This window comes from Camellia sinensis, chromosome 3 (genome assembly GCF_055761805.1).
Source record: "Camellia sinensis isolate YWXY chromosome 3, ASM5576180v1, whole genome shotgun sequence".
Classification (NCBI taxonomy): Eukaryota; Viridiplantae; Streptophyta; class Magnoliopsida; order Ericales; family Theaceae; genus Camellia; species Camellia sinensis.
Window position 1 is genome coordinate 110,450,269 of NC_138963.1, and position 72,089 is coordinate 110,522,357.

At 36.1% G+C, this 72,089-nt stretch overlaps 1 protein-coding gene across 5 annotated transcripts; it reads right to left on the reverse strand.

The window, feature by feature from the left end:
• Positions 1-19,405: 19,405 nt before the first annotated feature.
• On the reverse strand, positions 19,406-47,455 carry FANCM (DEAD/DEAH box RNA helicase family protein). Of its 5 annotated transcripts, none has more exons than XM_082920533.1 (23): positions 47,278-47,455; positions 46,855-47,191; positions 45,992-46,135; positions 43,013-43,095; positions 42,776-42,890; positions 41,679-41,770; positions 41,491-41,545; positions 41,293-41,414; positions 41,098-41,211; positions 32,565-32,758; positions 30,737-30,867; positions 30,268-30,328; positions 30,056-30,126; positions 26,660-26,709; positions 26,422-26,587; positions 26,120-26,247; positions 25,280-25,615; positions 25,135-25,201; positions 21,910-22,572; positions 21,310-21,786; positions 21,045-21,096; positions 20,696-20,845; positions 19,406-20,206 (listed from the first exon to the last, which is right to left on the reverse strand). In XM_082920533.1, exons 1-23 carry the CDS (start codon positions 47,317-47,319, stop codon positions 19,639-19,641), a joined length of 4,218 nt encoding a protein of 1,405 aa, XP_082776659.1. In that variant the 5' UTR covers positions 47,320-47,455; the 3' UTR covers positions 19,406-19,638. The 5 variants fall into 5 exon arrangements, with proteins under 5 accessions (XP_082776659.1, XP_028098198.2, XP_028098197.2 ...); XM_028242397.2 differs by having other exon boundaries at positions 21,304-21,786; XM_028242396.2 differs by having other exon boundaries at positions 43,013-43,155.
• Between the last annotated feature and the right edge of the window lie 24,634 nt (positions 47,456-72,089).

The following is a 72,089-nucleotide window of genomic DNA, read 5'->3' on the forward strand; positions in this document are numbered from 1 at the left end:
ATTTTAAATTGTGTGTTGTTTGAATTTTGAACATCACTCTAGTCTAACTATGATTTGGACCCTAGCCAATGGGGGTTATTTATTGGCACAGAAACTAGTTTCTTTTGGGGCTTTACCACCGGCCTATGTGTGGTTCTGGGCCTTGTCACAGACTAAGTGACCGTAGTCACCAAGACTTGGATTTTGTGAATCAAATCATTGAACCATCTGAGTATCGAACCATCGATTTGAACAAGGAATTTACTTTAAATTATCTTGTTGGCTTTTCAATTAAAATGTATTGTACATTGTTTATTTTTAGCCATGAAACCATCGTACAAATAATTGTTCATTTATTGAATTGTAGAAAAAATTATATTTATTGGTTATCGACTATTTTTTTTTTTTTTTTTTGTATACTTGATCCAGCTAGCAGTGATGGTTAGTTGTTTACTAGGCTGTCTAGCATACCCTTATTTTATTTTATTTTTTCAGATTCTAAGGAGTAGAGTTGAGCGGGGTTTTTATTTGTGGGAGTGGCGAGAGTAGGACTATGATTTTAAGTACTTGGATTATTATTTTGTTAGTGGATTATATTAGTGGACTTGGTCGACAATTTCATATGATAAGAATTATCTATTTTTATGGATTTTAGCATTATGATAAATAAGGATTTAATTTGAGTATTTTACAATGTTGGTTTTGTGTTGGACTCTTAGCCTTGCATGCTCACTTAAATGAGTGTGCGGCGTTGTCACGGAGCTTGGGGCGTGACAAAAATTTATTGATGTAAGGATCAAGTACAAGGTACAAAACATGATACACCAATAGAGAAAAGGGAAATGCAAGAGTTGGTGAGAAACCAACAAAAGAAAAACAAACAGACCAACAGAGCTGAGCAGACCAATCACTAGCAGACAACATCACAACAGCAGCAAGCATAACTTTTAACTGAGTGTATCATATTAGCAGACCAAAGCAGAACCAAAACCAGCAAAAGACTGAACCAAAACGCTGCATTGTTGGTCTGCAGACCAAACAAAGCAGACAGCTAGTATACTGCAGCTAGCATAAGACTCAAAAACCAGCTGGATGATCAAACTGTGCCTCCGATCTGTTTCCACTTAAAGACTAGATCATCCACTGTGTAGGGGAAATCCTTGACTGATGCTTTGAACCAAAGGGCAGTTCTAATTTTAATGAGTTCAAGCAAACCAAAAAAGTTGGGTTGAGCCTTGGAAAATACAGAGTCATTCCTATGCTTCCAAAGAGACCAAAGAACAACTAAGGGGATGGCTCTCCAAATTTATCTGTCATACTTCTGAAAATTCCCACCCATCCACCAATGAAGCAGACCAGCTACTGAATTTAGAATGCATCATTGAAACCCTCATTCTTGAATCACTGCAGACCAAATCAACCAAGAGAAAGGGCAATGAAGCAAGACATGAATAGCAGATTCAGATTCAGAATTACAGAATGGACAGAGAGTCAAAGTACTGCTATCAAGTATGCCAATCTTATGCAAGAATTCTGAAGATTTCACTCTGTTTTTCCAGGCCAGCTAGCAAAAGAAGGAGATTTTGAGGGGGCAATATAGTGCTCCAAACATGCTTGCAGATTCTTAGATTAGGGCCAAGAAGGGAGGTACTATGAGAATATAGACCAGACACAAAGAACTGAGTATGGCCTGCAGCATCATTAGACCATATCAGGCAGTCTACACTTTCATTACACAAAGGAGGAGCTGAGGATAAGACCGCAATCAGACTAGCTTCTTCAACCAATTCCCAACCATACAACTCTCTTCTATGAGGAAAGTTCCAAACACTTGAGCTGGTTTTCCTTGCAAAGAATTGGTGGAGAGAGCCTTCTTTATCAGTTGAGAGATTAAAAAGAATTATCTATTATTCACACAAGGCAATAAAATTGTTCATCTTTGCAGTGAAATTTTTAGACAAATATGATGTTCATCTTCTATTTCTATTTAATTTCATATATACATATATGTTATTGTGAGGGAAATTTGCACTAAGCAGGCATGCCGTGCTAAGTCATGACTTGAGATGTCGTTGGGTCGTGCAATCGGGCTGGTTCAATTAAGTGTGGTCTTACATGAGGTCCTGAATTGATTCAATTAAGCCGATCCAAGGTCTAGGAGTTGGACTGAGCTCTCTGTTGATCTCAGATATTGAACCAAGACATTTATGATCATGCCTTCAACCAAACTAAGTTGAGCTAGGTGAGGCGATGGTCCAAGGCCGAGCAAGGTTAGCGGGAACGAATGGAGTTGGGCGAACCGAGCTAGTTTTTGCGCTCAACCCTGATGGTCGGCCGAAATTGAAGCTGGAACTGACCGAGCTATGCCTAGCTCAGTGGAAATTGCCAGGTCCAATTGGAGTGCAAAAGGAGAAACCCGCCATTGGTGTGCGTCAATACCGTTTGGCAGTTTGGCCATTGTTGTTTGCCTATATTGACACGAACACGTGTAAGGAATAGAGAGGACAGTACAGCCACCTGTCTAGGGAAGGACAGCAGAGGTAGTGCACGCACAATCCCTGAGGCTGCATAGCCAGCCTAGAAAAACGAAGAAGGGGGGACGTTAGAGGTAAGCAACCTAAACAACTCTCTCTCTCTCTCTAAAGAGTGCTCTCTTCTTCTTCAAGTGGTCTAACTTGATCGTCGGAGGGACTATCCGGCAACACCCCGCCGGGCAGCTCACCGTCTTTCTGTTTTCAGGCCAGGCAACGTTACGTGGAGCTTGAGTTCAAGGAGTACGGAGAACGGAGGATTTTTCATCCCCGTACAATTGGTGCCGTCTGTGGGAATTCTTAACACACAAACCTTGCTCTTCAAGCTTCTTCGACCATTTCCATGGCCAACAACGACGAAACTCCACTGTCCGTCATCGATGGTGTCACAGCAGAGTCTTTCCAACGGAGAGAAGGCCCCCCGAATGTTCCAGCCATGGCGGGCCTAGAGACTTCTTCGCGAGGTGCACGAGACAAACGCGGGAGGAGTACTGATCACTCGAAGAGTCCAGAGGGCCGTCGGCGGTGGGGGGAGTCCCGTACGTAGCGCCTGGTGCATAAACTCAAAGACTAGGATGCCCTCATTCGCAAGATGGCGGCTGAGATGGAGATGCTGAAACGCCAGATTAAGGGGAAGGGTGTTGCTGGAGAGGGCAACCTCAGTGAGCGCACCCCATCTCCTCGTTCTGGCTGTCGCCGCCATGAACAAACGCATTCTCTTTCTATCACTAGGAACTATGGGGTTGGGGACTCCGACCCAAGGGAAGGCAGATCCCTCACTCGCGACAGCACTTACCGTCCCTCGCGCCCGTCGTCGACGTCGCGATACTCTTTTTCCACCCATTCCAGAGATCTGAGGGATGTGTTGGAAGAGAGAGCGCGTCATAGAGAGGCTTAGAGATTACCGGCGTTGCAGAGGTTGAGCACCCAAGTCCATTGTAGCGAGGAAGTGGCGATGCTAGCGCCCAGGTTGGTGGCCCCAGCGCTAGTGGACAAAGAGCTTGCAAGACTTACAGCCACGCCGCTGTCTCCAGAAATCGAGAGTACACCGCTCCCTGCCGGATTCCACCAGCCTAAGGTCACCTTGTACGACGGCAAGACGGATCCGTACATGCACGTGAGTGTAACAAGCCCGCGGGGGACCTCGCTACAGCTCGGACTCGACTTTTCGTAGTCACGGTTCTAAGTCTGAACCAAAGAGTCCAAATCCGGCAAATCGTTTTGAGAAACAGATTTTTGAAAAAGTAGTGCCAAACATGGACTGCTTTGCCAGATACAGAGTCGCCACCTAAATATTTTATTTTGGGAAATTTAGGAAACCCTGACTCGGTGCCAAAAGGCCACGTGTCCGTCATCACCAAAGTTGCCTCGGCTCGGGAACTTGGGTACAATTGGGGAAGGTCACTTCGTGAGCACCCCCGCTCGCCCGGTCGCAGACCGGCCTCTACTAACCATGATATCAATTTTTGAAGACATTGTGAGTTCTTATACCGGTTATTAGCCTAGGTTACTATGTGATGCGCACAGCATACAAGTATAGACCGGGTCGCCCGAATTGGAACAAAACATTTCATGCTTGTTTTTGAAAATGGTTTGCTACCCGCAGGTAGGCTTGAAACATTTGATGATTTATTCCAATTCAGATAACCCAACCTTCACCCACAGGCATTCAGGCAGTTATAACATATAAGCATATAGCCTCATGGTAAGCATGCTATTCATGGCAGCACTCACACGCATGCAAGGATGCTAAAGCATAAAGCTTACCGAGTACTCCAAGCCAAAATAGAAACTACATTAGAAATCATGCATGATCCTAAGTATACAGAAATGCCTAATGCAACACATGCAAAATGCAATTATAACAGGCTCGGCTATTCTAAGATGGTATATGAAATGCTACAGCTACCATGTATTCAACTTGGAATTGAAAGTACGATGCAGTTAGTATGGTGCGCCGAGCCCGGTGCATGCAATACAGATGAATGAATGCAAACATGCTGTCATACTGTATGCTAATTGAAATATGCCCTAATCTAACCATCAAAAGCGGATAAATAAAAGGGAGAAAGACGTGGGGTTGGAAGACATACAACACACACACGCACACTTATTACAGTTGTGCCCTCGCGTAGAGGGTCCGAATAAATATACAGTCCAAATATTACAATCCCGAATAAAAGAATATTACAGTCCAAAATATTACAAAATTCTAATTAATAAATTAACTACGAAAGCAAATAAAACTGGCGTGCAAGCCAGGGACCGCCTTGCTTCTGATGGATGATGCATGTCCGGATTGTCTTGCGCGGAAATCCACCGGAATGCCCCAATTAGCCTCTGTTTACACCTGTTCTTGAAATGCGTGCCAAGCCCCAAAAGGTTGTTGATTCTTCGTTTTGCTGCAACAGAGAGCAGGAAAGGGGCATAGCAATGTATTTGCACAGATATATGCATGTCTCGATCCTCGTGCCACCAATCACGCATACCGAGGCATGATGGCCGAGGAGTCGAAATGCACAACTCAATATGGGATGAATGCACATGAAATTACAGCTAAAACCTAACTCCATCATGGATAATCCGGAGTGTCGGTGACTGGGGGATTGAGACACATTCCGTCACTCAGAGTACGAAATATACCTCGCTTCCCGTGCCCGGGCTAACTCCTATTCCCGACACGATGCAATACGCATGATATGCATGAAATGCAACTAAGATATAATCCTAACATACACAGAATGCTATGAAAATGAGATGCCTCGAAATGCGTGCACACGGGCACGCAAACCGAGGCGATGATAAATGCAATGAAAATGAGACGCCTCGAAGTGCGTGCACACGGGCACGTAAACTGAGGCGATGATAAATGCAATGCGAATGAGACGCCTCGAAGTGCGTGCACACGGGCACGCAAACCGAGGCGATGATAAATGCAATGCGAATGAGACGCCTCGAAGTGCGTGTACACGGGCACGCAAACCGAGGCGATGATAAATGTAATGAAAATGAGACGTCTCGAAGTGCGTGCACACGGGCACGCAAACCGAGGCGATGATAAATGCAATGAAAATGAGACGCCTCGAAGTGCGTGCACACGGGTACGCAAACTGAGGCAATGATAAATGCAATGCGAATGCCAAGGAAACATGACATGGACTTATACTAACATAAGTGAGCCTCAGCCACACTCACATAGGATGCCGGCGGATAAAAATGGAGTGCCTCGAAATGCGTGCACACGGGCACGCAAACCGAGGCAATGATAAAATGTAATGAAATGACATGGAAATGACAAATGGGCTTATACCAACATGAGTGAGCCTCAGCCACACTCACATAGGATGCCGGCGGATAAAAATGGAGTGCCTCGAAATGCGTGCACACGGGCACGTAAACCGAGGCAATGATAAAATGTAATGAAATGACATGGAAATGACAAATGGGCTTATACCAACATGAGTGAGCCTCAGCCACACTCACATAGGATGCCGGCGGATAAAAATGGAGTGCCTCGAAATGCGTGCACACGGGCACGCAAACCGAGGCAATGATAAAATGTAATGAAATGACATGAAAATGACAAATGAACTTATACCAACATGAGTGAGCCTCAGCCACACTCACATAGGATGCCGGTGGATAAAAAAGGGTACCTCGAAATGCGTGCACACGGGCACGCAAACCGAGGCAATGATAAAATGTAATGAAATATGGCAAAATGATATGCAAGCATGCTAATGGAATTTCAGCAACAAAATATGGGGGAAAACAGTCCCGAAATGAAGCGAAATGACATGAAATGCAAGGAAATGTCCCGAAATGCAACATTAGGCACCCGAAATGGCCTATAGCCATGCCAAACATGCACAATTTGGACGTGCAATGCAAAGACAGAAGCTAGAAAGTCCCAAAAGATGCACTTTCACAGTTATAAACATGGCCAAACAGCAAGCATAGGTAGAGGAAAAATAGCATGCAAGAATAGGGGCCAAAAGAGGGGTAATGAAGCAAGTGGTATAAGCTAAACCCAAACTGAAAAATTTCCTTCTACAACACTGAAGATGGACCAAAAACATGAACATTTACAGTATATGGCAACCTCAAAATCAGTATACAAATATGCTAAAAAATGTGATGCAAGACAAGGCTCAAAAGGTGCTATAACATGAAGTATACAAAATAATCACCAAACAGAAAAAAAGTGTTAATGAAACATGAAGTATAGGCCAAAATAAGGCCACTTTCAGTTCGGACCAAAGTCCAAAAATAGAAGAAAAGGGGGCTGCCGATTTATGCAAAAATGGGGCCAAATAAGGGATATAACTACAAGTGACACATGGAGACACCAAACAATGTTGAGCCCTTCTCCAATATTGAAGAGGGGCTCAAAATAAGCCTAATATCAGTTTACAACATGCTCGAAAATAAATTGCTCATGGGTCAAAAATAGCATGCAAAACTATGACATACAAGAGGATCAATGAAGCAAGTGTGTTATGGAGGGCTCAAACAGGGTTGAGCCCTTAATGAAAAGTGAAGATGAGCTCAAAAGATGGCCCTTTTAAGTTAGGGCCGGAGCTTGAAACAAAAAGGAAGTGGGGCTTAGAAATAGATCAAGAAAAAGGGTCAAAAGGGTAAAAGTATTACTTACCCTTGAAGACTCAAACTTTTGTTGCTTCTTGGATGGATTTGCAGCTTCTTTGACCTTTGGAAAACCTTCCTTGTTGCTGGAAATGAGATGGTGGTGGTAGAGCTTGGTGGTGTAGAAGGAATGATGGTTAGGGACTTAGGGTTTTTTGAAGAATTGAGAGCTATGGAGATGGAGTTGAGTATGGATGCTTGAAGGAGAGTTTTTCTAACCCCAATTCACTACAAGACTTGCTTGCTATATAGGCCAAAGGAGGGGTGTAAAGGTGGGGGAAAAGGAGAGTAAAACTCCCCACAAAATATCCCCCGGATAAATATCTTGTCTGGGGGATATTGCCCCACAGCTGTAAAGTGCACAGTGCAAGGAAGCAGGCCGACCCATTACTTTTGTTGCAGGTGGCCGGCCGGCCACACCACCTAGCCGGCCGGCTAGGGGTCAAAAGGTTCAATGAGATTTTCTGGCCGGCCAGCTACTGGTGAGGTACCCCTATGTGTGTACAACACAACCATGTGGTTAAAATTCCAAGAAAGTGGGTCCAAGGGGTTCAACATTAGCCCGGAAAGAGGGGTTCAAAAGGGTCAATTTGAATTACTGGCCGGCCATGAACTTTTAGGGGCCTCTCAGGTGTGTACATCACAGATATGTGGTTCAAAGTTCGAGAAAAAAGGTCCAAGGGGTTCAACATTAGCCCGGAAGAAAGGGGTCAAAAGGGTCAGGTTACCTTAATGGCCGGCCACCAACTTTTAGGGGCCTCCCAGGTGTGTAGATCACAGATATATGGTTCAAAGTTGGCAACATTAGCTCCAAGGTATTCAACATTAGCCCGGAAGTTGGAAAAACGGGCGCCGGGAGGCTCCGGAGGAGAGATAATTGGTTGCTGCAACAATTACTAGCCTCCCACCCTTCAGTGACCTTCCTCGTGATAAAACAGAGGTACCTGCCAAAAATGAGCAAAAACCGATGCAAAACGAATGTTCGGGGGCCAAAACACGCAGTTCGGGGTCCCGAAAATGGGCTGTTAAGCACCGAAAGTGGCATTCGGCCACGAAGTGGGCTTCTCAGCCCCCAGTGTCCCTCAAAGGGGATGAAATAAGATGTATGCCAAAAATCAGAGCAATAGGAGGTGGTTAAGCGGTCCCGAACCGAGGCACACGGCCTGACGGTTCCGAAAACCGGGAACCGGACTCCGAAATGGGCAAAATGGCCTACGGCCACCGGATGTAGCCTACGGACATCGAGAGATGGTCTACGGGACCTCTCCCTTCCCTCAGGAAAAGAAACAAAGAAAACCGAGTCTGGTTCGCAAACCGAGGCAAGGTACAAAAGAGGGTTCGGAAGTCCGGAGGCAGGGCTCACGGCCGCGACTCTGAAACTTCTGAACAAGCACAACATGCAATATCACCGAGTGCTCAACTGGTGATGTCTGAGTCTTAAGGTCGGTCAAAAATGGGGTGTCTACAGTGAGTCATTGCCGGTAAGCAATGGCTGGACACCGGCGCACTGACGCCTTGATGTGCCTCATATTCCCAGCAAGCTTAGGAGAACTGGGCCTAAAATGGTTCAAAAGGCTTCCGGAGGGGAGCATCGAGGGATGGCAGCAACTAACGGAGGCCTTCGTCGCTAGATTCAAAACCAACACTCGAACACCAAAGGAGGTCAACCATCTCCTGGGCATCAAGATGGAGTCTGGAGGTTCTTTGAAGGCATACAATGCGAAGTACTGGGAAACCTACAATGAGATCCTCGACTGCCCCACAAATATTGCGATTACCCAATACAAGCGTGGTCTCCTAGTCGGACATCGACTGAGAGACTCGCTCACAATGAATCAGCCGTCGACCATGGACTTGCTCATGCAACGCATTAATGAGCACATCCGAGTTGAAGACAATGCGGCCGCAGCTACCGTGACGGCAAGTCCGGTAGTAGAGAACAAGAGAGTAGTGCGAAAGGTTCACGCAGTCGGACAAGATGATGGCCATACAAACCTCCATGGAAGAGGTATAGGGAGTTCGGTTTTCGGAAGACGTCTGTAAGAAGACCGAGGAAAAAGGGCATAAAACTCGCAGTTTGTAAATGGCCGACCCATTTCTAGAACATCAAGCTCTGCCAATCTGAAGTTTTGTTCTTAGTTTTTTTTTTTTTTTTTTTTTTTTTTTTTTTGCAACCCTTTTTGCCATTGGCGCAATGAAACAAGTAAACCATTTTATCGAGAATTGTTGTATTTTTGCCTCGCCAAGCGGATTTAGTGCGGTCCTAGGGGCAACTAATGATCATTTTAACGGAAAGATCAAAATTCCTTGCAGGGCGGATTTTGCTCGGTAAGAGGTTTGTTAATGGTTTTGATCAACTTTGGAATTCTTTGCCGGACAGATTTTGCTCGGCAAGAGGTTTGTTGATGATTTTATCAACTTTGGAATTCCTTGTCGGATGGATTTTACTCGGCAAGAGGTTTGTTGATGGTTTTAATCAACTTTAGAATTCCTTGCCGAAGCTGATCTTGCTCGCCAAGAAGAAAGTCGCCGAGCTGACTTTGCTCGCAACTTTAGAATTTCTTGTCGAAGCTGATCTTGCTCGCCAAGAAGAAAGTCGCCGAGCTGACTTTGCTCGCAACCTTGGAGTTCCTTGCCGAGCGATTTTTGCTCACCAAGAAGCAAGTTGCCTAGCTGACTTTGCTCGCAACCTTGGAGTTCCTTGCCGAGTTGATTTTGCTCGCCAAGATGCAAGGTGCCGAGCTCACCTTTCTCGCCGACCTCGAAGTTCCTTGCCGAGTGAATTTTGCTCGCCAAGAAACAAGTTGCAGAGCTGACTTTGCTCGCAACCTTGGAGTTCCTTGCCGAGTTGATTTTGCTCGCCAAGATGCAAGGTGCCCAGCTCACCTTTCTCACCGACCTCGAAGTTCCTTGCCGAGTGAATTTTGCTCTCCAAGAAGCAAGTTGCAGAGCTGGCCTTGCTTGTCAACCTTGGAGTTCTTTGCCGAGCGAATTTTGCTCGCCAAGATGCAAGTTGCCGAGCTGACCTTGCTTGCCAACTTTGGAATTCTTTGCCGAGCTAATTTTGCTCACCAAGAAGCCTTGCCGAGCTGATTTTGCTTGCCAAGATGTAAGTTGCCGAACTGACTTTGCTTGCCAACGTTGAAATTCCACGCCAAGCTAAGCTGATTTTGCTTGCCAAGAAGTTGCCAAACCGATTTTGCTCGCCAACTTTTGATGAAAAACTGATGATTTGTTCAGTCGAAGAGAATTCCAACGGATGAGTGAACACGGTCTAGGGGCATCCCATCTAGTCTGGGTCGCTGCTTTGCTTGTGTAAGTTTAAAGCAGGAGCCCAGACTGGGGGGAAAGCAGTAAGGTTGATCTCAATGACTTAATCTTGCCAAAAAGATCTTTGTTCAACAAGAGGATAGCTGATAGATTTTATCAACTTTGGAATTATCCACAGAGCGGATGTTGCTCGACCAAATGAGTTGATGACTTGCTCAGCTCGAAGAGTTGGTGAGCGGATGTTGCTTGGCCAAATGAGTTGATGAATTGTTCAACTTCAACTTTCCTGGCCGAGGTGACCTTACTCGGCAAGCCGAAATGATGATTTGTTTAACTCGGAGCTCCGCTGCGCAGGATGTCGCTCGACTGAACGAGTTGATGAATTGTTCGATTCCAACTTTGTTGGCCAAGGTGACCTTACTCGGCAGGCCGAATTGATGATTTGTTCAAACCGGAGCTCCGCTAAGAGGATGTTGCCCGACCAAACGAGTTGATGTTGTGTTCAACTTTGAAAGCTCTTGGCCGAGATGATTTAGCTCGGCCATTGAAGTTGATGTTTTGTTCAACTCCAAGATTTTTGACTGAGATGATTTATCTCGGTCAAAAAAGTTGATGTTGTGTTCAACTTTGAAAGCTCTTGGCCGAGATGATTTAGCTCGGCCATGGAAGTTGATGTTTTGTTCAACTCCAAGACTTTTTGACTGAGATGATTTAGCTCGGTCAAAAAAAGTTGATGTTGTGTTCAAACTTTGAAAGCTTTTGGCCGAGATGATTTAGCTCGGCCATGGAAGTTGATGTTTTGTTCAACTCCAAGACTTTTTGACGGAGATGATTTAGCTCGGTCAGAAAAAGTTGATGTTGTGTTCAAACTTTGAAAGCTTTTGGCCGAGATGATTTAGCTCAGCCATGGAGGTTGATGTTTTGTTCAACTCCAAGATTTTTGACCGAGATGATTTAGCTCGGTCAAAAAAGTTGATGTTGTGTTCAAACTTTGAAAGCTTTTGGCCGAGATGATTTAGCTCGGCCATGGAGGTTGATGTTTTGTTCAACTCCAAGATTTTTAACCGAGATGATTTAGCTCGCTCAAAAAAGTTGATGTTGTGTTCAAACTTTGAAAGCTTTTGGCTGAGATGATTTAGCTCGGCCATGGAGGTTGATGTTTTGTTCAACTCCAAGATTTTTAACCAAGATGATTTAGCTCGGTCAAAAAAGTTGATGTTGTGTTCAAACTTTGAAAGCTTTTGGCCGAGATGATTTAGCTCGGCCATGGAGGTTGATGTTTTGTTCAAATCCAGGATTTTTGACCGAGATGATTTAGCTCGCTCAAGGAAGTTGATGTTGTGTTCAACTTTGAAAGCTCTTGGCCGAGATGATTTAGCTCGGCCATGGAGGTTAGTGTTCTGTTCAACTCCAAAACTTTTGGCCGAGATTATTTAGCTCGGCTAAGGCTTTTGATGACTGGTTCAACTTCGAAGATTTTTGGCCGAGATAATTTAGCTCTTCCACTGCCCAAGTATGATGGTTGAAAGGGGCATTTGAATGTCATAACCGAGCTATGTCAATGTTTAACACTAAATCGAACTAAAGTTCAATAGTCTCAATCGTGTTACAACAGAAGGGATTAGAAGCTAACAGTTGGACAAAGGGAACCAACGGGCAAAGAGTCTAGCCTGGCCTAGTATTGTAATCCCGATCACGCATGTGCGGACGGAATTAAGGGGCAATTGTGAGGGAAATTTGCACTAAGCAGGCACGCCGTGCTAAGTCATGACTTGAGATGTCGTTGGGTCGTGCAACCGGGCTGGTTCAATTGAGTGTGGTCTTGCATGAGGTCCTGGATTAATTCAATTAAGCCAATCCAAGGTCTGGGAGTTGGACTGAGCTCTCTATTGATCTCAGATATTGAACCAAGACATTTATGATCATGCCTTCAACCGAACTAAGTTGAGCTAGGTGAAGCAATGGTCCAAGGCCGAGCAAGGTTAGCAGGAACGAATGGAGTTGGGCGAACCGAGCTAGTTTTTGAGCTCAACCCTGATGGTCAGCCGAAATTGAAGCTGGAACTGACCGAGCTATGCCTAGCTCAGTGGAAATTGCCAGGTCCAATTGGAGTGCAAGAGGAGAAACCCGCCATTGGTGTGTGTCAATACCGTTTGGCAGTTTGGCCATTGTTGTTTGGCTATATTGACACGAATACGTGTAAGGAATAGAGAGGACAGTACAGCCGCCTGTCTAGGGAAGGACAACAGAGGTAGTGCGCGCACAATCCCTGAGGCTGCATAGCCAGCCTAGAAAAACGAGGAAAGGGGGACGTTGGAGGTAAGCAACCTAAACAACTCTCTCTCTCTCTCTCTCTCTAAAGAGTGCTCTCTTCTTCTTCAAGTGGTCTAACTTGATCGTCGGAGGGACTATCCGGCAACACCCCGCCGGGCAGCTCACCGTCTTTCTGTTTTTAGGCCAGGCAACGTTACGTGGAGCTTGAGTTCAAGGAGTACGGAGAACGGAGGATTTTTCGTCCCCGTACAGTTATATATCCTTGCATATGATAGATTTAAAATATTGAGTAGTTATCACAAGTGTGGGGTCTAAGGTACATTAGAAAACTAAGGTTTAAAAAATATAATCCCTTTTATTTTGGAGATTAGATAACAAGGCCTTTATGTTTTAGGTATTTGAGACTAGTGTATTTATCCTGATTTCCATTTCGTTCAATCTTTATTTTAATACTAATTGCATAAATAATAAATATACTGTTAATTTAATTGGTTGATAGGGCTAATTAATTCTCTTCGGAACAGTTATTTTCCCATCATAAAGAACGTTACATTATGCATTTATGTCTATTACTATGAGATTGAATAATGTTATATCGCTTGATTGTGTGCCATCTCAATTAATTTAGAGACAAACTTAACTGCCTAAATTCTTATATTGGATGGTTTCATACATAACTTATACTTCCTTAGACTTTTACTTCCATTGAAATATTTATTTAGAGCTGGCACACTCACATGCAAGTTACTTTCTATATATTCTTAAAAGTATGTTAATAGATGTGTGGTGGTTTTTTCATTTTGGATTGTGATGATCAGTATTGTTTTTGTTATATTAGTGGTCTGACTGTAGAATGAGGAAGATGAAAAAGAAGTTACGGAGTGTAATCTCATTTGCTATTTTCTGGTCCATTTGGAAACAGAGGAATGATTGTGTGTTTAATGGGGTGCAGCCTAATTTTGAAGTTTTATGTGAAACCATTAAGGTACGAATTGCCTTGTGGGTTAAGTCCTCAGTATCTTCTCTGGCTTATTCTGTCAATGATCTGGTACATAATCTGCAACAGGTTAGAAGGTGCCTGGGTTAGTAGGAGAAACAGCAGCAACTTTTACCTGTCATTGCCTTGGTTTATAATCTGCTTTATCCTGGTGTGCAGCAGCAGCAGTAGTTTTGGTCTGGCCCTGGTTCTTGGTTTTGCTTCCTTTGGTTCATAATCTATTATGTGAAGTAGTGTATCAGAAATGGAGGTTGAATGCTATGGATTAAATCCGGTGTCCTGCAATAGATGCTCTGTTTAGTTGTTTTGTTTGGCACCACCAGTTGGCTCTCAGTTTGAATGTTTGGTTGTTTGCTGCTTGGAAGTGTTTGTTGGGTGGAGTTCATGGCAGCAGGGTTACTGGCCACTGGTTTCTTGTGTGATGCTGCAAAGGGCTTAGGCTTTCTGCAGAGGGTCATTGGTCACTGGTTTGTTGCTGATGCAGAGGTTTTTGCTGCTGCTGCTGATGTGTTCTTGTTTTTCCGTTTTTCTTTGGGTGCTTTTAATTGGTTTCTCATCAATCATGGGCCAAGTGCTAGCATATGACTGTGCTTCCTTTGCGATGCCAACCTAGTTGGGATTGTTGAGGTTAGCTATGATGCTTTTTGCATTTCTCTTCTTTGTTGATGTAAATTTTGCATGTATTGTGCCTCTTTTCATCAATAAAGCTTTCATTTTTTTGCTGATCAAAAAAAATTGTCTTTGTTATATATAATAAAAAGATTTTTTTTTTTTAAAAAAAAAGAAAAGAAAAGGATTGGAATGTGGTGATAAGTTATTTATAAGTAAAATTAAGTTGTGTGACATTTTTTTAAAGAGGAGGCATATTTGAAATATTTTTCAATTTTTATACAAGTGTGAGTAAGACAATATCTCTTGGGAAAATGATAATTTGTGTATTAGCTTTATAAAGATTTATAATGTAAGGGTGAATGAAGTTTTTGTATAGTTACAAATTATTATTTTGTGAAAGGGAGATCAAAGGTTATTTGGTGGTTTTTCTAAAAAGATTATTCGTGGTTTTTTTCTAAAAAGAGGGAATAAGGAGTTTGAGAAGACGGAAAATATTTTATTTAAAACTCCTATTGTAGGCAAAGGAAATGGAAGAGAAATATCGGTGGTTCATAGTATATGAAAGGACTACTGGTTATAATGTGTAGTTCTTAATAGTAGGCTATTAATTACAAAAAAATTATGATTCCTAATAGTATGGCTATTGGCTACTTGGAACAAATATATTTGACAGATTCAATATGTTGTCTCGGCTCGAAAAATATAAGGACCATATTTGCTTAATGGGTCTATGTTGCCTTGATGAAAAATTGAATATATTTGCATGATGAGTCCGATTAAATGTTTTTACAAAGCGAGTCTCTAAAAGAATTGTGGCGTGCCATGAATAAAAAACTTTATTATGAGATACTCCATGGATGGAGAAATATACTTTATATGATATTGAAGCTTGAGAAGTTCAGAATATTTATAATTTGTGAAGTCAAATTTGAGGTAAATTCAAATGATTTAACTTGAGGAGTTATTGCCTTTGGTTTAGCGATGCTAGTCCATATTTATATGGGAAAAGTTAGAGATCATGAAAAAATTTTCATGAAAGTGATTATGAAAAATTTATGATCCTTGGATTACCTTAATTAGTGTGTGGTGCTTTATTCTAAATGTAATTGAAGGTTACAAAGCTTTTATGATTACTTTCATGAAAAGTTTTTCATGATACCTAACATTGCTGCATTTATATATCTCAAGGGAGATGGGCTAAGCCCCAAGAAAGTCACTAAGGGAGTAACCCAACCTTTGTGATTGGCGACCCCGTGAAAGAAGGTTCAATAGGGAGAAATATTCCTTGAAGTATAACTTCATTCCAGTACTTTATATTTTAGGAGAAACCATAAGAGTGATTCTCTTACCCATTCCTAAGGCAACAATGTTGATGAGTGACTAGTTAGGAAGGGTTTTTATCCTGAATAAATCCAAGGCAAACAATCTTCTACGGCACGCATTCCGTCACTGTACCCTTAAAAGATTTTACTATATGGGAACCATCGTGAAACCGCAACCGTGAGACTTGGGTTAGTCTCTAAAATTCGCATGAAAATCAAGATTAGAGTGCATTACCATTAAAAGCACTAACCTGCGAACCATTGTTTAATACTAGTACTGTGTGTGAAAAGTTAACCTTTGGTCCAAAGAGTTTAGTTCAACACTTAGTTCACTATGATTCTTCAGAGGAAAATTCTTATCACTAAGTAAGATTCAATCCGAAAGACGCCTACACCTATTACATAGTATATGTTGCCCATATTATATATTTTATTTTATATTGTTTTGTTTGTAGTTTTGAAATGTGGGGTTATATAATAAATTTTGTGAAAATATTAAAAAAATTATTTTTATTCAAAGTAGGGGATTTTTGGGATATTTTTAATAAAAATAAAACAATATATTGTTTTAATAAAGTCAATAAATTGTGAGTTAAAAAAAGATTTTATATCCCATTATTTCTTTGTTTAATATAATGTTATAATGTTAAATGGTGGTTTTTTATTATCATTAAGTGAGTTTTTATTATATAGGTTACTCTTATAACTATATGGTTTTCTATGAGTTGGAAGATGCATAAGACACACGAACACTTGATGAGGGATGTTGTAAGCAATATAAGTTTCATCTTGGAACTGTTTGATAGTCATGTTGTCACAAGGAGAGGAAAAATAGTTTTAGAACAGTGACAACATGACTATCAAATTCTCACAATTATATTTTCCTACTCTTGATATTTGGTTATATATATTATTATTTGTTTATCGTTATTGTTATTATTTAATTGTACTAAATATTTTGTTAATTTTATTACTAGACTAACAAAAATACCCACTCAGATGATGATATTCTGACACGTGTCAAGGAGTTGATCTCAACAACTTGTACTTTCAGGCCACTAGTAGATATCTCACCAAACGACAAACAATTTTTGAATGCTGACACATTCTTTATCAAAAGTAGAATTTTCCGTATGCTTTTATCGAAGTAGATTCTTGACAACAAAAAAAAAAAAAGCAAGTTATTCCAAAGCAAAATTATCAAACAAGGCCATGTGATGAAAGACTTCTGAATTATCTCTTCGAACTTCAAGCAGTCTTCAAAAATAATTCATTTCCTAGGTCTATATAAGGGATAGTCCATTAGAAGAAAAGGCATCAAAATTTTTTACTATCAATTATACATTTATAACAATAGATTGTATGTACATGCCGTGTTTGATTTGTTTAGAAGAGTATGATCGTTTATAAATATTTGTGTATTGTACTTCTATAAGTATTTCTATATTTATATTATTGTGATGCTTGTATAATATAAATATGTTTTAATCTATTTGTTAAGATTAATTAATAGTTCTTTGGATCATTCTAATACAATTTGAATATTGTTTATAAAGTGTTGAGTGATTGTAGTAACAAGCGTAGTTATAACATCACTAATAGGTTAGTAGTTGGGTCAGTCCGATTAATTTTTTTTTTCAATTAATCATTTATTTCTTGTTTATAATGTTCCATTAATTGTTTGTTCATTTGGATAGATCTAGCTTTAGTATAAATATTTCGTTTATTGAAATCTTTTTCATGATAAATTAACCATATGTTGTTTGCAGTGCCAAAAAGTATGAGGTAAATCAGAGCATAAATTTTTTTCAAATAAATTTTTAATTTTGAGATAATATCCTCAATTCTAGGTTGTTCTAATTCATCTTCAACTAATTTCTGAAAAAATGATTCTTGAATTAATTGATAGCATAAATGATCCAAAGAGAAAACAAATTATTTAAATATTGTAATTCTTAAAATAACATAATAATAATAATAAATAAATAAATAAAGAACTATCCAAAATACTACTCAAGATTTAAAATACAATACATATGACTTTAGAGAAGTCATTGACCCAGTTAACAAAATCTTCACTTCAATAAATACAACAACCAAACAAGATTTACAACATGAAATCAGGACTCTTAAAACTGATATACATGATTTGCAATTAAGGCCTCGTTTGGGAATATGTTATTTTACTAATTTTTTAATTTTTTGACTAAATTATGAGATAAAAAAAATTAGTATGTTTGGAATGACTTTTTGATTTTTTACGAAAAGATATGTAAAAGGTAGAGAGAAAAAAAATCTGACTTTTTTGTATAAGTTATAAGTTTTTTGACTTTTTTAAGTAATTTTTTAATTTTTTAGTTAAAACACTCGCATGCCAAATTAGACCTAAGAGTCATAGCATTAGAGCAACGGTATGCCCCCGATGAATTTCGTGAAGATCCTCTTAATAAAGAGTACCCGTAATCATGATGTCTCATGTCTTTAAGACGAGAGGCAATGGACTTATTCAATTAATTTCTTGTTAACATCTTAATACCAACTTGTACTGTTCTTAAATGTAAATAATTGAATTTTTGTTTTAATTTTGTAATATTTTCTCTATTTAACAGTTGAAAGGTTTGATTATTCTGTGTTAAATGTATATTTTGTTCAACTGTGGTCATTTTTTGTCAAATTTTATTCAACCGTTATAATTTTGTAATTTTATAAAATAAAAAAAAAAATTGTCATGTTCTATCTCTAAAATTAGGATGCTTCAAAATTAAGAAAGCATTCAAAATACACTGCTCCATGCTCAAGATTTGTTTTAACATGCCCTTGGAGGCCCACTAAGGATTCCGTTTTGATAATTCGAACCGTTTAATATGTAAAACTCGTCGAGTATTATATTCTTATAAAAAAAATCACATTGATCGGATATCGTTGACTATATGATCAAATCAGTTTTGTATAAACAAAACGGATGGTATGATAGTTAACTGTTAAAAAAAAACTAATCCGATCATATAGCAATCGATATCCGATCAACGTAATTTTTTACAGACATATAATACTCGACGAGTTGTATATATTAACGGTTCAAATTATTAAAATGGGACCCGTAGTGGCCCCCACAAACCGACCATCTCTATCCAAACACTTTGCCCCGACGGAGGCAATAATTTGTTGTGTAAGACACGCTGCCCCAGCCGTACAACTTACTCAACTTTCTTCCCCTATACATTTACTTACATAATTTTTTATTACACATTTTTTCATAAAAAGATAAATTAACCCAAACATCCATATTTTTTTCTTTAATTTTTTAGTCTAAAAAGACAAAAAAATACACTTATTTAAGACACTCCAAACAACCCCTAAATTTTGGATGAACTAAATGTGAGTTTCACAACCATAACTACTCAATCTTACTAGAAACTTAGACGATAAAAATAATAATTACTCTCTACCACTAAAAATTATTCGACCGGCACCTCACAAGGTGTGGGATGTGGCACCCAACTCCCTCGTTAGTGACCGGTCAAATTTTTGGTCCACTGTAAACAAATGTATTCATAATTTTCCTCTTTAGGATAGTCGGAGACTTCCCAAAATAATTTAATTTCACATAGCACCTAAGCCATGATGAATCACCCCCACCAAAAATAAACACTAACAGAGCAAATCAGAAACATCTAATATATAAATAACTTGTACTGAACTTTTATTTGAACTTACTTGAACATACAATGGATGCTTATACTTAAAACAACAGAATTGAATTGACCATAACAAACAAAAAAATAAATCCTGATTTCATTTGCAAAACTTTCAACTACCCTCTATATAAATATCATATATACATAAAAATGAATGTATTGTTTTGAAAAGAAAAATGTAATTACTTTCAACTTACGACCCCAGAAGAACCTGACTTGCAACAAACCAACATTTCTCAATTCCAAAATTTTCAAGGAATTGTCCTCACAGTTAAATGAACTCTAAATAATTAGGATATCCTTAAAGATAATCAAATTCCAAGATCAAATGATGGAGAACCCAGAATACCAAGCTGTGGAGGGGTCGCATCGTGAATCATCTTTCTTTTCGGTTCTGACAACTCTAATTTGTATTCAAGTAGTTTAGCAGCTTGTTCCTCCACTGCATCAAGATCAAGACCCGCGTAAAACTGATCATCATCATCAAACACGTCCACATTTGCTTCGATTTTCTGCACTTGATGATCCTGCAACAATGTTTCTCGTCCTGCAGCTTCAGATTGAACCAAGAATTGCTGTTCCAAGTTAATTGCAGGAACAGACTTGTCTTGATAAAAGCTCAATTTTCTTTTTCGACACCCCATCTTGTTCTCATTCTCTCTAGCAGTAGCTTTTGAAGAGATCTTCTCAGATTCTGAATGAAAGACTGTTGAATTCCTCACAGCAGACTCTGACCCAGTTTGAGGTGTTTGGAGAGAATGATTTATTGTTCCTGGTGAACTCCCACATTCACTCATCCGGGTCTTCGAAGCAACAGAGTCGGGACTAAAATCTGTAGAACAGTTAGTCTCCATTGGTGATTGACTTAGTAACGAGCGTCTGTTGAAAAGATAATGTAGTTGTAAATAAAATTTCAAAATGCAGCACAATTATTAGTTATATAGAAGTGAAAAGAAAGAACGTATAATCTCCAACTCCTCAATTAATTATCATCCAAGACTACTACAGAACCACTACAGCTGGTCATTTGAATCATGTCAGAAATGGAAAATTTGTCAATTAAAGAAAATGACTGTCAGCCCAACCCAGTGCTTTGGCTGGTCAGCCAAGAACCCTACCCACGTCCAAGCGAGCCTGGTAAAATAAGCTATCAGAAATAGCTTGATAAATTTGATGCACAGGGCAGTCCATCATTGTGAAGAGTATGCTTAAGCATCACAAATTCACATTGCTTGGTTAAAAGAACAAATACCTTTAGAGGCTAATTTGCACAGAAGTCCATGATCTAATTATGGAATTTTCACCTCAAACACAGAGAACCACATAAATAACAACGAGAATAAAACAGAGGCAAAAACTTATCAAAACCTGTAAATTGCCATCATGCCACTTCTACTAGCTTCAGCTTGAGTACTTGCTGCTGTAGGATTTAACCTGTCATCTATAAAGCTATCACCATAAGAATTGTTCTCCTGCTCATCCTCCTCATCATCAGATACTTCAACATCTGAAGATACCCTGAGAAAATTTAATAAAAATCAGCAAAATGGGAATTTTTTTTTTTTAAAAAAACAAAATTATTAAAAAAATACTGCTACAACAAGCTTCTTAGCTTAATTCACTTGAATCCAGAGTTTTCCTCATATCCTTCAACAAGTGCAGTGCTCAAAATGATGAAAGAACTGTTTGTACACATGCAATATTAGCAAAGACTTACCCAGCTTCCTCATCGATGAAGGCGCTGACATCCTTTACTGGCTTCCGTTTCCCTGAATGCAACAACAGATACTGAGTAAGCAAGACAAAAATGGACTGAAATACAAGGTCTGTGTGTGTGCGCGTGCACGCACGCTCGTGAGAGAGAGAGAGAGAGAGGTCAACAATTAGGAAGCTCAGTATTGACAGGATGAAGAAACCACATACAATAATACAGTATGAACACTTGAAATGTCCATCAAACATATATTTCATTTTACTTTTACCATTCTTCACCAGAATAGGACTTTGTCTTGAACAATCTCTGGCTGGGTTTGTTTTATGGCCAATATTTCCTTCTTTGCCTTCTGGAAGCCTCCACTTGCCTTGTTCTCCATACTTGCACAATCTTTTAAACTTTTTTCCCTGTTGAACACTTTCCGACTTGCCTCCAGAACTCAAACACCAGTCTTTGCTACAACTATCGTTCATTAAATTTACTAAGGGGGTTTGAACTTCTTCATTGACTGGAAAAGCAGAGATGCTTCCTCTTGTGGCACTACACTTCAAATTGAGTACAGGAGTTCGAATTTCTTCATTAACAGAAGAAGCTGGAGCATCGCTTCCACAAGCACTACCATTTATAGCTGCCTTTTCTTTCTGCTCCGGAATTGAAGACCTCAGTAACACATCAGTATTTGATTTAGCAGGTGAACCAAGGTCTGGTACCATTAACTTGTCACTCCCTTTACCTTTTGATGTCCCTGCAAAATTCAATAAATTTTCAGTGTAGTTTAGCTACGAGTGTGAGTACAAATGTAAGAAACTATTTTAAATTTCAACATTCGACATGCACAAAGTATAACATTATGAAGAGAAATACCAACCAGCATAATCTATAGGAGACTCTGGGACAACGCCACTCTTGATAAAATTAGTTAACCGAGGACTAAGCTCAACATCTCTCGGGTCATTGCTTGAATCACCAACTAACAGCGCTTCTGTTTTGTTTTCCTGAGGTACCTTGTGAGTGCTATCTCCTTCATTTGACAAACCCACCTTGGAAACTGGGGTTTGACAAAACTTCCCATCCTCATCCAGTTCATTCTCTGGCTGGGGATCAGGGTTGCATGATTTAGATGACAGCATGTTCTCATTTTCTTTGCTTCTTGTCTGAGAAGAAGCTGTTTTGCCAGAAATGTCTTTTACCCTCAGAGTCATATCTTTGTAGTCTCCGCATGACGCCTTAAAATGAAAAGAATCTTGCTTCAAACAATTTAGCAAGCTTGTATTGTTTGCACTCGTGCACTTACAATGTGAATCTTCTTTCAGAGGAAGTACAGGTACAGATAAAATCAAGACTCTTCCAAGAGAGTCAATGGATACAAAACCAGAGCCAAACAGGTGAGAGTGGATGGGAAGATTTTGGCCATGAGAATCTGGAAGACAATTCTTCTCCTTAGTTACTGAGGTCTCCATAGGTAATGGATCAAAATCTGATACTTTTCTCAGTGAATACTCTTCTGGGGAATTGTGAGGACTCTGTAAATCTGAAATAAGTTTTCAAAAAGTAAAATACTAGAGAAAACTAAAAATCTGTAGCATAACAAACATCTTTAAATGCCTATATGCAACACTGCCAGAGAAAAGTTGCATATTGACTTAGAAAGCCATCATATTTTCTAACCAACTGGAGGAAAGCGCACGCGTGCGCGCGTGTGTGTGTGTGTGTGTGTGTGAGAGAGAGAGAGAGCATTGCTGCTACAATATGTTGAAAGCTTTCAAACTTCAACAGTACAGCAGACTAGCAAGCAGGATAGAGGACCTAGTTAACTCTACAAGCCAACATTTGACTTGAGATTATAGAGTATAAAATATGCATGTGTGTGCAGGTATGGGGACAAAGTGCTCCTTTTGTTTGTTTGGGCATAGTTACCAATCGCATACTAGCCCATATGCGCTTTTCTCTATTGATATGGTGTGCACCAATACCTGCACATTTTGGTGCAAAGTTTTGGGTTTATCAATATATATATCGCATATTTATCAAAACATTATATTTAATTGTAAAATTCATGTACTTAAAAAAGATATATATATAATATTATCTCTAACAACACCCTGGGAAGTCCTCATGTTGCACCCCTTTTGCCACTTTCTTTGATTTATCAAAAAAAATATATATATTATCTCCAACAAGAATTGTTCAAGACCAATGCATCATTAAAATATACATTAACAAATAATTTATCATCACACAATAAAAACATTAAAGCATATTTTCTCATACATATTCATCATAAAACATGCAATAAATAAATCACTAAACTAAAACATGCATAACCCTTAAGTGCTTCAAAAAGACTTTAAAGGGCATAACCACCATATGCTTTTATTTAGCTCATTTATTACTTGATATAAAAGGCTTTAAATTTCGTTTAATTCACAATTTAACCGACCCCCCATCTTGTGTACCAGATTTCCAGCCAATATCGTCTAGTATGGGTCGAGACAGGCCAGTATGGTCCAGAAAATTAGCTGGAATGTTAATGAACCTTAATTGTACCATATTTCATTTAAAGTATAAAAATGCATTAGTGTAATGGCCTTTTTTGTATCTATGGCCAAGAAAATAGTGTAAGGTATTTGTACTTGACACATGCATTTTGGGGATGGGATTGTGGACTAGACACCGTTCACACAGTTACACGTTATAAGTTATATTTCCACCATTTACTTAAATGCTTAATAATAAACAGCTACACATTCCATCTAGTATAGTAGGCCTTTGATAGTAAGTAGCTACTAGCTCATCATGTTCCCAATCCCATATAGGTGGGATTGGGGATGCAACACCTATGAACCTCAGCATGAAAGTAAACACATCTTGTGAGAAAGAGACAATGCAAAAACCCCACAGGTCCATTTATGTCCGTTCACTTTGAACCCAAGGAAAATGAACATGGCTGCCATTGTTGATGCAACATGACAGTGACACCTTGACAACCTTGGTATTCAGACTAGGTTGTTTTCTTCTCATCAGACTCAAAATAGGTGAACAGGGCTTGATAAGAATGCAATTAAAAGGTGTGACTAAGAGTTGTTTGGAAACTAGATTAGAATATTGAGGAGTTTCAAACTTCAATTTGCTTCTTTCTTCTACTTCAGTTCAAGAAAATCATACAGAAAGCTAATAGTAACTTGATTGAATCCAAAATTTTAAGTTTTCCAAGACAAACCAAGAAAATTGGGAACCTTGATCAAGTCATGCACTAATAATATCAGAGTGTCAACTTGTTGATTGACTTCTAAATTTTCCGAGTAAATTCACAAGCATTAAGTAATTAGTAGCATTCCAATGTAAAAGATTTTCATAAAACCCTCTCACCAGTCGGGAGCACTAGAAAAAGGAAAGGAAAAATAGTAAGACTGCAGCAAGTGCTGCACAGGACCATACATGTTGAAATACGACTCGGTGAGCTGGGAAAGCATAATAAGAGCACACAAAAAAATAAAAGTAACATTAAACAGTGAATCACTTGCAAGATGTAATATAGAAGAAAAAAGAGCATTGCATAAGCATACGTAAACTATTAGAGCTCGAAATGCATTGTTGGGCTCACTCCATTGCAATTAGTTATCATGGTATCAGAAAATTGGTTCTACAAGGTCCCAAATTCAAGCCTCATCATATGTCTTTCATCCTCCATTTCATTTGTAGTGTGTGTTCTATTCTGTGTGTTTATACAGTGTATACATACCTCATTTAGTTCAGTATGCGTGCCAGTTTGTTTCACCACATGCAAGAGGGGCTCACATGAGGGAGGGTGTGAGAGCTTGATAATAGCTTATTTTTTTGGTTCAATAGGTTACCCTACAGAAACAACTATATTGGCCCTAAAAACTTTTGTAAGAATATGCAAGAGTTTTGGCCAAGGAACAGAAACACCTATAGTCAATCCAGTTTAAATAGGATCCCAGCATAAAAGGATTCTTCTTCATAATGGTATAGTGCAGAGAAATACTCAACAATCTGACACTAACCATATAAAACCCTGACTGATTAATTTTTTTGTACCACAAGCCTTTTGATCTGTGGAAGATGGCATTACCTTTCATACAGTTTTCATGCTGCTCAACATTTTCAACTCCCAAGTCCAAACTTGAGAGGGCTTCATCCTGAAGATTGACAGATGTCACATTAGTAATACCCATACAACAGAATAAACCAACCCCAATACAAAATCAGAAGCAAACCTCTTGAAAGAAGGATTTGCTGTCCCTAGAAAATGATAAGCCTTGCAACCGTTGCATTGCATCAATCAACATCCCTGTTCTGAATGAATGCATAACTCTGTGCACTCTGGAGGGAATTGCCTGGAAATGAGGGAAGGCAATAAGGGATGGTCTCCATGTACTCCCTTTGGTAGGGTGGAAGTATTTAGCAACTAAATCAGTCTCAGCATCAGTTAGTTTGGTCTTAAAGACGGGGGTCTGGATAGGATGATCATCTTTCACTTTTCTGCCACGAGGAATGAACTGTTCAATTGATAGCTCAATCAACTGAACTTCTGGTTTGAAAATATGGGGAATCTACAAATAAAACAATACAAAACATAGAGGTTAACAAGGTGATAACTGAAAAATCAAAGGGAACTATTAGGCAACCTCATCTAGTATCGACTCTCCTATTTTCCCCACAGAACCCATGTCTACCAGATATGATAAAAGTATGGGTGTGGGATATATGTCTGACATCCATACCAATTTATACACTTGGATCCTCTAACTTTTTATGATGTTCGAAAAATTTTACCTTTTCTAGTAAAGAAATATTTCTTGCCTCACATGGATAGGAGATAAACCTATGTAATTTCAAGCACATTTCTAAATAATTTACATAATATCATCTACGCATATTATATAATATGCAATATATAAGTGTTCAAGACACGTCTTCATACCCATACCCAACTTTTTTATACATATCCAATATGCTAAGATTTAGGTATAGGAAGGTCCGACACTTGGACCCGCACCTGCACCCAATACTCATACCCGAATGAGTAACATAGGACCTCATCTAGTAAAGCTCACCATTCTTGGACTAGAATGAAAATTGAAGCTATTCATCCCCCCATTTCGCATGTGTTTCTTAATAGCTTTGCTGTTTGCTTGCTTTCGCATGTAACCTTTCAACTCGGACCCTTCACAGGCTAAAACAAGTAAAGCTTGTTAAGGAAGATTTTGAAAACAAATACAAGAATTTCCAACCAAAATTTTTATTTGAATGATTTCAGAAAGCTGGAAGAGTGCACAAAGAAAATATAGAAAGTAGTTCGTCAATTATGCAGGCAATCTACTCCATTAAACACATTAGCTAGACAGCAAAAGGATATCAACTCGTCCATCATGCTTTCTTCCAGTCCTCCCCATGCGCTGAATCATTCTCAAAGGAGAGATATTAGCATCAAAACAAATGACAAGGTCAACCTCCATGATATCTAGGCCTTCTTCACCAATTGATGTTGCTACGATTACGTTGTATCCACCAGCCCGAAACTTCTGTAAAGGAATGAAGTTAGCTGATGTAAAGAGTTAAAACTTAACAGCAATGAAGAGTAAAAAAAAAATTACCTCCAAAACAGCCTGTTGAACCTTTTGTGATTGGCCCTTTAATGTTTTTCCTGTAAAAATACTATAAGCACTTCACAGAAGATTATATTTCATCGTATTTTGAACTAGACTACCATATTCCCAATATTTTAAACATTTAACAATTGTTCAAAGAGAGCACATATTTCTTCTAAGCCATTTCAGGTTTATGTCTTAATGAAAACAACATTTTATAACAAAAAGACCACAAGCCTGACAAGGTTCAAGTTGGAAGCATGGAATCACAGCACTCAAGAAGAAACGTTACCTAAAATAAGAATTCCTGTAACCGAGAGAACCAATGAAGCATTGATACACATACAAGATAAAGATATGACATGATACGGACTAGCCAGTAAGATAAATTCATGAAAAATAGGATAGTCACATCAAAGACACAAACATATACACACATCCATGTAATATTATGTGTATCTATTATGTGCAATCTCTTAAAAAAGATAAATTTCCCGAAAATTTAAATAATTAACTATATTGCTTCTTGATTTTGTAAAATATTCTAAATTCACTTATGTTATGATTTATGGTCATGGACTTCAGACCAAATGAAACCCATGTAATCTCATTATGTCTTTTCTTTATTTGGCAGTATGGTAAACCAAATTCTTCTTAAAGTAGTCAAAGTATTTGAAAACCCTATTTTTGTTTTTCTTAAGATATTAACATTTAACACTATGCAACACATGCAACATCTCCATGTTGAAGATGTGTTGGATGTATTCTGAAGTACATGAAAAGACATGTGTCTACAAGTGTCCAAAAAATATCTATATTTAATACGATCTCTGTTATCAAAATCTTTCGCGATTCAATTTGCAATTTTTGTACAATCGATATAAATCTATAGGTGAATCTATTTTGAAAATAAATCTCTAGTAAATACGATTCATGCAATTCTTGAAACTATCGTGTCCAACATATTTTTGACTCTTTTTTCACCATTTCTTTTAGTGAAAATGACATAATACAACTTCTAATAGCGTTTAATACCAAAATAACTAATATATACATGATTTGTTGGTGATCATGGACTTTTTAATAAGATCTAATTAGATTCAATCAAACCTAACATGTTTTTAACATTTCTTCTCAATTTATCTTTTAAAAAATCATAATATACCTTCTAAAAGTGTTTAAAATTAAAGTAACTTACATCATGAATTATCGATTGTTATTTTATTAAATTAAATATAGTTGAATATTTCATAGATGAGATCAATTATACCTTTTTAAATGTTTTAGGCTTTAAAATAAAATATCCTAAATAATTCTCTCTTATTATTTAGTCATTGTTACTTGAAAAAGTATGTATGCTTATTGTCCAAATTTCAATATGGTCAAATTATTGTTACTTTAGAAATTGAGAGTTTGTCTTTGTTTACTGTCTTTATTAAGAATGGTTAATAAAAATATCTTAAAAAGAAAAATGGTAAAATGGTGATCTTACAGAGGAACATTTATTAACTTCTTACTTAATAAACTATGTGATCATCATTCAAAACAACATTTTCATTGATTTAAGTCTAAGGTTGCGTTTGGTAGAGTTTTGTAATTATTATTTGAGAGTATGAGTTGTATTTTGAGTTTGTGAGGTTTGGAATTATGATTTGTGTGTGAAAAATTTGTTTGGTAAAGAGTTTTGAAAACAGTTTGGAAAAGAGTTTTGAATTGAGTGGGGAATTGTTGATGTGACATTTGATATTTGATACAAAAATTTACAACTCATAACTAAACATACAACTCAAAATTATTTTAAAGCACATAAAAAAATTTTAAAAATTCAGAAAATATTTTTTTCAAATATATAAAAATTAACATATCAATTGCAAAAATAAAAAATAAATAAATAAAAAAAATTCACTATTCCAGTCAATCGGCGGGACGACCGGTTAGGCCAAATTTTGAAAAAAAAAATGAAAAATGCACTCTGTTTGACAGAGTTTTCTGCAGAGTTGTGGAAAATTAATTCCACAACTCTATCCAAACATCATACTCAAACCATCAAGCAGAAAACTAGTTTGAAAACACAACCAAACAGAGCCTAAATGTTTCATATTCATAAGATATATTTAACATCCACGTCTGTAGATATATTTTTCTAAATAGTTTAGAAAAAGTGATCGAATCATTACGATTCACGATTCGATTTGATTCGATTCGCGATTCAATATGAGGCCATTTCGATTCAAGATTCAAATTCCGATTTGATAACTATGGGTACGATACGATACAATACAATACAATACAATACAATACAGGCATGACTCCCTTGTAGAAGTATCTAAGCTTCATAGCTGAGAACCAAATAAGAGTTAGTAAAATTTTAAAAATTCCAAATGACTTGATAATTCAACAAAACATATTGACTATAATTAAACTTTCAGTAGAATCATTACATATTGAAGTTGATAACCACCCGTAATTAGATTGCCAACAAGTTTATGGGCAGCTTGACAATTGGATTAAGAAGTGTTTGGATCCAGAAAATATAACCCTAGATTAAAGCTACAAAGACTACAGAATCAGCAAAAACTGATATAGAATAAAGCTACAAGGAAATACAAGGTGGCCTATATATAACCCTAGGTAGAACAAAATAATATTGTACTCATGGCCTACCTAAGCTGAAAGAAAAGATTTCACTGAGTTGAGTTGGTTGTACTGGAGAAACTAACTTAAATCATTTCTAGACCTATAGAACATATAAGAAACAAATGATAGATGTTACAGTAAATCAAACAGAATTTAGCATATCCTGGAATGAAAATATATATATGTACGTATGACATATGTATCTCTAACAAAAGAATAAGATTACAGGATTACAACATGCTTAAACAAATTGTTTTGAATTTATGGCAAGCTTGTATCTTTTGAGGAATGTTATGTGAGTGGCACCAAAAGGTAGTGAGCGTATGCTCCTAGTTGATTTTCGCACTTTCGGAGGATCAAAGAGAGCCGAAGTGCTATGGTCTTGTGCCATCTTTGCAACTTTTTGGGTTCTATGGTTGGAAAGAAATGCCCGGTTATTCGAAGATAAATTTTAGGAAGTGGATTGTTTGTGGGATAAAGTCCGGCACTTAACTTCCTTTTGGGCATCAGGGAATTCTCCCTTTAAGGGGGTTCCACTTTTTTTGTTTGCTAGAAATTAGTTGTCGGTGTGTGATATGTAGGCTTTGCTTGAGATGATCTTGTTTGGATTATGCTCTTTGTATTTCTTTTTCCTTTTGTAGAGGATGCCTTATCCTCACTCACTTTTTGATTTATCAATAAAATCTTTTGTTGTTGATCCCAAAAAAAACAGAAAGAAAAAAAAAATTGCTTAAACAAAAATTACAAAGCAACAAGATTACATACCCGAGCTTTGGCCAATAAACTGGGTAGCTTTAACCAATTCCCCAATGCTTGTTAATGCATCCATTATGTCTCTGAAGTGGATATCATTATCGCAATGGTAGATTTTTAAATAAAATTAAAGAAGAAGAAAAAAAAACACAATGCAATATTGGAAAAGAATCTAAGTCTGAAAACAAAATCGCAACAAAATAGTTTAATGATATCATCTTCACCTGACACTTCCCCTGAAATTTGAGAAAATGATAACCCTTGAGTTCTGTGGATCTTTCATTTCTACACCACCAAATTTAGTTGTCAGATTAAATCCATAAGTCAGTCTTACAAATATCACCAACAAAAAATTAGAACTGGAAAAAAAAAAAAGAAAATTATCTGAAAATAACTATTATTGTGAAAGATAAATGAAAATCTCCATAGATCTGTGAATAACTACAAGTATAGGGATGGTCATCCACAGAAGAAAACCAATTCCAGAATCAGTGAAGTCTGTCAAAGATACCTAATATTGTGTACCACATCATCATTGTCTAGCAATTTGTCAAAATTGCAAAAAAGAAATTCCAATTCAAGTTTGCAATGCAGTCTAAAAAATAGTACGAAGCAGAGACAGAAAGCAAAAACTAACTTTCAAATGAAAAGACAGCAACAAATGAGACAAAAGTAAGACACCATGCCACATACTGAAATGATCAATCAGTACTTCTAACATTTTCGACAATTTGGGACTAGGAGCTCCGTGCGACAAGCTTTTCTGCATTAGAAGCTTTGCTCTGTGTATACCTTCATTTCTACTCATAAGTCGCGCAAAAGGCCTGCAATAATTGATATCAATGACTTTCAGAATGTTAAACGTGTTTAGAAACATTTTCAAAATCTAATACACTTAGCAAACACTTGAAATGTAACACAAGGGTTGGGATCAACCTACACCTTCATAACTTTTTCACCAATTCACAGTTCAAAGAACTGATCATTGGATTAGATATTCTTCCAATGCCCATAATACATGCCAAATTTCAAGTTGATTAAAGATAGGTAACTATCTGATGATCTCATCCATAAACTCACATTTCTCTAGATAATATAATTTATTTGGAGTACTATTTAGATGAGAAATCTCCTGACCACTTGTCAATCTCAAATGTGGCATGCACGATCAACATAAGAGAAGTATCTAATCCCTGGATTGTGGGCGGTCGTAGTGATGTGGGCAAACCATGGGCCCTTTGAGAATTATGGTACACACTAAGGTGGCACAAGACCACCAGAGGTGAAGAGTGAGAGAGCTGAGGCAGCCATCACGTAGAGAGAGAGTGGAATTAGAGAGAAGCCTCTGAACTTGCAAGAGGAAATGATCTATTTGTTGTGTATGGAGGAGAAGATCTCATTTAATAGGAGGGTTGGGTCATAGGGGGGCAGATGAACCTCGCATGGTGGCCCATGCTTGGAGACAGGAGGTTGGGTCATACCCCTTGGCCCAACTACACCAATGCTCAAACCTTGAGGGTCTACAAAGAGCTATAGTGGGTAGGTAATATACATCCCACAAGTTATCACATGACTTGGTCAAAGTCTAATCTTCTTGTAGAGGCATCTCTCTCTTGTCTAAGATCGATCAAAGTGGAGCAACCCCGAGGGGATGAGCCAAGCAACTTTGAATATCCCTCAACTCCAGCCACTAATCCACAAGTCCCTGGTCATCTCAGACAGGGTTAAGGGTCACTCAGGCATCCCATGACCAAGGCATTGACTCCGAGGGGTCCCTAGGACCTGCTCTTGACCTCAGATAGCATGATAGTGTGAGGATGTCATTCTGGAGATGGCTCGTGAAACAAAGGAAGTGCCATGGCAAGGCAAAAGCGAGGTGCTAAGTAAATAAACAAAGAAAATCACAAGAAGGCAAGGCAAGACAAGGCACTTATGCAAAGCAGAGGCAAGGTGTCTAGGCTGAGGAAGACAAGGCGCCTAGGCAAGGCCATGAAGAAAGGTTTAAGTCATGCCTTATACTGTGGAGGGTGTTGGAGCGAACCCCATCACAACATAAGAACTCCAAATGCATATACCTACAACGATCAATTTTATGAAATATGAATCTATCAAAAAAATTATGAATGGAAGTAATACTTCCTAATTTTACATGAGGTGTAAGTTGATCCTACCCAAAACAGAAATACAAAACATGCAAACTACCATTGGAAATTGGAATTGCTCAACTCACAAACTAGTCATTAGAACTATGGGGAACCCATTTCTTTGAAATGGTCTGACCAACTATCAAGAGGATTACAGGCTTAATGCAAATTGCAAATATCAGTGCCCAAGCCAAAAGTTGGATATCACAATTCTTTTCATCAAATTAATAAGCGGTGGAAAAATAGACCTAATATATTACAACAGAAGGAATAGAATTAACTTAATTCAACAATGGTCACATTGAACTCATCATGCACAGTTTCTTGGAAATCAAATGTTCTTGAAATTGAGACGGTGCTTATGAACAAGGACATACCCTTGTTGCAACTTCACTTCAAGCATCTCATATGCTGGCCTTATTCCATGGCTTGAAAGTAGCTTGCGTATATGGTAAAGAGTAATAAGAGCTCCAAAATATCCTTCCACTTCTCCACACTTCACAGAGGGAAGGTCTTGTGGCGGTGCTTGACGAAATTTATCTCTTGAATTAAGTAAATCACATGGGCTTAACTGTCAAATATCAAAAATATATGTGTGAATAGAAGACTGGACAGGTAAACACAACCCAAAATCCAAAATCTTAGAAAAACATGGAAAGGCAAGTGAATTCACATATATAGCTCCACATTAGGTGAAGAAAAACAAATTGAACCTGCCAACTACCAACAAATAAGGGTAAGATTGGGCAATACACACTTAGCAACATAGTCCCCATTCCAGCTTAAAATCATGTGCTGGTTTAGTTGAATTTTGTAATACGACAATAAGGTTGAATATAGAGAAATAAAAAAAGATAGAAAAGATAAAAGAAAGAACACAAAGGTTTAATGTGGTTCAGCCAATCTTGGCCTACGTCTACACACACAAAACCCTATGAGCTACATCTTTCACCCACTCAACTTGATACTCTTGTTTTCATGATACACCATATTAATAGAGCGGGAGATACAATCAAATATCTTCAATTAAAAGATTAAAATAAATCAAAGACCCAAAACATCATGATAAACACAAATCATGGGATCTCTATATATTCTGATATCTTTAATAATATAGTCTTATCTTCAACACTCCCCCCAAGTTGGAACAAAGAACGATTGAAGTGAAGTGTCCAACTTGAACTCGAAAATAGGTTGATCATCACAAACAACTATAATTAAGTTGTCAAAAAACGACAACAATTGTAATAACTCCCCTCAATGACAACTTCGGAGAACATAGGCAAGGAATCAACATCTTACACCAGAGAAATGTGAATGTAATTAGTCATGATGGTAGCAAGAGAAACCAACCAAGAGAGAGAAAGAAACAAGGCCAAAACAACAGCAAATCACCACAAACAGAAAGTCCCAAAGAACGATGTATCACAAAACAAAAAAGGTTATCGGAGAAGCTGTGTACCACAAAAAATGTTACCGAACATACCAATAGCTCCAAATATGCGAAAAAAACAAAACCGTTGCTTACCACATCAGCAACAACCACCCTAAAGAATTACCCAAGGTGAACAAGAATAATGAAAACAAACAAGCCTGAAACTCGACATATCGCAAAATAATGCTATTGAACTCACTGGTGACCCTGAACAAGTGATTTCATAGAGTTTGCTTAGCACATCAGCAAACCAGTGGTCAACTCAAGGAAGAGGGAAAAACACCTTGATAACAAAAAATGCAGAGTGAGAAAGCTCTCTGGCGAGAAATGTGCCTAGGATTTGGTAGGCTCTGATACCAAGTTGAATTTTATAATATGACAATAAGGTTGAATAGAGAGATAAAAGAGACAGAAAAGATAAAAGAATATAAAGGTTTATCGTGGTTCAACCAATCTTAGCCTTGTCCACACACACCCAAAGCCCTATGGGCTACATTTTTCATCCACTCAACTTAATACTCTTGTTTACATGATACTCCATCTTTATAGAGTGGGAGATACAATCAAATCCCTTCAATTAAGGGATTGAAATAAATCAAAGATACAAAAAATCATGATAAACACAAATCATGGGATCTCCATATATTTTGATATCTTCTATATGTTCTGACAACTTTAATAATATAATCTTATGTTCGACAGGTTTTGCAAAAAATTGGTTAACTTATTTTGCCAACCTTACAAAATGCCTGTAGGTAGCCAAAAAATAAATTCATGCTAGCAGCATCTTCGATATGAAACTAAGGGGTTGTTTGGGATGACCTAAATAAGGCCTAGTTTGGGAAGACTAAATAAGTGCACTTTTTGACTTTTTTTGTATTATGTGTAGAAAAAGTAGAGAGGAGATGTTGATTGATGTGACCCAAAAAAGATAAAAAGATGAAATAAGTGCACTTTTTTCTTTGTAGCCAAACTTGGCCTAAGTGTACTTTTTGTCTTTTTACGAAAAGATGTGCAGAAAAGTAGAGAGGTGATGTGATGAAAAAAAGATAAAAAGATGGATTATTTTGGTGTTGCCAAACTTGGCCTAAATACTGCCAGTACCCACTTCATAAATGACTTTAATTTGGAGCATTATCAACCAGAGGACAGCACCAAGTACTTCTGTCTCTTCAAATTGTTTTTTATACAAAAAAAATAATTAAAATAAAATAAAATAATTTGGCTGCTTGCTATACAAAGTTATGAGCACACCTCAGGCTTCTTTATCATCTAATAGAATGTCAGTGCAAGGTTACTTCTACACCAAGGCATAGTCATAAGAACCAGCACAGCCTGACCAGTAAAAATGTTGAACCAGAAATGTGGACACTTGGCAGTCTGGTTCACATCATTGAAGCATATATGAATGTTGGATGATAAGAAAAAAACCAAAAGGCTATAGTTACAAGAAGATCTGCACCTTGCAACTACAGAATCAAATTGGAAGCCGTAACTAGCAAGCCTACAACTGATTTTATATAAATGTAGGCAAAAAAAAAAAAAATTAAGACCTTGCAAAGTAGACTGGGTTAGTAGAGAACTTGTGATAACTTTGACACCAAGTTGAGGAGAACTTTTTGACATGCAAAGAACAATAACACTTGCTGCTGTCTTGCTGCTGTTCTGGTGCTACAACCTCATAGTAACAGAGGACATTGCCTCAAACTGTGGCTGACACCCGTATCTTTGATGCGGCCAATTGGTTAAAACATGCCAAAACTCTTTGCCACTTGTCTAATAGTGGGGCCATTTACAACTTCCTTCTTTATAAGAATTCAACAGATTGACAAAAACATAGAAATTTCCAAGAAGCACATTCTTAGCATTTGAAAGTTTTAGAGAAGAGAAAGAGATAGGGAATGAGTGAGACCTCATCCCCTTTTATATTAAGAATAATGCATAATTACAGGAATGCCATAAGGCATGAATTACGGGCTAGCTCATTGCAGCCCATTACATCAATCAAGGAATAAAAACAAATTAGAATAAAATATGTTAATATAATTTCCTATTTTAACACTCTCCCTCGAGCTGGTGCAAAGATATCTCTCATGCCCAACTTGTTGAGAATGTCATGAAATTGTTTGCTCCCTATTCCTTTGGTGAGAGCATCTGCTTATTGATCTCCAGTCTTCACAAATAAAGTACATATGGTGCCACAAGTGAGCTTTTCTTTGATGAAGTGCCTATCAATCTCCACATACTTGGTTTTATCATGTTGACGGGGTTATGAGTTATGTTGACCACTGCCTTGTTGTCACAGTACAATCTCATGGAATCGGTCTGATGTATCCCCAAGCCTCCCAACAATAGTCTAATCTATACCAACTCACATACACCCTGTGCCATAGCCCTGAATTCTATCTCAGCACTAGATCTAACAATCACATTTAGTTTCTTACTTCGCCATGTGACAAGATTGCCTCCAACAAATGTGCAATTTCCAAAAGTTGATCGTCTGTCAGTGACTGATCCAGCCCAATCCACATCAATAAATTCCTTCACACTGAGATGTCCATGTTTCGAGAAATAGAGTCCCTTTCTAGGAAAAGTCTTTAGGTACCTATGAATTCTCATTACTGCCTCTAAGTGAGAAATTCTAGGAACATGCATAAACTGGCTAACCATGCTTACTGCAATGGCAATGTCTATACGAGCTTGCCCACTAGCCTCTGGTATCTCCCCCTAGCCACTGGCTCTCCCCCTTGATCCTCACTTAGTTTCTAGCCTGATTCTAGAGGTGTATCACATGGTCTACCTCCAAGCATCCCAATTTCCTTTAGCAAGTCAAGTATATACTTCCTCTGGCATATGAAGATGCCATCCTTGGACCGAGCTACTTCAATGCCCAAGAAATACTTCAAATTACCCAAATCTTTGATTTCAAACTCCTTAGCTAAGTATTCCTCAACCTAGGGATCTCCTCAATATCATCCCTTGTCAGAATAATATCATCAACATAAACAATAAAAAATGTGGTCTTACCATAAGGGAAGTGTTTCACAAATAAGGTGTGATCAACTTGACTTTGCTTGAACCCATATCTCAGCATAGCTTGAGCAAACCTTTCAAACCACGCCCTAGGAAACTGCTTTAGCCTATAAAGTGACTTCCGAAGCCTGCACACTTTGCCTTTGGACTTAGCATCCTCAAAACCAAGAGGAATATCCATATAGACCTCTTCTTCTAAGTCTCCATAAAGGAAGGCATTCTTTACATCAAACTGATGAAGTGGCCAATCTAAATTTGCAGCAAGAGAGTAGTATTTTCACAGAGTTCATCTTAGCAACCGGTGCAAATGTCTCCTGGTAATCTACCCCATAAGTCTGAGTGAAGCCTTTAACAACCAGTCTTACTTTGTACTGTTCTATGGAACCGTCTGCTTTATGTTTTACAGTGTACACCCACTAACACCCAATTGGATTTTTTCCTCTAAAACTCCACTAACGCCCAAGTGTCATTCTTGCTAAGAGCTCTCATCTTCTCCTTCATGGCATGTTTCTATTCAGGAATAGAAAGAGCATCCTGAAAATTATTAGGCAGACCCACAGAAGAAATCTTAGACAGAAAGGTTTTATATGAGGGAGACATATTGGAATAAGAGACATGATTAGTAATAGGATGTTGTGTACATGAGCTAATCCCCTTCCTATTAGCAATTGGAACATTAAGATCTAAAACCTCAGGAATGGAAGCATTAAAATTACCTGGACTCTCAGGAGAGGGGGGATGACTCTGGACACTCATCCGAAAAAGAAGTTGGCAGTAGAGAAGAGGAAGTAGTCTCTTGCATCTAGGCGACTTTCTGTCTATTATTGTCCTTGACATAAACTTTGCTTGCTTCCTTTTCCACAACAACTGCGGGCTCATCATCCTTTATATGTTCAACCACTGGCGGTAGTGAAACAGGAATCTCTTCACACCAAGGCTCCCCCTGAAGGGATGACTGTGACACTGTGGAGGTGAGAAAGTAAGATTGGGACTCAAAGAATGTGACATCCATTTAAACCATTTGCGAGTAGAAGGATGATAACACTTATAAACCTTTTGAGTGGCAGAATAACCCAAAAAAACACACCTAAGAGACCTAGGATCCAATTTTCCACAGTGGGGTGAATGATTATGGACAAAACAAACACATCCAAAGGTCTTAAGTGGAATGGAGAACCCAGAAGAAGTGGACCCGAACAAAACTTGAAAAGGGGTTTGTTTTTGAAGGACCTGGGTAGGAAGACGATTAATCAAATAAGTTGTAGTGAGAACCGCTTTCCTCCAATAAGATCGAGGAACACGCATTTCAAAAGATAGCCAACGGGCCACATCAAGGAGATGGCGATTTTTTCATTTGGCAACACCATTTTGTTGAGGGGTATTAGGACACGAAGTTTGATGAACAATGCCATGAGTTGTGAAATAACTGGCAAAACCAAAGTCAATGGCTAAGTTTGGTTTGTTTTTTAGAAAAATTTTTGGAAAAAATTCTCTACAAACAAATTTTTAAGAGTAATCAAACCAAACAAATTTTTTCAAAAAAAATTTCAAAATTTTGTTTGGTTAACTACTTTCCAAAATCACTCTCTCTCTCTCATACACATCAAATCAATCACTTTTTTTAAAACTCTCTCCCCAAAACAATTTTCCAAAAACCATTTCTAAAAAAAGGCAAACCAAACAAGTTTTCGTACTTTTTATCTCAAAAACTACTCTACAAACGCAAACCAAACACACCTAATATATTCCCCCTCATTATCAGAATGCAAAATTTTGACAACCGCTCCAAACTGAGTGCAAACCATTTTATGAAAGTTTTGAAATACAAAAGACACCTCACTCTTATCTTTCATCAGATATACCCAAGTGGCCCGAGAATAGTCTATGAAAATAAAAAACCATTTTTGACCTTTTAAAGACACAAAACGTGAGAGACCCCATACATCAGAATGAATCAAAGCACATGGAACTAAACTTTTATTAATAGAAGGAGCAAAATAAGCTCTGTGTTATTTTCCAAGTTGAAAAGACTCACACTAAAAATCAAACACATTATTTTTCTCAAATATAGAAGGAAATAAATGCTTAAGTAGTAAAAAGGAGAGATGTCCTAAACGACGGTGCCACAGCCAAAGGTCTTCCTTGGTGGATGGTAACTAAATAGATGAATAAGCCAGCTTGTCTGTCTGATCCAGAATGTAGAGACCATGTTTCGCTCTACCACTGACAATCATCTTCCTCGTGATAAGGTCCTAAAAAAGACAATGATCAGGAAAAAAAACATCACGCTACAATTCAAGTCACAAGTAATACGACTCAAAGATAAAAAAATTAACACTAAAATTGGGAAGATAAAGGACAAAGGATAAAGGAAAGAAAGAGGTGGCATGAATTAAACATTTCCCTGACACAAACGAAATGGTACCATTAGCAATACGCACTTTTTCCTGACCTGAGGAGGGATTATACTCTGAGAACAAATGAGATAAACTAGACATATGATCAAAGTACTAGAATCAATGCACATGAAGAGGAAGCCAAGTTACCTGAATTGGCAAAGGAAGAAGAGGATGCACCTGTGGTGGAAGTGGAGGCTCGACGGTCTAGCAAGTGATGAAAAGCAATCTCAAAATCTGAGACAGATAACCCCGAAAGATCAGTAACAGGTGAGACAACTAAAGATGGTGACTCAACCGTGTCTGAAAGATGTGCCCGAGCATTGGCCCCTCGGCCTCTAAACTGACTAGACCTATCCCCTCGAGTACCAGGACGATCTCCTCGGCCACCAGAAGGAGTCCCATGCAACTTTCAACAAGTCTCTCGTGTGTGTCAAGGTCTATGGCAGTAGTCACAAAAAAGATTATCCTTCTCAGAAGAAGGACGAGAACCACGAGTCACACGCTCTCGATCGCGAGGGAGTGCAGAAACAAAGGCCGAGCGATCAATAGTGGTAGAAGGAAGCATCGTAGAACATCGACTCCTCATTCTGCACAAAAGTAAAGGCTTTCTAGAGAGAAGGAAGCATGTCCATGCCAAATACTCTGCTCCGAACTAGATCATATTCCACATTTAGGCCTTCTAAGAACTTGGAGACCCGCTTTTGCGCCACAAACTTTCGATAACCAACAGAATCAGTGGGACAGACAAGCTTGTAATCCTGAAGGAGATCAAGCCGCTTCCACCCATTGCTAAGAAAAGTAAAATACTGGAGGATAGTCATCTCACCTTGTACCGACCTTTCAAAGGAGCGACGTAACTCGAAAACCAGTGAAAAGTTCCCCTTCCTGGAGTAAGTAGTAGCTACAACCTCCCAAATATCCTGGGCAGTGTCCATAGACAAGTAGCCCTCTCCAATCTCTGGTACCATAGAATGGATCAACCAACCCATGATTAGAGAATTGGCGATCTCCTACTGGCCATAACTAGGATCCGTGGTATCGGGTGTCTGCATCCTTCCATTAACATACCTCATCTTCTCTCTGCTATTTAAAAAAATAGTCAGACTCTCCAGGCTAGATAATTCTGACTATTGAATAAAGAGGTGGTGATTTTTAGGCCAGGATTGAGGTCATCAGTCATAGTAGGAGGTATAACGAGCTCTCGCTCTTAGGTAACTGAGAAGTAGTTGACTCACTAGTGGAATTTGCCATGGATATTCTACTAAGTAACCTTCAAACCCAGTGCCAATCACAAACCCGGAAGATGGTCGAGGAATAGTAAGCACTATGACCACGAAAAAAATATTAGAAAAATTAAGAACTCATTTTTTTTTTTTTTTTAAATTTTTTTAGAGAAGAAGTAAACAAGACTATTTAGTATAACCTGGTTAATACATCAGCAAAGCTACGAATGAAGTCAAAACAGGGGTTGTCGGTTGGGCAAAAAAACAAGTCTGTCGAATGACACTGATGCAGTCGGCAAGGCTAGGACAGCCAGCAGGAGTGATCGACTAGGCCAGGCCTGTCGGCAGTGACCAACTACGCTGGGGCAGCCACCGGCAGTCTTCAGCAGCTATCGACTGGGCCAAGAAGCCCTTCTGCAGTGGCCGACTAGGCTAGGGAAGTTGTTACACCTGTCAAAACTGAATAGGTAGTTTTGTAGTGGCTGTGAGGTGAATGGATTTAGGTTTGTGGCTTTGATACCATGAAAGTTTTAGAGAATAAAAAGAGATAGGGAATGAGTGAGACCTCATCCCCTTTTATATTAAGAATAAAGCATAATTACAGGAGTTCCATAAGACACGAATTAGGGGAGAGCTCATTACAGCCCATTACATCAATCAAGGAATAAAAACAAATCAGAATAAAATATATAAATATAATTTCCTATTCTAACAAACATCACTTCCATAGAATGAACATGTTCAATAGAACTGCAAAATCGAACAAATTACTTTTTATTCCCAAAAAAAATTAACCAGATTAGAGTAGAAGGAACCATACAGTCTGGAAGTCTCTACTTTGGAGCACTCCAATTGAACAAAGCCTAGCAACAAACGGACGTATTACTTCCAAAAGCATATTATTTATTTCAACAGCGTCTTGGCCCATAGCAACCTAGCATTACAACAATAATGTCAGACCCATAACTAAGCTTTTGTGAACATTGAACTTCAGCACAAACAAACTAGTACATACCTCTATTAATTCAATCTTTCTGTCATGCACATATGGGATCACATCATGGTCATTTTCATTACGATATTCAAGTGTTGAGATTTGTAAGTTATCGATAATTTGCTGGATGGTCTGCTGCTTTGCTGAATAATCAAAGCCATGAAATAATAGATCTACAAGAAACTTAACAAAATCCAAATATAATGATAACTAACTTACATCCTGGTGTTGCAGTTAAAGCTAATATTCTGAGCTGCACAGGTACAGCCATCAACTACAAATTCAAAGCACCATCACTATCTAAAACAGTAAAATTTATCCACAAATATGAAATTACACACCAACCAATAGCAGATGGGCAGAGTGACAAAGCATTAAGGAGGGATAGAAGAAATGAATTTACAAACCTCACGAACTGCCACACAGTAGGAATAATTTCCCATTGCTCGATGAGCCTCATCAATCACCAAACACACTAGGTGTTTAACCAAACATGTACCTATAACAGATTATTTTTTAAGTAAAGCCCAGGGAAAAAAACAGAAAAGAAAAGAAAGTTGCACAAGCTATGTAGAAATTAAAGAGTTTATACAATTGTTAGTATTATCATTGTTATTATATAAATGCTTGTTTATGAAAAAATATACTAAATAGCTCTTCACTTTATTTTCACAAAACAAGTACCAAGACATAAATAAATAAAACCGCTACATATTTACGAACCATTTATTCATTTTTTTTTAGGTACATGTTATAAAGACCAACAGCTATACCAGCAAGAGGGAGAGTTTGATTAACTTAGACGCATGACTTGAACACTAGGAAGGTTAAAAGGAGGGGACTAAATGAAGTAACGATCCTTCCAAAAGCAGTATATAAGGCATAGAAATCCGAATTCATTGGGCCTTTTACCTAATCAAATAGAAAGCTCCAAGGGAGAGCCATATTCTACTAACCCAAACTATCACATTGAATAAATCCTTGTCTAAAGAAGGAAATGACCCTAGATAGGGTTGAATGGCAAAATATGACATGTAGAAGACAACCAATGCTTGGACGTAAATTGGTATATTTTTATCAAATTTCAAGAGTTTATTTCAAGTCATTTATCCAAATCAGCCACCAAACTAAAAATAAATGGAAAGGAGAGAAAGAAAAACTTAAACCAACATATTCCAGTTTTTCAAAGTATGTTAATGAAAATTCATACTAGTATGAACTCATCTTAATGAGTTTCACATCTATTGCTTTTTTTTCTTTTTTCTTTTTTTTCCTATTCCTAATTAATTCCCTTGACTCCACACCTTACTATTATCCTCCATGCCTAGAGAGCTAAAATCAATTACCGATATTAACATGAATGTATTCAAGAAGTCAGAATTTTGACTTCATATTCTATATACATTGCCAAAGCATCATCAAAGACTCAAGACAGATTTGGATAATTCCAAGATCCATTCATTTGTCTTCCAAAACATATCAGAAGTGCATTCAAGAGATTCACCAGATTGAATATCCTTCTCCAGTACTTGTGGAGTAACAAAGAAAACACGTTTATCTTTCCAAAGGCATGCTCTTCTCGTAGGACTCGTTTGACCTGTCAAATCTATTGTCCATTCCTGCAATCAGTTCAATACCAAACTTCTCAAGATATGTAGATGATTCTGATTATGTAAATCATCCGATTAAAAGCCCAGATTGGGCAAACAACCTCACGGAAGGAAAAAAAATAGTATCTTACTTGAGGTATTCCTACAATATTATGGCATGCTTCTATTTGTTGCATAACAAGCGGTCGAGAAGGAGCAGAAAAAACAATTTTTCCTGCCGTGGAAACACCAAGATGCATGTCAATGTTCCAGAACTGAGGGTCATAAACCAATCCTAATAAGAAAAATTAAATAGGGAAGTTGTCTGTAATATACAGGACTATCAGGCTTTGCATATAACTGAAGATTTATAAATTCAAACACTTCTCAACAAGCTAAGAAGCAACATCTTTAACAAACAGTAAACAACAGTTCAAGCAAATTAATCATGACTCAAATTCATTGCATTCAATCAACATCAATGCTTCATCAAGAACAGTGGATCAAGTATTTCAAAAAAAATTATGGTTAAGCATAATTATTGTAATAGTCGGCTTCTAGAACTTCAACTTTGATTTCAACTGCGTTAATAAGTGATTTTCACTCATGGAAGATTATAGATGCTTGTGGAAACTAGGATCCCCTATATTTTGACAAGATGAGAGGTGGAGCAAGATAAAAAACAACGCCCAATTAGTACACATTAATGTGTGTTTGGGAGGGAAAAGATTGAGTACACACCTAACCTTTTAGCATAATGCACAAAGTGGTGGCCCCAAGACTTGAAACCATAACCTTAAGGTTATTAGGCCAAGTCTTAAGGTGGAGCAAGATATGGTATCATAACTATACAAAAGTATCAGATTGCAGAATCATCAATCGATTGATATTTAAGACAAGTCTTAGTAATCAATATTATAAAGGCACCCCGTTATTCCCTCTTTCATCAATTTCTAAATGCAAAACCAATATAAGAAGCACTACTAGAACTTCCAAAACCTTTTTGCAAGACAAATTGCTCTATGCAAGCACTCTGGTGTCTATTTCAGCCCCAGGTCATGAAATCATAAATTTAGATCTTCTTTACAGATATCTTGATTTTATGTATTTCCCTCCACAGGGCAGTGGAAAGAAGAAATGGCAACTCAAAGGAAAACAAAACAATAGAAACAAGAGATGATTCTTGTTAAAAAATAAAGAGAAAAAGAGAAAAAGAGGAGGGGAAGAGAAAGAAATTTACAGTGTGATTCCTCCTCGACATAAATCAAGTTGCAACATCATCCCACAATTTCAGTGCTAAAGTGCCTATCCACCTAACTACTTACTGACTAAATATCACTTCTCAACTTTCATTTATTTGGAATCCTTTTCCTTCTTTTGCTAAGGATTTCATCTTTACACTATTCTCTTTTTCACTTGAATAAGATAAGCCAAAATAGTCAAGAATAGAAATGTGAAACATAAGTGATCTCGCCTGGATTGGGTTGAAACTAAAAAGGGAATATCTACAGAACCATCACTGTGTTTGGTTTCAATTTTATGGACATTGAGTTTTTTGTTTTTTGTTTTTAGTTATTTTTAGTGAATATTTTTTAAATTTTAAGCACTTTTTTTTATTTTTTTAGATTCACCTTACTTAGGCCTGGTTTGGCATATTCTAAAAAAGTCAAAAAGTCAAAAAGTCACTATCCTATTTAAGTCACATCATCTTATTTAAGTCGCATCACCTCTCTACCACATCACTTCAAACCCAACCTATATTTCATAAAAAGTCAAAAAGTACATTTATTTAGAACATCCCAAACAACCCCTTAGGTGTATCTAAAAAGTAAAATATCTGTAAAAAAAATATTTTAAAAAATCAATAAATACACAAGAATACGAAAAATGCACCGAATTTTCATTTTTTCTTTTTTTCTTTTTTTTGTATTTTGGTATTTAGTGAATTTTTTAAAGATTTTTTTTCACAAATATTATACTTTTCAAGTGTACTTAGGTGTATCTAAAAATTTTAAAAATTACTTAAAATATTAAAAAAAAATCAGTGAAAACAAAAAAACACAGAAAACAAAAAGTTCCAATTTTCTAAAAAGTGAATTCAGAAAACTCCAACCAAACAAGCTGAACCTGAGTAAACTTACAAACCCTTCCTCTTTACTTGGTGATTTGCAGAACAGATACCTTCTTAAAGCTGAGAAAACTTGTGAATCCTTCAACATTATTTGATCATCTTATTCAAAACTACAATAAAAAGAAGAAACAAGAACTTGTGTTCTCAATTGTTTAAACCAAGGCAGCAACAGTTTATTCTTAAGGGTAAATTACACTAACCTCCCTTAAAGTTCAGGAAAAAAAAACAAAACTCCACAAATTCGACATAATTACACTATACTCCCTTAAGGTTTTAATTCACCTGACACTTAGCCCCCATTTCATTAATTATTTATTAGTCATATGGATGAAAAAATTGTGTTATCTCTTTTACACTGAAATGCGTTATTTACCACAGTTTATCTTTGAGTCTACACCACTTCTATTAGTTTTGTTTCGTTTAACCTTACTATAGGGAGGTCAGTGTAATAATGCTAAAACTTATTGTATTTTTTCCAAATCTAGGGGGTGGTGAGTGAATTTCGCTAATTCTAATCATCACCATTTCATGTTTGCATGGTAGTTAAGATATTCTCATATGATTGCTGCAACCTTAACTTTGAATATGCACTTAAAGAAAAGGAAAACATATGCATTATACTTAGCTAGATTGACAAACACAAATCTAGCTAAAATTAATGTAAAGATAAGTTGGAAGCACAAGAGAAAGGTAGGGATAAAAGAGTATTGTCAACTACATGGCATTCTTTATTAGTTGTTGTAGGTCCAAAGTAGGGTGCCCCCACTCCATTAACCAAATATATCAACCATGCCTATCTGCGTTTGTCATAAAGCTATAAAAATTACACTTATCAACTATGGAGTACTGTGCTAGCTATTCAAATTATGTAACAAATGGGCGAAAACAAATGCTAAAAGAACCAATTGAAACTAAGTGACACATGAAGAGGCAAATATATTAACTTCACACAACTAGGTGCATGAAAGCAATAGAAAAGTGTAATAGACTATTGGAATACCTTCTGGAAACCATCTAAAGTAATTATACATTACAACAGCAGCAATAAGAGTTTTCCCAAGTCCGGTTGGCAATGCCACCAAGGTATTTGAAAATAGGGCTGTCCTGGTTATGGATAGTTGATAATCACGAAGAGGAACATTTACTGCCAGGGGGGAAAGAAAGAGTAGCATATCAGCTTATTGTTGCAAAAAATGATTATAAATATATATTTCCAAGCCCAAACCCGGTTTTAGTGGGACGATCGTGCACAGTTTTACCCTTTTATATATCTCCTACTAGCTCATACATGCATTTGTATGCCTAGACATATAGGTCTATATTAAATCCACACACATAAGAGCATCCCCAATCCTTACTCCTTTTTTTTCCATCAATTTGAGTGAAAATTTGGTTCAAAGCTTGATTGGATATGGACCACTCCAATCCTTACTCTCTTCTTTCAATCAAATCTTTTTGAAAAATCTCAACCTTGAAAACCTGCTTTAACCATTTTTTATGAAAGAAAATCACCTCCCATTCTATACTCCTCTTAAAATTGCAAGAAATTTGAGTAAAAAGTAGAAATGTGGTGAAGGATTTGGTTCATCCTTGGTTTGTTGAAAATTTTGCCTCTCTCGTGATTTGATACAAGTTTGATGTCATGATTGGAGCTCACTTTTAACTGTTTATCATCGAATTTGGATTGGAGATGCTCTAATATGTAGTTTCTAATACATGTGTACAAATTTTGCCAGTATAGCAAGATAAACCACTGCCTCACAAATAAATAACTAGTAAAAACCATTTTCACCAAACTACCCAAAAACCCACTTCCCCAAAACAAAAGTAGATGGAAATTAACTATAGAACAGTGAACAAGACCTGGGTAAATCCATGTTTTGGCAGCCTCAGCATCAATATTAAGGCAGCTGACCCCTTCACTACCCTCGTACTTATTAGGGTCAATGTCCCCAACGTTCCGATTCTCTGGTGGAGCACTCGGGCCAGGCTTCCTGATGAATTTATCAAGAGTGGATTGCCTGGAAGGCAAAGATTTAATGTGGGTATTGTTAGAATATGGAATGTTAGTGGTTAAGGGGGGCTTAGTAGAGAGTTGATGGAGAGGATGGTGATGATGAATTGGGTTTGAAGTGGATGGATTGGTGGTGGCCTGGCAAGCGAAATCAATCTCTCTAACAGCTGCTTCCCAATCGAATTCCTATAAAGAAATTAGAGTTTATGAGAAAGAATGAAATGGAAGAGATATATGCATATATATAGGGGATAGAGATGAATTGTACTCACATCTTCGTCGTCAATGACATTGTGGATAATCGTTGAAGCCATTAACACGATTGAAGAAACCCTCCTCGAGTGACGGAAGTGGAGAAGAGCGAAAAAGGGCAGAGAGAGAGAGAGAGAGAGAGAGAGGGCGCGCAAACTTCAGAAGGTCATGTCAGCGCCTATTCTCTCCGCTTCAATTATCTTCTTTTTTTCTTTTTTTTTTGAACTCCCTTGTGAAGGAAGTTTTAAGGCGAAAATAAAAATATAAAAAAACAAAAACAAAAACAAAAACAAAAATTAAGTTAAAAGTTTAGTAAAGGTTTAAAATTATAATTTGATAATAGAGTTATATTCTAAATTTATAAGTTTTGGAATTATGATTTGAATATAAAAAATTTATTTGGTTATGAGTTTTGAAAAGAGTTTTGAATTTTTAATATGATATATGAAATGAGAAAAGTTGTTTGGTTATGAGTTTTGAAAAGAGTTTTCAAAACTTAGGCTAAGTTTGGCATCTTTAAAAAAATTCAAAAAGTCACTATTCTATTTAAGTCACATCATCTTATTTAAGTCACATCACCTCTCTATCACATCACTTCAAACTCAACTCATATTTCATAAAAAGTCAAAAAGTACACTTGTTTAAAACATTCCAAACAACCCTTTAATTCAAAAACTTATAACTCATAACTAAACACAAAAATCAAAACTCTATCAATTCAAAATTCATAATCAAACTCTTTTTAAAATTCAATTCAAAAAAATAATTTTTTTATTTAAAAAATTTTTAAAATTCTGAAAATATTTTTGTATTTAAAATATTACAAAATATGTATTATTATTTGTTAAAAAAAAATATTCAACTAGTGTTTTAAAATTACTTTTATTTGGTTGGAACTTTTTTTTAATTCCACAAAGGAATATTCAACTAATGTTTTAAAATTAATTTGGTTGGAACTTTTTTTAATTGTTTTATTTAAAAATGTTTTTTATTTTTTAAAAATTACTATGAAAAATTATTTTATTTTTTTTTTGGTTAATTTTAAATAAACGTCCAAAGAATTTGTCATTTTGATCTAAAAAATATAATTTCTGTATTTAAAAAATATCAAAAATAAATATAATTTTTTTTCCAGATAACAAGTGCCAGTTCCAAAAAAAAATTCCCGATCAACTGGCCAGACTTCTAGGGAGACAACCGGGTCGACCCAAAAAATTTTGAAAACTGACTGGGATGAGCTCTACCAAAGGTATTGTGAAAGGTGTTTTGAAACGTGAGTTTAGAATTAATTTTTAAAAACTCCATCTAAACAGAGACTTCACATATAAGGGTGGAACTAGAATTCCAGAGCTACATCAAGCACCGCCTAAGTTTGAGCATTTTAATAAAATAAAAACTAATGGACCGCACACCAGATAAATTAATTTCTACCGTACAATCATTCACGTAAAAAATTCAATGTAGGTAAGTTTGGTTTAACAGACTTTTCCTTTAATAAAACTAATAAAGGTATGATGTAATTTTTCTTTGGTTTTTTTTTTTTTTTTTCAAATTAACTTTTGGAGCAGTAGTTTTTAGCTTTTTGTGTTTTACCTTTTTTTTTTTTTTTTTTATAATAGTTGCATTGGCCAAAACATATAAGTGGGTACTAAATGTATGATAAAAGAATAAAAATTAGTATAGAGATTTCACCTATTATTTAAGGTTGTATTTGGTAAAATTTTGTAAATATGATTTGAGAGTATGAGTCATATTTTGAGTTTGTGAGTTGTAGAATTATGATTTGAGTGTAGAAAATTTGTTTGGTTATGATTTTTCAATAAAGTGTTGAATTGAGTTTTGAATTGAGTGTGGAATTGAGTTTTGAAAGTTTGATTTCACATGTGAAGTAAGAAAATTTATTTGGTTATGAGTTTTAGAAAAAAATTTCAAAACTTAATTCAAATTGTTATAACTCATAACAAAATACACTACTTTCACACTATTGAAAATTCTGATCAACACTCATAACCAAACTCTTTTTAAAATTTAATTAAAAAATTTTATTATTAACAGAAAATAAAATTAATCAATTTTTTAATTGAAAATACTACCAAGGAAATAATTTTTTTTCAAAATAAATATTCAAAATATTTAAATAATTTAAATAATCTAAAAAATTTAAATCGTAAAAAATTAAAATAAATATTCAAAAAATTTAAATCGTAAAAATTTAAATAATTTAAATATTCAAAAAAATTTAATAATTTAAAATGTTAATATTTTAAATTTAAAAACAACTCTACACTCAAATCGTAACCAAACGCATAAAACAAAACTCAATTAAGAAATTATTTTTAAAACTTATAACCAAACATATAACTCGAAACTCCATACTACTTTCACAACTCTACACTCAAATCGTAACCAAATACATAACAAAAAAATTAAAATATTTAAAAATATTTTTATAAAATAGAGTTTGAATTTATTTTTATAAAATATTTTAAAATTTTAAAAATTAAGGGATTTTTATTGATAAATTCACCTTAGAGTTGTTATAACCCATTAAGTCCACAAAGGAATATTATAATCTGATTAGTCCCATATACTTTTCTTTTTATTCCATAAAGTCCATTTTTTTAATTTTATATTTTTACTTGGACTATTATGCCCTTATATATATATATATATATATACTGTGTTAATACATAACACGTTCCCTGTGATTTCGTGGATTCAGTTTTGGCACTTTCTGTCATTTTAATTCAAATGGATACGTTTCTATCTTGCATGTTCGTTCTGAGGCTTTGATGTGCTAGGGTTTCATTGTTGCTGTTGTAGTCTGGTTCGGTGATTTTCAAGTGAAGACGACGAATTTGAAGGTGTTCGGTTCTCAGATTTTCTGGAGTATAACTACTTCAAAGCAATTGTTTTCGAGTTTTTGGACGATTGTAGGATTGCATGATTAAGATTAGTATTATTTTGGTTATTAATACATGTTCACTTTATGTTTTGATTTGTATGATGGATCAGATGCTCTGTTTTTTTATTGATACGGATCGGATGCTCTGTTTTTTCAATTATATGCATCATACGTGATATAATTCAGAGTATATAGATCAATGTGAATGTTTACATCGTGGTCCTGTGGAGGTGATCAGATTAGTGATGAATGTGGATATTCTATAATTCAGAGTATGTGGAACAATGTGAATGTTTACATCGTGTTAGTATTATGTGAAGAATGTGGATGTTAACATTTTACTTTGATGTTTGCTTAATGAGACTCTGTGTGAGTGATATAATTCACAGTATATGGATCAATGTGAATGTTTACATCGTGGTCCTGTGGAGGAGAGGTCATCGAATTAGTGATGAATGTGGATCATCTATAATTCATAGTATGTGGAACAATGTGAATGTTTACATCGTGTTAGTATTATGTGAAGAATGTGGATGTTTGCATTTTACTTTGATGTTTGCTTAATAACGCTCTGTGCGGGTGATATAATTCGAAGTATATGTGTCAATGTAAATGTTTACATCGTGTTAATATTAATGAAAGAATGTGGATGTTCTCACTTTGCTTTGATGCTTGCTTAATGAGGCTCTGTGTGGGTAATATAATTCAGAAGATATGTATCAATGTGAATATTCACATCTTGTTAATGTGAATTATGGATTTAACACTTGAACTATACACGTAGTCATCTAATTTTTGCACAATGTGAATTTTCATATCGGTTTGGATTATCGTTGATGGTTGTATTGTTGTGTTTTTACAGGAGATTGATACCTTTATGATGTTAGTGTGTACATATGGTTGCAGTACAACTGTAATAAATGTTGCCCGCGCATTTTGTTATTCGTGTTTGGTGGACTATTCGTGTGAAAAATTGGGGGAGTTGTCTGCTGGTTCTATTTCACTGTTCTGTCGGTTACCTGGGATTAATAGGTGTGATTTGGACAATGAAGAAGAATTTCAGAACATGTTACTGCTTGCTAAATCAATGGGGGTACAACGTGTAGAAGTTGTGGTTGAGTTGAAAAGTGATATTGGTCAGTCAAGTAGCTCGGGATCGCTGCGTGTGGGGGTTGAGGAAGATATTGATGTACTACGGAGATTTTGCCACCATAAGGAGAAGGTGTTGTTGTCAGCTCCTTGGGCAAATGGTATTACGTATGTGGGACAACGATTTGTTGGAGGTGCACAAGAATTTCGTGATGTTTTATGTAAGTATGCCATCCAATGTGGGTTTCAGTTTACGTATGTCAAGAACGAGACAACAAAAGTTACTGCTGTATGTGCGATGCGTGAGTAGAGAGGCTGCTTGTGGGCTATACATTGTAGAGCACAACAAGCAAATAGTTTTTCTACATCAAGAGGTTTAGTGATGTGCATAGTTGTGGTACAGATGTCCAAACATCGAAGAATCTGCAAGTTAGTTCGGATTTGGTGTCGAGTACCATATCTGAAATTGTGAGGGACCAGCCGTTGACTCGGCCGTGTGAGGTGGTGACTATTTTGAAGAGGGATTATGGGCTAGATGTGAGTTACCAGTCGTATGGTTGGGTGTGGAGAAAGCAAAGGCTGGTATTCATGGAGATCACTCATTATCGTTTGACCAGCTGCGGTGGTATTCGGATGCTATGATGCGGTACAATCCGGGGAGTTATGTCAATATTGACAATGATGCAAGTAGTCAACAGTTTTGTCGTTTCTTTGTCTCATTCGCTACGTGTATTTTTGGGTTCAATTCTTGTCGGCCTTTATTATTCCTGGATGGAACATTCTTTAAAGGAAAGTACAAAAGTCAGTTACTTGCGGCAACGACGAAAGACGAAAACAATGGTTAGTGTTTTTTTTAGCTGTCTATTCATGTCAATATTCACTCTGAGCAGCATAGTCTGGACAAATGAGTGATTGAGAAATTATAAGTAATGTGAACATTGACATTAGTATGCACTGATGTGAATGTTTACATCTGTGTCTGCTAATGACAGTAATGTGAACATTCACATTATTATACACTGATGTGAATGTTCACATCAATGTATACTAATGTCAGTTGATCCATTAATGAACAATATTGTGAATGTTCACATTATCAATAACTCAACAATCAACAATGAATTATTAATGGTCGTTAATGTGAATGTTCACATCGTTGATGTTTACGAACCCGAATCCAAAAATAACAATAGTAATAGGACAATGTAGATATAAACATTCACATGACCTGTTTCGTTTATACTATTTTCTATTCACTTTGGAATATTGTGAATAGTTGTGTATTGGTGTTGTGTTGTAGGTCTGTTTCCTGTTGCATTTGCGATTGTTGATTCAGAGATCACAGCCAATTGGTCGTGGTTCTTGCATGAACTTGGGAAAGTTGTTGATGGTAAGCGTCAGATTACTTTTATTTCGGATCGATCTTGGTCTGTTAAAAGCTATGCCAAAGGTGTTCCCATCGGCTCATCACGATTATTGCTTACAACACTTGAAGAGCAATTTAAGAGACCGGATGAAAGGAATTGACAATGGATTCAGGGATCACCTAGTAAGTAGTTTGGGTGACTGTGCTTACGAGCCAACTGTGGTAGGGTTCCATGAAAAGCTTGCAAAATTAAAAGAGGAGGGTAAACAACGAGCTCATAATTTTTTCAAGGACTTGGCACCTGAGCACTGGGCAAATTCATACTTCAGGTAATAATAGTTTCCTAAGGTGTTCCATTTGTCAAGTTTAGAATGGTAGCGATGTGAATTTTCAATTTAGAATGGTAACAATCTTCCAATTGTGTTTCATGTTCAATGTAAATGATGTGAATGTTCACATTTACTAATGATAACTGATGTGAATGTTCACATCTGTTAATTTGTCAAATAGTCATGCAATGTATTACAGATTTGAATGTTGACACCTGTCATATTTTGTTGTTGTTAACATTCACATCTGTCTATCATTTAAGTTGACAACATAATAAGCATATAATGTTCATTGCGAATGATGTTAATGTTCACATCTGTCAACGTGAATGTTCAGACCTGTTAAATTCCGTATTGTACAATGTTTGTGATATTGTGTAGGGGCGTGCGTTATGGGGAGATAACATCCAATGCGGCGGAGTCATTTAATAACTGGATTAAAGAAGCACGTAATCTTCCTACCACTCAAATGGTGGACACAATTCGTACTCAGTTGATGCGGCAAATGTCTGCACAATGTGACCAAGCAAACAAATGGAATTAGCTTATTTGTCCTACGTTCGAAACAAGGCTTATGGATTCATTCAATGACAGCAAGTCTTGGCAAGTTAGCAAAGCCAATGAGGATGTGTTTGAAGTTCATTCGATACCATATGTTACAATTAATGTTGCAAGGCGTACATGTTCTTGCTTCAAATGGCAAATCAAGGGATTCCCATGTGACCATGCTGTTATTGCTATTCAGAAGAGCCGCTATAATCTCAATGATTGTGTGGAACATTACTTTCATGTAGAGACATATCGTGCAGCCTATTTAGGTGCCATATTCCCTATACCATTGATGGAGAAGCCGCCTTTTGATCCCACGGACTTTACTATATACTCCCCAACTGTGAAAAGACCACCCGGAAGGCGGAAAAAGAATAGGATCCCATCAAGTGGTGAGAAACTGAAGCAAATAAAGTGCGGGAGATGTGATAAGTTGGGGAGCCATAATCGAAAATCATACACAGAACCGATATAGGATGTACATTTTTCATTTCAACATTGTATTTTACATTGGATTCTTATATTCATTTTTGAAATAAGATTGTGTTGTGTTGGCAAACATTGTGTTGCAATAAGATTACGTTGCGTTGGCAAACATAATAATGCATTAGTATTTGATTTGTATTTTATTTTTAATTTTTTAAGGTACCAATCTGACATTTATGTTGTTGTGTTTTGGATGAATGCATGATGTTAACATTCATACTTGTGTAATATAATCACATTATGTGAATAATTGCACATGGGTTGAACTTTTAAACATTTTTGTGGTGTGAATGTTCACATCCTTATTACTGTTAACAGCATCAAAGTAGATGACATGAACGTTTACATTAATGTAACCATTCACATCATCAACTCATAAGATGTGAATATTCATGACATTGTTGCTATCATTCAAATAATCAGAAGTTATGATGTGAATATTCACATCATCAAATTATTAGATGTGAATATTGACTTGTGTTAAGAAATATCATATTCACACCTGTCATATTGTGTTACATGAACACTTTAAGCAATATTCACATCCATGTAGTATGGTTTAAAACATAAGAAAGTGTATGATCACTCTGTAATGTGAACATTCACATCATGTCATGTGTCCAAAAAAAGAAAAAGAAAATACAATTTCAATGTGCATGACCAACGCAAAATAGGCCTGAAAATGCATATACGTATATTGACTGAAAAATATCTGTACAAGCAGTGATATAGACTTGATTTACAATTAAGCTAGTCTGCTCCAATATGTAAAATCTATTAACACTAAATTGTCTTTAATGTGGATAATAGATTTGGGTAACAGTGATAGGTGGACATCCCCCACCTATAGATTTTCACATTGCACTGTCTTTCTGTGGTTCAGAAAAAAGTGTACTAATGAGTCTTTTATTTGACACCATTCAAAGCGATCTAGGCTAGCAACAATGTCTTCACGGTATACATGCGCCCTTATGATGCAACAAACTGCAGGCCCGCAATCCACCCTGAAAATGCAAACTTCTTGTTAGATTTTGAAATTTAGGTGGGTAATGGTTGTGGAACATGTGTACAAATTGATTTTAGGCTTACGAATCTGATGCTTGCTGAGGACAGATGTCTACTGATATGATTGGTTGCGAAGTATTTTGGCTTGATGATTTGGTCCATAATGGTGATGATGGTCCAATGTTGTGCACCAAAGTCTCAATGTAGTCCCTCTGCCAACAATGAAATTTCATATTAGGCACCAACCAACATAGTGCATACGTCCAAGTTCAAATATTACACATTATGACAAGTATTATATGTGTCGGCCACTTACCACTATTTGTGCTTTGTCAATATGTGGGTCATGTATGCCTTCTCTTAGGCACAACGAGTTATAATGCCTCCATACATTCTCTTTCACGTCGTACACAACAACTATCTAGTGGATGTTGTCATGTATTGGGAAGATTAAGAATTTCTGGCCTTGATACTCCTTGATGTGTACATCAATCAGTTTATTTCTCTTGTGGAGGGTACTCTTGCATGATTTTCTGCACACAAAGGGCATACAATGATGTACCAAGTATTTATATCAATGTTCGATATGAATGATGTGAATGTTCACATCTACTAATGGTGAGTGATGTGAATGATGTGAATGTTCACATCTATTAATGTGAGTGATGTGAATGATGTGACTGTTTACATCTGCTAATAGTGAGTGATGTGAATGTTCACATCTGCTAATGGTGAGTGATGTAATGATGTAAATGTTCACATCTGTTAATGATTAGTGATGTGAATGTTTACATCTATTAATTTGTGAAACAGTCATGTAATGTATTACAGATGTGAATGTTCACACCTGTTATATTATGTTGTTGTTAACATTCACATCTGTGTATCATTTAAGTTAACAACATAATAAGCATATAATGTTTACTGCGAATGATGTTAATGTTCACATCTGTCAATGTGAATCTTCTCATCTGTCATTTTATGTTGTTGTTAACATTCACATATGCCTATCATTTAAGTTAACAATATAATCATATAATGCTGAGATGAACGATCACATCTATTGAAACATAAACAAACGAAAAGTCTAGTGGTTACCAAACATGTGCTTGTAAAGATGAATGTTGAATCCTCCAAACTTGGGTTGACTAGCCCTTATAGTTCAAGTATAATTTCACCATATGCATCTATCACCTGCAGAAACAGAGGGGTGGCAGTACATTATTTGCAGTGTCTTTACAGTGTGTGTGTGTGTGTGTTTTGTACAGATTTACAGTTGCCATACGTTGTTGGTTATTGATTCTTCCTTGATGATGTGTATGATGTCATCAAAATACACATCTTTAGTCTTTGAGTCCCCTCGCCACACTAGCAACCCGTGCATTGTGATTACAGAAAACGTTAATGTCAACATTGCACATTTATGAAATGATCTAATTTATTAAGTATGTATGTGAACTGAATATGAGCAAAAAAAAAATTCAGTTGGGGATATGTAAGATCACTTACTCATCACCGCCGTTCTTGTGCAAATTTTAGACCTTCTGCTTGTTGAGTTTGCTCATGTTGGCCCAAACCTTCAGTTTGTTGTTCAAGGTTAACTTCTTGTACTTTGTTGGCTGCTTTTTTGTGGATGCTTGTCTAAATCTTGTGCAATTTGGACTGCATGGGATTGCTCTTCGGCTCCCTCTTTCCCTTTCTTTTGACCAGGCAAGTTGGGGCATTCAAACTCATCCAACCGGTGCTCTTTCCTTACCTTCTGCTTTATGCGTTTTACCCTCGATGGTGGGCTAATAATGTGTTCCAATGCTGTAATGGAATGCTTCTTAAGACTGTCATGAGCCTTTTGTGCTTCAACTTGAGTGATAATGTAGACGGACTGATTGTCAAAAAGGTCTTGAAGAATTATTTTTTCACATTCCAAGTTGATGACCAACTTTGTCAGCCGCTGAATTTCTGTATCTTTCCACTCCATGCAATTTTTCATGTCCATGTCCATATTGGATGGGCCCGATTGATCAAATAGTTTGGCTTCAAGGGCAGCAATCACCCTTGTCCTCAACTCCCATGATTCTTCCAACTGTTTGTATTTCGCTTCCCATTGTCGTACAAGACCCCAAGCTTTTTGGTTTTCTTTTACAAGTACATCCACAATGTCCAGCTCAGTTAGTTATGCTATGATGATACCTCTCTCAGCATTGGGGGTGTTAAAGCTGGGGTTGATATCATGTCCAACATCATTCAGGTCCATTGCATCGATAGAAAATCCATCCCTATCGTCACTGCGTTGACTGTCTTTGCTTTCGTCATCATTGCTTTCATCTTTCTTTGCTGGTGCACTTGACAAAATCTCAGGTTTGGGCTCCACATTCAATTTTGTATGATGGTACATCTTCGTTTCAGCTGGGGATGCCATTAGCTCACCGCTATATACCTGCAGTTGGAGACATTATGTTAGTTAGATAGTTCCTTGTCTCACTATGTAAATGGGCACAATATTTTTGGTTGTACTTCTACCTCATTTAAACCAAGCTTAGCCAAAGATATAGACTTCATGTTGCTATGTAAGGCTGCGAGGTCCCACTTGACACATCGCGGAATGGCATTGGGGTTGCAGAGTTGTAAGATTATTATATGCTCACACAACCAGTACTGAAACAAATAACAAATATTAGTAATATGAATGTTCACATCAATTAACACTGATGTGGATATTTACACCAGTGGCCAGTAATGTGAATGTTCACATCAATTAACACTGATGTGAATGTTTACACCAGTGGCCAGTAATGTGAATGTTTACATCAATTAACACTGATGTGAATGTTTACATCAGTGGCTAATAATGTGTGTTCATACATTACCGAACAGTAATGTGAATGTTTACATCACTGATGTCAACTTCCATACCATTGCCCAGTAATGTGAACATTCACATCAGTAATGTGAATGTCCAACATTTGTTTTGGTGCTAACATCACATCAATCTACACTGATGTGAATGTTTACACCAGCGTCTACTAATGTATGTTTGTACATTATTGAACAGTAATGTGAATGTTTACATCACTGATGTCAACTTCCACACTATTGCCCAGAAATGTGAACATTCACATCAGAGTAGGCAGACCCCGTAAATGTTCATATTAAACATAGAATAAGTTTTATGAGATTTACCATTAACAACATCGCACATCCGGTGACTCGTCCTGGTTGTCCACAGTTTTGGCCCAATGAACCCATCAGGGTTGCCCGGATGCTCTCAGCCCAATCATACTCGATCATGTTGTCTAATGGGTCCATGTATGAGTAGATAACCTATCCAATTGTTTCTCCGGACATAGAAAAGAATAGCTTGACGCATGCATACATGCAAACTAATCTTGCGACCTCTTCATTGTCTTGTTTCTTTGTGCCTTTTAATGCTTCGCTTTGGCAGCACTTAACCGACTAACATCCTTACACATTCAGTGTATGATGCCGGTTGTTGGTTTTGCACCATAAGAGAGGTCTATCGACTTGGTGCCGCAGTCTACCCCAAAAATCAGTGATACATCGCTTCTAAAAATCTAGATGTTCTTATCCCCAATGTAAAACCTCCCACTAGATGGCTTGAATGTCTGCACTATACGTATAATGACATCATCATATTTCATGCAGTGGTTAAGGTCAACTTCATTACTGATCAAGCAATCAAATAATGGCCAAAACAGTGTTTTTCTAAGGTACTTCAATTGGCCACTTGTAAATTTTGTATCCTTTAACAGTTTGACCAATTCAGTTATATTTGACCGGTAGTTAATTTTTTTCATGTTCACTTCTTCAGGAACAGTTGTTTGATCAGGTTTGGCTTTGGCATGAGATTCCCCTCTCTTTCGCTTGCCATCAAATCTTTGGGGAAGACCGGGGTGTTCAAATAAAAACATATAATTGGCTGAAAAACAGAGGATGGAACCAAAAGCACCAAACAACATTCAACAATCAACAGTGACAGTAATGTGAACATTTACATCATTGTACACTGATGTGAATGTTCACATCAGTGTATACTAATGTTAGTTTACCTAGTATAGTAATGTCAATGTTCATATATGTTTGCAAAATCAATTCCGAAAACAACAACAGTTATAGGGCAATGCAAATGTTTACATGGGTGATCACATTATGTTATAATTAGCTAAAAATCAAAGGGTGGAACCAACAGCACCAAACAACACCCAACAACACAAACAAGTCTGAGATTGATGTCACAATGTGAATATTTACATCATATTTCATCACATTGTTGAGTGAAGATCGGGGGTTCTATGGACATCAACAATCAACAATATCAACAGTGACAGTAATGTGAACATTCACATCATTATACACTGATGTGAATGTTCACATCAGTGTCTGCTACTATAAGTTTACCCAGTAATGAACACTAATGTGAATGTTCACATCATCTATGTTTACAAAAATCAATTCCGAAAGCAACAATAGTTACAAGGCAATGTAAATGTTTACATGGGTGATCACATTATGTTATAATTTGCTAAAAATCAAAGGGTAGAACCAACAGCACCAAACAACACCCAACAACAGAAACAAGTCTGACATTGATGTCACAATGTAAATATTTACATCATATTCCATCACATTGTTGAGTGAAGTTTGGGGGTTCTATGGACATCAACAATCAACAATATCAACAGTGACAGTAATACAATGATGTGAATGTTCACATCAGTGTCTACTAATGTAAGTTTAACCAGTAATGAACACTAATGTGAATGTTCACATCATCTATGTTTACAAAATCAATTATGAAAACATCTATGTTTACAAATTCAAATCCGAAAACAACAACAGTTATAGGGCAATATAAATGTATACATCAGTGATTACATTATGATTGAAAAGCAGAAGGTGGAATGGTATTCCTTACTTTTGTTCCTCATGGTGGGTGGGTATGGACCACACTCAGTGGATGAAATAAACTCAATCCAACGACAGGAATTTTCGAACGATGAAGCACCCTCCTTCCGATGTGAACCTTCACAGCGGTGAGATGAAGAGGAATCTGGGGTCGACGGTAGACGACGACGACGTTGGTGAGGCGATGTGAATCTAGGGTTACTGGAGGCGATGTAAATCTAGTTTCGTGGATTCAGTTTTTGTTTTGGAAATTTTGTGGATTGAATAGTTAGAATGGGAATGGGTTTTGCAGAATTGATTACACGCGAGAGAGGCGGAGGGGGGTTATTTCGTTTTTTTACAATTAATGGACCTAATGGAATATTCAGAAATAGTTTGGGTTTTATGGAATAAAACAATTACAAATAAGATTTATCAAAAAGGAGCCCAAAAATTAAAATCATAATATTTTGGAAATTAAAATATTTAAAAATATTCAAAAAATTAAAAAAATCGTAACACATTTAAATATTAACATATTTAAAATCTTAACAAAATTAAAATATTTTTAAAATATTAAAAAATTAAAATATTGATTTGAATTGAGTTTTGAAAAGAGTTTTGAATTATGTGTTTGGTTATGAGTTTTGAAAAGTAATGATTATATTTTGAATTGAGTTTTGAGAAATGGATGTAGAATTATGATTTGAAAGCTCAAAACAAACAACACACTCAAATTAATGGGTGGAACTATAATTTCAACTGCTTGCCAAACGAAGCCTAATATTTTTATATTTATGTTTAGGGTAAATTGTCAATAGGTCTTACTTTTGAGACTTATTACCTATTAAGTTCTATTGATAAATTTATCAAGTGATAAATTTATCAATCTCGTATTTTTATGAATAAATTTATAGCGATAAATTTATTAGTCTCTTTGTTTTTATGAATAAATTTATAGTGATGAATTTATCAGTCTCTTATTTCTATAATGATAAATTTATCGATTAGGACCTGTAGGTAAATAATTCTAATTAATAGGATTAATTGGTAAGTGCCCCTTATGTTTAAGCAGTAAATTTTTAAAAGTAGATTGAAACAATTACATAAAATAATCGTTGGTACTACATATATCAATTAGTGTACTAACTAGTGTACTAATACTAATTATGGCATTATTATTGACCCCACTAGTTAATACACTAATTGATACATATAGCATTATTCTAAAATAATTGCAGTATATATCACATGGTTGGACATATTACTATTAAATATATAATTTATCAAGTTGTTTTACTTTTGTTACGTATGTGTATGTAGAAACTACTTAGTAATTAAAAGGTGAAAAATAAAACACATAACTAATATTATAATATTATTATTATTATCATTTTGAAATAAAATAAGTAAAGAAAATTGATAGATAAAATATTTTTACAAAATTCATTCTTTCTCTAGTTTCATCCTCTTTGTGGTTAAATTTTGGGAATTTGTTATATTTTTTTTTTTTCATTCCATAATGATTATCATCATTTTGTACTTCTTCTGCTACAATCTTTCATATTTGAATTGTCACAACCCAAACCCGCCTCTAAGTTTAGCATCGTAACCAGCCAGTAATTCGAATATTACTAAAGGCCTCTGAAGCAAACTAGTAGATTAAGGGGCTAGCGGAAGCAAATATCAAAAATATAGGCAGTGTTTAGTTATGTGTTCGAAACACATTTCCACCCACTGATTTGAGTATGGTATTTGTTTTGAGCTTTCAAATTATAATTCCACGCCCACTTTTGAAAACTCCTTTCCAGACGAAAAAATTTGGCTAACCTGGTCGTCCTCCTAGACGTCCGATCGATTGACTGGCTGGTTGATCGGAATAGTGTTCCGTTTTTTTTTTTTTTGGCATTTGTTATTTTTATATTGTAAATAAAAAATATTTTTGAAATTTTTAAAATTTTTATATAAGCTTTGAATAGAATTTTGAGTTGTATGTTTGGTTATAAGTTGTAAGTTTTTTAATCAAATAACTTTTCTAATTTCAAAAACTCAAAACTCCCTCTAAAACTCGATTCAAAACTCATAAGCAAACAAATTTTTCACACTCAAATCATAATTCTAAGACTCACACACTCAAAATACAACTCTATTCTCAAATCATATTTAAAAAAACTTTACTAAACGCTACCATAGTAGTTCATAGAGTTGTGCAGACTTATATGAGACAAAAAATTTAAACTTACATTTAAATATAATATAACGTCATACTTGCGTCATCACCAGTACAGATAAACAAAAGGGACTTAGCTCTAAATATAGAGAAAACGTGAACTTGTCCAACAAAACAAAAGAAAATAAAACTTAAACTGATCACAAACACTTCTGTAGAACTTAACCACAAAAAGACTTCCAAAACCTCCTTAGGAAGGGCACAGGTTGGCTGACAAAATAGAACCCAGACTGGAAGTCTCAAGTCTGGTCACGCGCCTAGTCACCTACATACATTATATAAACAATGAGTTGGAGCCCAGTGAATAACAACAGAGTAAAGGATTTGTAAATGATGTCCATAATAGATTCAGAAATCAGAATTCAGATTAGAAACAAATTCATATACTTATTCAGACTTGTAAACAGTTATACGTGGTACATCCATTAACGCTAACAGATCGGATTGATCACAAAGACCCACATACAAAGTGGATGGTCATCGAGACCCATATTTACATGAGATGGTTATAAAAACCCACTTGCAGATCATATAGTTGATTATGCATAATCAGTTCCATGAATAGAACCCACTTGAAACCCTAGTACCAGGTCACATATAACATATCACATGATATTAAGGATGCCACGATACATTTCGGAAATAGGACAATCATTCATCTATACAGAAAATATTATTTCAGAAAACATAACTTATCATATCATTTCATTCAGAAAATACTTATAATTAAATATAGCTTTACAGAGTTGTTACTCACAAATAGTTCCAAAAGCTAAATAGATAACTTAGACAGATCAGACGGACAGTTGTGCGTGACCTACACAAACACATAACAAATACACATTGAAACACATGCTCTGAATACACTTAACTTATTACATTTATTTCTTAGTGTGTTTCTAATTCATATCCTCATTAATATGGCCTAAACCATGGCTTAAGAATGTCTAAGATGGAATAAGGATGCAATTATGCACTTTCAAACACTTGTAAAATTTTCAGAAAACAAGGCAGTTCGCTCGAGCAAAACTTTGGTCGCTCGAGCGGTCTGCAAAGTCTGTAAAAGTACTAGATACTCTCATTTTTACGCTCGAGCTGACTTTTGATCGCTCGAGCCATGTACCTTGAAAATGTGGGTTCGCTCGAGCGAAACTTTGGTCGCTTGAGCCAACTGCCTCGACTGCAAAAGTACTGGGAGAATGCAAAGTATGCTCGAGCGACTGTTCGACAGTCGCTCGAGCGGTCAAGTAGCATTCTGAAATTTCCAGAATGCTATTCAATGTTCAATACTCAAGTTCAAAGCATCAAAACTCATCCCTTTGGGCCAAAGCTGTAGAAAACACTTCATGATTTGTGTAAAAACATGAAATGAAGTTCAACTCTTCAAAATCAAGCTTTAAACTTAATGTATAGAAAATGCATGCATTGTTTTGAGCTCAAACTCTTTCAATCATGCACAATTAGGATGGAATGGTATAAAACATAATGAATTTTCCAAACAAAACTAGAATCATCCCCTGCAGGTGAGAATCCTTGGAAAACAACTTCAAAAATGTGATGAAATGAGCATGCATGGATGAATTACTTTGAAATTCACCTATCTAAACTTAATTCTAACACATACTTCCCCAATTTATGCCATTGAGCTCATGAACTTAATGAATTCAACTCTATCTTAGATTATATGCAAGAATTATGGTTGAGAAGCATACCTATGGTTGAATTTATGTGTAATTCTAGTTCAAGCTTCCAAATTATCTTCAAATCTCACCAATTCCTCCTTGTCTTCTCTTTAACTCAAGTTCTCTCTCTCACTCTATATTTGAGCTCAAGAAGATGATGGAAAAGATGAGTTGCTAAGCTTATATCACATATTTATAGGTTGGATTAACTTAGGCTAATTAAATGCGATTAGAGTTAACTTAATCTAACTTAATAATTAATTTATTCTAATTATTTGATTCCCAATTGAATTCAAATTAAACTTACCATAAAATTTCAAAAAACCAAATTAACATACTACTGTAGTCAATTTCATGTTCGGATGCCGATAAGGCCTTCAATTAGCAAAATAAAATAGAATTCTGAACATATATTACTACGGCTAACAAATAAGAATGCAAAACACATACAAAATGAACAATTAACACATAATCTCATTCTTAAAACATAATTAGCATTCTGTAGATACCCCATTTTTGATTGCCGCAAGACTTGGACGCTTTGTCTTGCACGCTCGATGATGAAATTGCATTGTTTATGATTCGAATTCTCAAACAAGGGAATCCGATTTTTAGCTCTAAATAAACCAACATGCCCTACCCATATTGTTTTTACCACAAAAAATCCCTTCATAGCCCTGTGCCAACCTACACTGAGCTTGAAACAGAGGAACAAGGGAGCAACATTTGGGCCTAGCCATGCCCCATTGGGAACCGGCTACGGTCATTTGGGGACGGCTGTGCCTTTTTGGCGAAAAACACTCTTCAGGGTGGGAATCAGCCAGTTGTTGTTTTTTGAAGATATTTTTGACCTATTTTTGCTCAAATTCTATAAATACGAGCCTAAGCCACTGTGTTGAGGGTTAGAAAAATTTCAAAAAAGCTAAAGCACCCTTGTGAGCTCCTTCTTCTTGTGCAAACTAGCTTTGAGATATTTGATCATCCTTACACCATATCTATACACCATATACAACCTTAGAGCAAAGCCTTAGAGCCTTGGTTGAGACTTGTGAATCACAATTCAAACTTGACAGGGCCTTTAGATTAAGTTTGGTTTACAACAAGAGCTTGTTCTCTACAAGAGGTAGAAGCTTACCACCTTTCTCCTTGCTACTGTCTCTTTCTATCTATTTCTTGTATTTTTGTATTGTTTTGAATCCATTTTAAGTGTTGAAACTTAGGGTTGAATAGCTACCAAAGGTAGAGAGGGGTAACACCATTTCTTGCACCTTACTTCATAACTCATCTCCTTGGTTTTACCACTATTTTTCTTGACTTTCAAACTGATTTTTAGAGTTTGAAAGGGCTAAAAAACATGGTTTAGAAGTCTCAAAAGGTGGAGAGGTTGACCACCTCTCCTTGCTCTTACTTACTAGCTTTGTGTCTCTTTATTATTCCTCTCCTTTTGTGCACTTTTAGCCATTGTTTTTCACATATTAGGAGCTTTTTAGGGTTGTCTTAATTCATTTAATTAATTTATGCTTTGAATACTTTGCTTGTTGTATTGTACATCCTCATGGCTTCGGTTGTTTAAGCCTTAGACACTGAGTCTTTTGACTTGATAGTTTTTTCTTACCTTCCTTTCATACCAAGAGTCTCATTTTAATAATCGATCTCGCACAATCATTTCTGCGCTCTCCCTCTTTTCTTCTTTTCTTTTGTTTGGAAGCTATTTCACACGATTGATCGTGATTCAAGGCATGGGAACGAGACCTATACTCACTGGCTTAATCTCTACAGAGATTCATCGTCAAAGGCGTAGTCTCCCTTTCATACTATGAATCACTTCTCGTTTGACATTTCTTCTCATTTAGTGGACTTAAACATCCCTTTGGACAAATTGATTAAAGAATGGAAATAACTAACAAAATTGGCTTAAAATCAATAAAATCGACATAAAGAAAATGAATTGATTGGTGGAATTCGGCCGGATGTTATGCCGAGTCCATCGGTTCAAGATTTGTCACTTATCGATCCATGATATTTTGATGAGACTTGAGGCGTGTGTATCGATCCAAGATTTGTCACCCTTCCCTCCTATCGATTCATGATATTTTGTCAATTTCAATTCATGATAGGAGGGAAAGGTGGTCATTGTTCATTGCATTTATCAATTTCTTGTCCAATCGTGTTCGAAATTGTCAAGCCATCAACTTATGCCTATTGACAATTTCGGACTTGAATTCGTTCTTCTTTTGAGTTTCCTATGACAAAAAGGAGCAAAAGGGACAAACAGGGCCTAGAAAGGCTCTATCTGCACCATCCTCACCTCAGAGCACAAAAACATTTTTGGCATGAAATTAGGGCACGGGCGGCTATTTTTGGACCCAGCCAGGTCTCATTTGGGGCCTGTTGGTCCCCAATATTTGGTAAACAGTGACTTTTTGCAGAAACAGAGGGCAGTGGCTAAGGGTGAGACAGAGCAGTCTGGGCAGACAGAGCAGTTTCTGGACACAGTGCATGCGATCGTTATGCCTCATTGTTGCTTGTATTAATAATAATAATATTATTATTGTTGCTGTTGTTGTTGTTGTTGTTGTTGTAAATATTATGGTTGCAATTCATTGGTATATTAGTATTTGTTAGACTTATTTATTTTGATGATTTATTTAATTATGTTTTAATTTATTTGAAAGAGAAAAATAGAATCCAAAATTTATTTTGATGATTTATTTAATTATATTTTTATTTATTTGAAAGAGAAAAATAGAATTAAAATTTATTTTGATGATTTATTTGAAAGAGAAAAATAGAATCAAAATTTATTTTGTCCCATTATTTGTCATTTAAACCTTTATCCTAAATGTTGTTTGAATGTATTTAATATTTGTTTGAATCAGGAGTTCATTTCAACCTAAAAATAATGCCCAAACTAGAAGTTCAAATAGCCCAAAACAAATGTTCAAACAGCCCAGCACAGCAGTAGGCCAAAAGGTTCAAATAAAAGATATTCTAATTAGTAATGATGGAGTGGAAGATATTCAAATTAGTAATGATGGAGTACAACGGCTATAAATTCAAATGAATACAACGGCTATAAACGGCAATAAGTTTCATTATATATACCAAAGCCTCTAATGTAAAAAAAAAAAAAAAAAAAAAAACCAGAAAATATTCTTTGATCTATAATCACTCACATCTATTCTCTGAAAAAATTCTCTGAGAAGTGTTCTTCAATTTTTGTTTACATCCTCTCTTAGAAATTATACACTGAGCTTTATAGCATTAAGCTCATCTTTCTTATGTGAGATTTACAGAAAAATCAAAGTTTCATTTTATATATCTATCTTTGAGAGATAATTCTTGTAACTTTCTATAAAAACAAAAACATCTTCTTTTCAATCTTGTAAGAGTGTAGTACATTCAGTGTTCTTGACTTAGAAAGTCTGTGTAAAATCCGTGGAGGATTACTCCATTTGTAAAGAGGTTGCTAGCAGCCCCGTGAAGCTAGAGCATAGTGGAAAATCTCAAGTGAAGCTTGAAGAATGGACGTAGGCCGAGTTCAAGCTGAACCACTATAAATTTGTTTGCCTCTCTCTCCCTTATCTCTTTATTTTATTTAAATTGCTGTAGCTATATTTCATATTTTTACTGTGCTAAAATCATTAACTGACATAGTTGTTAGAACACTTGTTTTAATTATTTTTATTTCATTAACTATATTTATCTATTGTGCTAGTCATAATTTTTATTATGATATTATTAATTTTTAATTGAAAAAACATAATTCACCCCCTCTCTTAGGTTGTCTTTTGGATAACAATATTGTTATAATACCCTTGTGGTAATAAAATTAGATAGCTAGTTAATTTAGAATTCATTCGAATATGTAATAAGTAGTTAGTTTAACTCAATTCATTTGTTTGATGTTATAATAGTTAGCTATTAATCCAGACACTTGGACATTCATTCGGGCCCTCTTGCATGAGGGCAAATTTGTAATAATGGTATATGTCTTCCAACCCCATTTCTTTCTCCCTTTTATTTACCCGCTTATAATGGTAGCATAGAGCATCATGTTTCCTTAGCATTTTTCATGTTTGCATACACTTGTCTAGCATGCATAAGGGTTCGGCTCATCATACTAACCGATGTCAAATTCAATTTCCTTAAATTGAATACGTGCTTCATTGTATGCCTTGAATTGAATCATGAATCATATACCATGCTAATAGCTGAGCCTATGTAATTGCATGATTGTATGTATCACATTAGTCATTTTGCATTAATTAGAAGCATGCATGTTTTCTAATTATTTTGTTTTGTTGGCTTGCCTTGGAATACTAGGTGAGCGTTCATTTCTTTAGCATATTGCATTGCATATGATTGTCGCTATATCGAGCATGCTTTCCATGAGGCTAATTGTTTAAGTGATATATTTGTTTGAATGCTAGTGGATGAAGGCGAATTGCATAAATTGGAATAAATTGATCAATGAAAATACAAACTCATATTTTCAAGTGACGCATATTTAAAATAATTTTCAACAAACTTGAATTCAAAGTGTTCCAATCTTTGCAAAATTCGTCTATACTTGTATGTAACACATAGAAATGTTAGAATAATAACTGGAATAAGGGCATATAATGTAAATAAAAATCACATCATGATTAGCAGAGGTCGATCTTTGATCGGGTGAGTGGGGTGCTCAATCCATGACCTTCCCCTCTCATACCTAAGTTCTCGAGCCGAGACACTTTGATAATGATGGACTAATAGCCTTTGGCACGAGTCTTGGGTTTCCTAAATTTCTCAAAAATATTTAGGTGGTGACTCTGTAATCTGACAAAACATTCCATTTTTTACATTTGATTCAAACATCGATTTTTCAAAAGATTTACCAAATTTGGACTCATTTGTGTTTTTTCTATTTTCACATTGCACTTGTGAAATTAGATTCAGAACCACGGAAGTCCGAACTGTAGGGCTAGTCGTATCCGAAAGGAGCATGAAAAGCAAGCTACACATTCTTAATTACAAATTAACGGCTAATTATGGATCGGGGTTGTTACATGAATTTTGTTGTATGTTAATGACACCATTATCTACTCCAGCATTATTTCTTTTAAGGATATTTTGATGTCATCCAACCTCTCCTCTAGGAAATAATAACCAGTATTGCAATGGATCGTAGCAACCATGATAGTGTCGCACTCTATGCTTATGCTCCGAATTTGAGTGAACTATAATATCACTTTCATGGGGTACATTTGGGTTATTTCCTTCAATCCAAATTGCAACCACATGATCAGCTGATGATGAGTTATAAACCTTTTATCCAACTTGACATAACTACTTGTATAAATTTGAAAAGTATTTAAAAGAACATGTTCTAGTGTACGCAAAAACTGAGCATAAGGATTTTTTAAAATTACCTCAATTAGTTTACCAACAACAACCTTACAAAGTGGTGAATCATTTAGTTTACTCAATCTATTCTGAAATTCATTGTTTATATCATAGAAGTAAAACTGGAAGCAACAAGGATCCTTACCAGATGGAATCAAAGATGGCAAATCATGATATATTTGACCTTGTGCACGAAATATATGAACACTTTGTCTTGAATTTGCCAGTTCCTTATCTAACTTTATGCCAAATGACGTGAATGTAAAAATGCTATTATATGCTCAAATATGTCTACGAAATTCAACAGCCTCTACAGTTTGAGAAGTGAACAAGGTTTTTAGATATTCTGGAACTTTCAGAGCTTGCAAGAACTACTTCTCCATTATAGCAACAAAAGTTTGGAGATTCATATTCAAACATTTTATCCTTACAAAAGCTACATGGTGTCCTTTTAAGTAATTCATGTATCAGAGAGCAAATAATTTGTTATGATGTGTTATCTATTTTTCATATGTGTAAAACAAATTACAGGCATTAGATTCAAGTCTATGCAGTAAAAGATGTCCAAAATAATAATTAATTTTGTATAGTTACCATTCATTGGAATTGTCTCGTCATGCCCTTTCAAAAAGTAAGTTGTGTTGTCAAATGTGTTTGGGCCTTTGCGTTTCATTTTCCTATTATTTGAAATATTTTCAATATATTGTTTTTGTTGTTTAGGTGTAAATCTAGCATATTGATTCCTTTGTTGAGCACAATGTTCTAAAATTACATATGTGATAAATCCTTTTATTAGTAATTGTAACAAATCATGAACATTTTTTTTCCTATCAAAATTGACATATAAGTTCATACCATTTGTTTTGTCTATCTTTTTTTGTTGGCGGAAGAGTATTTTCTTTCCTTGTTCTGACCGAAAATTTGAAAATAAAATAATTAATTAAACTTAGATCAAAGCAAAAATTAGTTATGAATCATCTTCGGTAGGTATGAATTGTCTACACTAAATTAGAGTTGTAACACGACTTGTCTTTCTCAGATATGAATCGTCTCACGGTTTGTATATACAAATGCATAAAATAAGTGCATAACAATATATTCTTATCATAGAAATCGACTACATTCACTAGATATAAACTTTACTTGAATAAATAATCTTTGAAAGTTATACAATGATTATCCAAACCAAATTAAAACTAAAATTACAATATATTAATACAACTTACTTGATTAGTGTTTCATCTCAATCCCGAAGAAAAAGATTAACTGCTCATGGTTGATCTCTCCACTTTTCTTTAGAATCCTCATAACCCTAATGATCAATAGGCTTCTGTATTTATAGACATATGAGACATCTAAATAATACACAAGAGGCTAGAATTCTCCAAATAAAAGAGAAATTCAAATAGAATTATGCCCAACTTTTTTTACTCATCTTACGACAAAATTGTAGTCCTTTAAGTTATCTTTTCAATGCTTCACCTTAATCTGATATCATATGAGAGAGATATGCCCAAAATATCAAATGTTGTGCAGAGTGACTCTTCTAGTAGGATTGCATCAAATCTAACTTTTATTTTTTCAAACTTCATGGGTTGGACTTTTCTTGCATGATTGAAATTATTGGATTCGTCTAAGCCTTCAGAGTTGAGTTGGAGCATAGTCTCAAGTTTCAAATATGAAATTAAGTCTAATTTCTACTTATAAGTTTGAGTGACCTATACATACACAAATATATTAAAATCATCAAGTACCAATGATTATAAAGGACCTAACAAGTATACTTTAAGGGATCTAAATGTGTACATTTCGACAACTATCAAAACCTCATTAAGATACTATCATAATTGATCAAAGGAAAAACATTGATCATCATAGAGTTCACTTCTTGCTTTTTCAACCCCATCCATCTATAGTAATAACTAATATTTATACCATAATTTCCTTTCATATATTTAACAACGTTAATCAGACAAAAAAAAAAAAAGTTTGTTAAACAAACTAGCAACTAAATTTGAGTCATTCTAGAATTCTTACAAGTACGAACATTAATACCACATACATGCTCATTATTTAAATTCTTAATATAGAAAAAATCATTCTATTTTTCCACGTAAGCATGTGCACGCCACTTGCACCCCATAGAAGCTTTATTTGCACATTCTGCAGTTACTCTTGTCTTATCATTGTTAACAAATTGAACTCAAAGCTTTGTTCGATCGCATACTTGCACAAAATATTATGAAACCAAATTGCACAATGTTCCAACTTGTTTAATATTATTTTCCCAACTAGATGTCAAAACTACATTTTCTTCATGCACACAAAACTTAGACTATGACTTCTTCTCAAGATCTACATCTATACCTCTATCAAAATAAGAAATTTCTGAGCAACTAGATTCAATCATAGATTTTTCACAATTCATACTTTCTTCAGTAATAACTTCAACAACATGGGCACCAAGTGCACATGCAAAACTCAACATGTTCTGGAAATCACTTTCACTTTAAAGGGTACAATTTGCATAACCAAGAACATAATGTGAAAGGGAAATTACTCCAGATATCAAAATTGCCAATCTCCCACACAAAATATCAATAAACTCTTGAAATGTGAATTCATGCGATATCTTTACGACAACAATAGAAATCCCATACATGCATATGAACAAAATTGCACTCTCTATCACAATTGGAAAAAAATCAAAACACGTTATAAATTACCAACTTTAAATCAAACTAATTACAAATTATTTTATTTTTGATCAGCAAAATAAAGATATATTGATGAAAAGAGAAGTATAAGCAGTACAACTAAATAACATCAATAAGAATGGCCTAAGATAAAAGCATGATTGCTTAAAAGGATATGTCAACAAAGTTGGCTACCCAACAAGCCAAT

Bases quoted from the DNA above. Each gene is read 5' to 3' on its own strand.
- FANCM (XM_028242395.2), bottom strand. From the start codon at position 47,319: ATGGCTTCAACGATTATCCACAATGTCATTGACGACGAAGAT. The intron at 41,212-41,292 runs GTATGTACTAGT...TTGTAATGCTAG, and splicing joins GAAAGATTGAATTAATAGAG to GTTGCTATGGGCCAAGACGC. The intron at 30,127-30,267 runs GTGAAGATGATA...TATCCACTTCAG, and splicing joins AATTTCAGGGGAAGTGTCAG to AGACATAATGGATGCATTAA.